This window comes from Lissotriton helveticus, chromosome 10 (genome assembly GCF_964261635.1).
Source record: "Lissotriton helveticus chromosome 10, aLisHel1.1, whole genome shotgun sequence".
NCBI classification, from domain to species: Eukaryota; Metazoa; Chordata; class Amphibia; order Caudata; family Salamandridae; genus Lissotriton; species Lissotriton helveticus.
This window is the reverse complement of record NC_136071.1, coordinates 139,100,832-139,172,920: the sequence shown is the minus strand read 5'-3', so window position 1 is coordinate 139,172,920 and position 72,089 is coordinate 139,100,832.

Sequence of the window (72,089 nt, the reverse complement as noted above, 5' to 3'; positions counted from 1 at the left end):
GTAAGGCTCTGCATTGGCTGTCTGGTAATATGCAGATGGCACCTTGGGGGAAAGAACTGCTGGCAGTAGACCTCAAGTCAACCAGAAGGGTACCTTGGATAGGGCAAAATCCAAAAAAGTTTAAAGGTGACTGTATAGTTCTAAACTTTGCAAACTCAGCGGTATTACCAAACATTCTACTAAACATCTTTCCTCCCCAATGTAGAAAAGGGTCCATTGTTCCACTTACCCTAGAATTCTTTGGTAAAAAACCACGAAGCATGAGTTACCTAAAGATATCCCATAAATATACTAGGCCAGTGTGGACAGGAATAACAAATGGCTGGGATTCAGGTATACTCGGCAATAATTGGGGGCACAGCTTAGATAGATGGGAAAGATCTCAACAGATACACCAACAAGAACATCAATACCCTATCCATTTTAACAACCAGTACAACATCCCTATTGCTAACAGGTTTGATGCCTTCTATGGCCAGGGAGGGTTGGACGGGGTGGAATGACTACTTTATATACCATTTCTTCCTAGCCTAAGTGATCATTTACAACAAAATATAGGATTAGGAAATGAGGACCATACATCTGTGACGTACGGATCAAATACTGAGACGATAGTTCCATCGGCCCAGATAAATGGTCCTAAAAGCTTATTAAAAGTACAAAATCTTGTCTCTACCCTAGATGGTATGTTACATAACTCTGTGGAAGCACAGGTAAGCAGTTGTATTGGCCCTTTGCTCCCGACTCCTGTTGTAGAGGAAACTATAGATAAACCGTTGTGGTCTTCACTAGCAAGTAACGAAAGTTTATTATCTTGGAACATAGCTGGCCTTTATGATAAATCCAATGACAGTGATTGGCTGTCTTCTGTAAAGGAACATGCAATAATATGTCTCCAGGAAACTTGGTTGCTAGATAAAAATGTACATATTGAGGGTTATCAAAGTTTCTTCATTCCTGCAAAACCATCAGCTAGTGGTCGAGCAAAAGGGGGATTGGCAATATATGTCAACTTGGCTCTCAAATGCTCTAAAATTGAACATCATACTGGAAACAGAAATATTCAGGTATTAGAGTTAAAGAGGGGAAAAACCAAGATCACGTTGATTAACTTTTATAACGCAGTGAACCAGATAGGCGACTGTAACATAATGCCTCTATGCGGATTCTTAAGGGAAAATGCTGACCACTTGTCCCGTCAAATACTAATTGCAGGCGATTTTAATACACATCCATGTGGGAATCCAGGAGAGACCGCTATTGGCCAACTGGGTTGTAACAGCCTGGAAGGTTTTCACTTCGACCATTCGCGGCGTGGAACAGATCTAAATACGCTGATGAATGAGAACAATTTAATTACAGCTATGTCGACAGTGGCGGATCAAACTATTTTTCGTACTCCCACATTTAAAGGCCATGCAACAGGATCATATATAGACCACATTTTACTGTCTGCTGACCTTGCTAACACTGTCCTGGACTTCTGCATTCAAATGAGCATTTATAGTGATCATAACCCTATATGTATTAAAATGGGAGGGAAAATCTTCGAACAACGGAAACCATCTGTGGATTGTGGATCCATAAAATGCATAAATGGAAAGCGTCGCTTAAAATGGTCATTGGTGAATTGTGAAAATCTGTATGCCTCTATTAATAACATATGTAGCCCTGAACTTTTGTTATGTATATCATCTGCATCAGCACCGAAACAAATCCTAGAATCCTTTGAGGATGTTGCCTTAAAAGTAGGCTCACTGCTAATGGTGCCAACCAAGGGGAATATAAATTTTAACCCTAAGTGGTTTGATAAAGCTTGCTCCAAGGCTAGTCGTGAGCTTAAAACAGCATTGAAAACCAAACCTAGAGATCTGGTACTTATCAAGGTCCTGCGTAACAGGTACAAAAAGTCCCTTGATAATCGCAGAAGAGAAATAAAGAAAAGCGTTTGGGAGTCTCTGTTAGATCCTGAAACATTGAGAAATAGCTCAAAGTTTTGGGATATCATAAACAAACCCCTAATTGATCACCCAAGAAATCCTACTGTGGGTACTAATATCCCAGAGGAAGAATGGGTTAATCATTTTAGCTCCATTTTTAAAAATAATGAGTTGCAGGCTGAAAACATTCCGATTATTTCTAAAGAAAATTCGCTGCTCTTCTCAATAAGTGAGGTTGTAAAGGGAATTGAAGGGCTGACAAGCAATAAGGCCCCAGGACCGAATGGTCTTCCTCCGGACCTCTTTAAATCCTGCACATCACTATGGGCACCAGTCCTTACAGCTGTACTTAATGCGGCTGTGGCCTTAGGTTGCCCTAAGTCATGGGGGGTATCTACCATCATGCCCGTGTTTAAAAAAGGAGACCGTAATAGCCCCCTCTGCTATAGACCAATATCTTTAATCAACTCTGTTGCTAAAGTAGTGGGGGGAGTGATACTAAACAGACTGGTCACATGGTCAGATGAAAACAATGTAATATCCCCAATCCAATACGGATTTAGACCCGAGCATTCTACGATTACTCAATGTCTAAACCTATACCTAATTATAGGGAAGTATACCAAGGCCCGACAAGGAACAATTCACATGGCGTTCATGGATCTTTCATCGGCTTTCGATTGTGTGAGCCGTAGAAAGCTCTGGGACGCCATGGCGAAAATGGGCGTGGAACAGAACTTAATTAACCTGTTAGAAGATCTGCACTCAGACACGAGAGCAAACGTTAGGTATACACAAGATTTGAAAGTGACAAAAGACTTTGGAGTGTATCGGGGAGTCCGACAAGGATGCATCCTGGCCCCGTTCCTCTTTAATTTATATATAAATTAATTGGAGGAGCACCTTTTAAGTACAAACGCAGACTATCCTTATATGGGATGAAAGGGACTGCCGGTTCTGCTATATGCGGATGACGCAGTCCTTTTGGCCAGAACTGCTAATGGCCTTCAAATTTTATTAAACTCTTTTTTTACCTTCATGAAATCCAGAGATCTGAGTATAAATAACTCTAAATCTTTTGTAATGAAGGTTGGACAGGGTAACAAAAAACTAAATCGTCTAAACGTTAATGGAGTACCAATACCTGTAACAAATACATTCTCCTATCTCGGAGTCCTGTTTGATCATCAACTAAACTGGGGACCCGTAATACAAAAAAAAAAGGGAGAGGTAATCAGGACAAATGCGGCAATACTTGATTTTTCCAGGAAAATGGGCAACAGCCCAATTGCTGCATTACTCCAACTTTATCAGGCCAAGAGCGTTACTATCGCATGCTACGGTAGCGAGATATGGGGATATGCCCCATTAGGAGCCCTAGAGACAGCTGAAAATAACTTACTCAAGCAGCTACTTAGAGTTCCTAGGGGAACAGCAAATCTTCCTGTACACGAAGAGCTGGGTGTCTCATTTTTATGTGATAAACTGGCAGTAAACCCTCTGGTTTGTTGGCTAAACTGCTGGTTGAATGATGACATACCCCTCACTCAGCTCATACTGGGAGAAGCGCTAACATGGGAAAATAGGTTGAAGGTTCCCTGGATAAAATATCTGAGCAGCTGCTTTAACGATATAGGGCGCCCCGAACTCTTCACAACACCAAGCTCTATTACAAAACAGGATGTCATTCATGTGAAGAAGGCTTTTATTTCTTCCAGAATCACAACCAGGGAGTCTGGCGAAATGAAGAAAAGTAGTGTACGAAATTATGCGCTAAAAAAACAACTTTGGTCACGGAACCATACTTACTATGGCCAATGTCAAGTTATGAAAGTTTTCTATTGACAAGGTTCAGGCTGGATTTATTTCATTTACTCCTGGCTGTACCTAAGGGATCCCATCGTGGACAAGTGTTGCCGGCTTGCGGCTGCGACGAAATGTCTCCGCAAGACCTGGCACACTTTTTATTTTTTTGTCCCTATTATAATATACCTAGGAGGCTATATTTAAAACCCTGCCTCAAAAAACTGAACTTTGTGCAATTCAGACCGGCACTTTATTATCTTCAGCTGCTAAGTTGTGACTGTACCCTGTTTGTATGTAGCTTTTTAAAACTGGCAATCAAATTTAGAAAAAGCATGGAAGGATAGCAATATAGTTAATTGTAAGGATAGTCTTTTTTATGATCATGGAATATTTTATTTAAGAATCTGAATGTCTTGATATGTCTGTAACTTTTCGTGAGTACATCTTTCGGCTAAGTCATTTTTACTGTTTCTACTTGTTATGTATTCAAGAGCTAATATGTGTATAGTGTGTAATGCTTTTATGGTTGTCAATTCAAACAACCGAATACAGTTTCTTTGACTTGACTCTGACATCTGGTTACTTGAACTGCAAGTTTATTCATCAATAAAGTAGAGGAGATCAACACCACTATGTGGAAGAGAGAACCATCCAGTAACTGACAAATTTGGAATCCTCCATGCTGTTTAACCTTTGGAGTCATGGTTCCTTAGTACCTAGTAGTGTTTCATCAAAGCTCGGGCAGGTAGACTGAGGGAGACTGACCAAGGCATTAAGGAAGACAGACTGCGCCACATCTCTCTCTCTCAAACAGGAAAGACACTAATGAAATATAGGAGTAACAGGGAATACGAGAGGGAGTTTGATAACCAGCAGAAGAGGACACAAGAGACACAAGACTCATAGCAGAGACTAAATCAAAATGCCTCCAGTCTATCCAGGATCAGCAGTGGTGTAGCAAGGGGGGACTAGGGGTGTGGTCCGCCCTGGGCAGCACGAGTTTTGGGGTGGTGGCCTCCCCCCCATCTCTTACCAGCAGCTGTCGCAGGGTGGCAAACACAGAGATCGCCAGCAAACTCCTCCACCCGCTCTTACCAGCGGCAGTTGTGTGGCAGAAAATGCAGGGACTGCCACAGGCAGCAAAAAGTCTAATTAACCCACTGAGGATGATCAGGCAAGCAAACCAATTGAGTAACTAGGGTTCTACAAACACTTCCCATCAGCTGGTCTTCTTCTTCAGCCTGTAAGCAGGACATGTTACAATTATACTGTACTTTCCCTTCTAGGTATCCCTTTTCTTGACTTACACATGTTGATTATTTAGACATAAGTAATAAATATAGAATGCACATTTTTCAATCTAATTAATTTTGCAATGTCATAATCAAGCTTGCTCAAATGTATCCACGGTATGTAATCAGATTTGAACTTTCTGTTCTAAATACCTGTTGCTGAGTTATGAATAGGTCTGCTTAAAAACTGTACTTGCATTTCTCAAAAATTAATATTATTCAAACAGCACAGTTCTACAAAATGAAAATAAGTGTAAGGGGAACAGGGCACTTTCTGCTAATTGTTTATTCTGAAAGATTCAACAATGACCACATAATCTTATATACATTTGGGACAGAGTGAGAAGAGTTAGAAAGAAACTTTGTGCCATTAGGCTGTTACGAGACATGCCATATCACTGACTTCTGCTAAGGTCAAAGATGAGGCTCACTCATCCCTTGCTTGATGGTCTTATCAGCATGCCTTCCAAAGCAGACCAATAGCAAACGACACTGTTAAATTAAACAGTATATTTATTGTTAAAAATGGGTATGCAGGTGTGAGCCATCTTTGGAACTCCAATTAGGCTTTTTTTGGTGCTCAGTTTAGATTAGAAAGCCAAAGAGTTGAGTCTGGGATTGATATATTTTCTGCTCTACATACTTCTTTTACAATTACTACTTGGTTTGTTTGATTATAGCTACTTCTCTTTTTGTGTGCGCTAGGATAGGATTTTAATTTTAAAAATAATCTTTAAAATATGTAATTGTTCTATAGTGTTTTTACGTGTGCCTGAGCAAAACTGGATTATTAGTTGGGGGAGGGGTGGGGTGAGTCTTCCCAAGTAATAATGCAACAATTCTGTACCAGGTCTAGCTAGAGAAATAGTAAATAAAGAAAGGCAACAGGCGATAGGGCGCACAGCTAATGATTTAGGCGATTTTCAATTGGCGTGTAACTCCTCTTGCTACTAGGCAGAAAAGGGAGGTTACCTGTCTCCCTTACAAATACACTGATCCCAGGTATTAAATAATTCAAAAGGTTTTTCTGCCGAGCAAAAAATTTTTATATTTTTTATGTTGAATAACAACACTCTCAATGTTCTTCGTCACAATATTCTTATATTGTCCATTAAATACATTCACTAGTGAGACACCAGAATCCAGTGTAGATTAGTCCATATTTATTTCTCTGATTTAATTCATCAGTTTCAATATTTTCTGTGGTCAGATCAGCCTTACAAGCAGGTCAGCCCATTAAATAATCTAACACCACCTAGGTGAAAAGCAAGCATAGAATTCCCAATACATTCGTGTCTTGAAATTATGAATTGGTGATTCCCAGTGTCAAAAAGTAATACACATCAAATTCGTTCGGATCTTTGGCCTTCTGAACGCAATCTGTACACTTATATATACATTTTCACACAAGTTTTACAAAGTTTGCTCGTCTATCCTTATCTATGGAGTGGTGTGTGGCCCCCTGCTTCGTCCTGTTGGCCACCGCTACTTCAACCCCAAAATAATTATAGTTGTATTACTCTACATATCTACAAAGTCCATTTGCCTACATTATAAGATGAGGTTTTTTTACCTTTCTCAAGGTTTCAGTTCTCAGTTCAAAAGTATCCGTTCGTTTCTTTAAAGTTAGATTTTCCGATTTTATTTTGCAGGTTCTATAAAGAGAGGGGCAAGCCTATGTATATATATCCTCAGTTTGCTCAAAATAAGTGTTGATCATAGCTGGAGAGAGTTCTTACCAGTTAAATATCCAAAGTTCGCTTATTTCTCCTAAATGCGCGGTACTGGTAACCTTATTTGAGCTATAAGGGGGTAAAATAAATCACAATTTACCCCTCTATCCGATTTAAATCGCAGCAGTTTTAAGTAAATATTTCAAACAGTCGTCCTTACCTATAACATAATCTGTGACTATAGTTTTGTTATCCACTTCATAGTCGTCTAATAGTATCAAATATTATTATCCAGTTCTCAGTATCTATGAGAAAACATTTTAAACAGCGTTAATATCTAAAATACGATTTAAACTTCAGGGTATCTCCGTTTAAACCACAAACGGCGAAGTTACTTGCACTTACCTAGTAAGAGTATCTATCTCCTCTTACTTCATCCCTTCTCCTCGCGTACCGGCGTTTGTTGTGAGCGCCATCTTGTTTAAGTAACTATCTTCCCAGTGTGAACCGCGTGTTGAAGTTTTAGCGCGGCCATCTTGTGTAGGTATTCGCGTACCGGCGTAGTAGCTATTTTACCAGTGTGAACCGCATATTGAGGTTTAGTGCGGCCATCTTATGTAAGTAATCGCGTGATTGCGAGTGCTACATATTTAACTCTGAAATCAAACAATTTAAAGCCGCCTAGAACCTTTCTTTATAATTTACTCGTGTAAATTGCACAAACTAATGTGCTCCTGTATATAAATTGAACATAAGATACTTTAGACTAGATTTTATTGTTCAATGAATTTTAGCAGCCATATTATGTGTGGCTTAGCATAGTTTAACGTGTTACATATATAGTACTATCCAAAGTACTGAAATCCGTATTGTAATTATTTTAAAATAATCGCAATAATTGTTAATTTAATTTTAGGACAGTTTACAGAAATCTTGAATTCATAAAAATTATTTTTATTTGTGAATGGTCTGACCCTCTCTGTTCTAGAATAAATTATTCTTTTCGATTGGCCATAATCCCTAATGGTTATATAATGATGTTATCCTATTTACTGGCAGGAAAGACCTATATAGTAATGTTGTGTTATCTATATGACAATAGGGAGCACAGCCAGCTTACATGTATTTCTAATTCCACATCATATTAAAGTGGTTATTTATCAGTGTATTTCACTAGTAAGAAAGTGAAAATAAATCTAATGGGGTTGGCACAGCGGCGACCCCCAGTATCAAAGCTGTTGGCATCGCACACCACTACATTACAATCTCTCTTTCAAAATATTAAACATAACATCCTGTGGGGGATTAAAGGCATAGGCAGAAGTGTAATCACATTTCATAATTATATCTGATTATATCGTGGTTACAGTAATGATAAATAGATTCTCTATACAAACATTTTATCATATTCTTAATGGTCTCCTAAGTAATATTGAAGCTCAGAATCAATATTAAGACCATCTTCAACTGCTCTAAGGACCATAATCCATCTTGCCTCTCTACGTCTTAAGTGCAGAAGTCTATTCCCTCCTCGTTTGTCTAATGTCACTTGTTCAATTCCATGGTATAAGAACCTATGTCTTACAGAATCATTATTATTCTGGATCAAATGTGAGGAAATTGGGTACCTGGTGTCACCATTCTTCAGTGCCCTATAATGTTCAATCATACGGTCTTTCAATTTCCTCACAGTGCTGCCTACATATATTTTTCCACATAGGCATGCAATTACGTATACAACATATGATGTTTCACAATTAATGAAAGATTCAATACGGAATGTCCCAGTATTATTATATTCAAAAGTCTGTACTTTTCTCATTGCCCATCTGCATGAGCTGCAGTTTCCACAGTGATAAAATCCCTTTGGACATGTCCGAAGCCAGTCACTTTGACTTGTTGATGTAACTGGTTTAGGGTAGCTTGGACTCACTATATTGGCAAGTGACATTCCCTTTCTGTATGTTATACTTGCACGTTCTGTTAAAAAAGGTTTTAGGTCTTTGTCTGAAGTAAGCATTTGCCAATATTTATTCATGATATTAAAAAGTTTATGACTACATTTACCAAAATTGGTAATCATTCTTAATTTCTGGTCATGGGACTGGACCTCAGATTTGTTTTTAGATTTCAAGGTTTCATCTCTCTTTAACCTATTGGCTCTGCGAACCGCTTTACTAATTACAATATCTGAGTATCCTCTATTAACAAATCTCTTTGTCATGTCTATTACATTTCGTTGAAAATCTTCATCTTTAGAGCACTTTCTTCTTGCTCGTATCATTTCCCCATATGGGATTGATGTTATTTGGCTAGTCGGGTGGCAACTGTCTGCTCTAAGTAGTGCATTGCAGCTGGTTTCTTTGCGAAACATACGGCTGCCCAGTTTGTTATTCTCCACAAAAAGTTCAATGTCTAAAAAGGTCAGTTTATCTTTACTAAAATGGGTGGTGAATGACATGTTCATATCATTTGTGTTTAAATATTGAAAGAAACTCTCTAATTCCTCAGGTGTACCTCTCCAGAATAGTAAGCAATCATCTATAAATCTACCCCAGTAGTAAATATGGTCGATCCATTGACAGCCTTTTGGGCCCCAAATAAGCTCCGCCTCCAATCTCCCCATAAAGAGGTTCGCGAAGGACGGAGCAAATTTGGAGCCCATCGCTGTCCCAATCTTTTGTCTGTACCAGGCAGATTCAAATAGGAAATAATTATTTTCCAGTACAATTTTGGTCATTTCCAGTAGCATAGATGTATGGTTCAGATATTCTATCGGTCTGCCATTTAAGAAAGTTTCAATAGCTTGTATTCCTAAAGATCCGAACGAATTTGATGTGTATTACTTTTTGACACTGGGAATCACCAATTCATAATTTCAAGACACGAATGTATTGGGAATTCTATGCTTGCTTTTCACCTAGGTGGTGTTAGATTATTTAATGGGCTGACCTGCTTGTAAGGCTGATCTGACCACAGAAAATATTGAAACTGATGAATTAAATCAGAGAAATAAATATGGACTAATCTACACTGGATTCTGGTGTCTCACTAGTGAATGTATTTAATGGACAATATAAGAATATTGTGACGAAGAACATTGAGAGTGTTGTTATTCAACATAAAAAATATAAAAAAATTTTGCTCGGCAGAAAAACCTTTTGAATTATTTAGTAGCTAGAGAAATATACTGGATTAAGCACCAGGATAAGATGATGCCCACAGGTTTAAATGACCGCCTAGACATGAGTTGTTTCTTATAATTGAACAATTTAAAGGGAAAGATGTTGTATTCTCTACACTTATGTTTTGCTGTATCCCTTTAAGTCTTACATTCCATTTCCCTGATGTCATCGTCCACTGTATTCTCTCCAGTCAGTTAGTTCTCTGCTTTCTGATGGGACCACCAGTTATTCTCTGTAGTGCATAATAAATGCCTTATATCTCCTTATTGACTACATCATCTTTATTTACAACAAAAGACTTTACAATTACCTAAGGACTACACAACACAACTACACAGTCACACTTAGCAGTGTAACATTCAACCAGCATAAACACTAACACTCATGGTGGTGGGAGATATATATCCTCTCTGGGACACTAGTTTGCTTCACTCTTTTGAGGTCTCCTTGTATCTCATGTAATCAGAATCACGCACGTTAGATACATTCCTTGAGACTGTTTATACACAGTTCACTCACATCATATGGCAAGTTATCGATAGCATTTTGTGTTCTATCGCATAGCCTGGCTACTTACACTTTTTCATTTAGTTGCAGCAGTTGTTCAAAATTTGACAGAGTTGCTCTGTGATCTGTGTGCTATTGCGTATAGTATGAGGGTCTTTTTTCTTACTCAATTACACAGAAATAGTCATGCACACCTGTGCACTTGTGATCAATAGCATTTTGTGTACCATCTTACAGTCTTGCTACTCACACTTCTTTATTTAGTCGCAGCAGTTAATCAGAGTTTGACACAGTGGTTCTATGATCGGTGTCACAATGTATCAACCTCATAACGCTCCCTTGTATAGTATGAGGGTCGTTTTTCTTATTCAATTACACGGAAATGGTCATGCACACCTGTGCACTTCTTATTTGTTCTCATTTTTTCAATTAGTTTTCGTTAACTTGGATAATGCTTTATTTTTCGTTTCATTTCAGCATCTGATTCACATTCACTATGTTGAAAGAGTAGGGACAACATTGGCGTTTTACCTGCAAAGCATATAACTATTTACAAAACACCATCAGTTACCGGCGTTGTATTGCTCGTGTTAAGATGGTGGCCACTACCAGGTGTGCGCAGTTCTATTTTGACCTCGGCGATATTAAAACCGGTAGGCACTTCGGCATATGACGAATGCAGCAACCAGCACCAGCAATTTTAAACACAACAGCGGTCTCGTCGGTAAGTCAGCAAGCAGAAGTTTTATTCATGAGATTTTGGGAGCTGGTACAATATTTTAAGACCGTGTCTTTTTCTCTATAGGAACTCTCCGACTTTCCGTCGGACAGGTACAAGCAAGTTTGAACGCAACGGCGTTCTAAAAGGACCTCTCCGGCTTTCGGTTTGATAGACATTATGATAAGCAATCATAAAGATTCCAGGTGAGCGTGTTTTTTACGCACTGGTTCATCATCATTATTTTGTGTTTCTATTAATCTTGGTCAAGCTGAGATCTGCTCTCATTTTGTTCTAGCTACTATATTCTTCACCACTTTTTATCATCACACACCAACATTGGGTTTGCTGGGCAGTTAATGGTGTTTGTATTCTTGGAAACTAGATTGTCCTATGAGCTAGAACTATGTTTTATAACATGGATGTCTGGGTAATGTCTCATGTGCAATCATTGCATTTTTTGATTTGTTAATAAGTGCATCATTTTCCTTTGCAGATTGGCCACTGAGGAAGGGACTGAAACGTCCCTAAATGCGTCGGGATCTCAATAAATGTTGTGTTACATGTGTTAATGAATTAGGAAGTTAATAGCTAAATTGTTAATACATCAACTAAATATTGTTTCATGCTTTGCATATTTATTTAAGTTTTGGAGCTTGTTATATTCATGATGATGACCAAGACACGATAAATTGCATTCATGTTGAAAGGATCAACAGTGTTGAGTATGATTTTAGAATGGCATATTTGGATTATATGTAAGGGTCTGGTTACAACCCAGTGAACAGTGCACAGCACACAAGTTACCACTTGTAATAGCCGCTCTTTTGACAAAATCCTTGGACTGCCAGCAAGTATAGCCCAGTAGCACCATTAACTAGCAGTCTGTGTTTAAATATTTTGAGAAAGTAAGAGTAAATAGGAGTGCTCCTCCAACCCCTTATCTTTACCAGGTCTAGCTAGGCCACAATAATAAAACCTGAGCTCCGGCCTTCAGACCCCTACTATCCAGAGTCAGACATAGTCATATAACATGCCAAAGGTATAGTTAAAGAATCTTATCTGCTAGGAAACTGAATACAGGATTCAGTTGGCTGCATAACCTGTATGGGGTTCAGAGAGCACTAAATAACTTGCTCAGAGGAGTATAGTTGGCCACACTCCAACTTGTAGTTGGTGGTAAATAACGAATCCTGAAATGAGAAAAGCACTCATTTGAGTGCTCCCTACATTAAGGATTCGGTAATTTACCAAATCGGTATTTTAAGAATTCGATAATTTACCGATTACTTAAATTACCGATTTGGTAAATTACCGAATCCTTCAATTTGGCCTCCTACATCTGAAAAGCCTAATACCGGTCTGTAACGGCCGAAATTCGGTAATTTCGGCCTTTACCGACCGGTATTAGGCTACCTACATCTGGCCCTAAATCTTCTCAATCTGTTCCAAACTTACTAAACACTATCAGGTCATTGTTGAATCTTTCAAAACACACAATTAGCAGAAAGTGATTATTTGTATTCTGTTGAATATAATAATAATAAACAAGAAATGCAATTGTCAGTTTTTTAAACCTTATTCACAACTTAGCAATAGTTGCTTAGAACAGAAAGTTTAACCCAGAAAAATTTCTGTAAATTTGCTTGAGCAAGTTTGATTATCACATTGGAAAAGTGATGACATTAATAAAAGTGCATTCTATATTTATCGTTTGTGTATAAATAATCCTCATATGTAGGTCAACAAAGGGGGTACTTAAAAGGCAAAGAACAGGATAATTATAGCAGAGGTGAAGTACTAATTCTGTAGTCAGAGTGGATGAAATCAATTGGACCATGAGTACCGCAATCATAACTGATTCCACCGCTCTGAATGCGAAATCCAGGATCAGTGCCTTATACCAGGGTGCTTTGGTTAATCTCACAGTTCCTAGAGTCCTTCAATGACCAACCAGAGGTCCCACACCTTACTAATCTGGACATGCACCAAACATCTGCTGTGCTTACCACCACCACCTTCATCTTCTACTCAAGATATGAAAGAGATGTGAAATTCGATGTATTCTTCTTCTCCATGCCAAGTCTTTCCAACCAGACTGAGTCACCCACTTTGCACACACCCTCATGAACATATACCTTTGCTTCAAAATTCCTTTTGTATTTATACTGATAATTTTGCTGCCTCTGCAAGCACTCCTTCCCATCATGAATATTCTTGTGCCACTGAGCATTCAACAAAGCTGTATTGTACCAGCCACTCTTCCCTTCAGGCACATGAAATGAGATTTCAACATCATGCTATTGAGAGTAGTGAGATGTTTCCACAAGTCTCACCCAACACCTTCTTGAGTGCCATCCTCAAATGCACTACTCTCTGGACACGAAATGTAAACTACTCTATTCCCCTCGTTCAGTAAGGCTGTTAGCTTGGGGTGGTATAAAGAGCAGTTATTTGGTGAACTATGCACAAGCTTCTCAAGAAATCTTACATCTCCTGCAAAACAAATGGTCTGCCTCTGCACATGACAATCTATTTGGCCACTCTTTCTCTCCTCACAAACTCATCTTTTGAAAACTCTACCACTATCATTCTATTCACTTAGCTCACACATCTGGTGGATACCCATTTAGATGAATATTAGTCCACCAACAGCAAGATATACTAATCTGTTGGAGACAATAACACATATGAGGCGATTATGTAAAGACTGAGCCTTAACATAGGTTCTGCTGGAATTTCTCTTGGCAAAAAGGGAACATAACAAGTCACTCAAGGGGGGCGTGGATTGGCACGTGGCAAGATGGCTGCACTGTAGTGGAGCTCCGCCGACCAACGCTGTACATCCTTCAATATCCTAAGCCCCAGGTCGCCATCGGAACATCTACTGTGAAGGAGCTGCCCCCCTGAGTCGATGGAAGCGTGTGACGAGCTCGAGGAAGCGCTTCTGAGGGTGTGCTCGTTGATATTGTGCCGGATACTTGAACACTGGCGACTGAACAAAATGGCGGCGCACAGCGAGTATTCTCGCCAGTGAACCTTGAAGCTCAGTGGAGGTACACTTAGCGTACACACTACAGCGACTGGTGCGACCGATACAGGGAAGAAGGTACTTACCTCTGTGGGCGTGAAGTATCGAGCCCTTTGGCGGGGGGAGAAAGATTGTTGCGGTGCTTCGCCTTCGACCACATGGTGGGTTGCATTGCGGGTGGCCCCTCTAGGTATTGCGGGGGCAGTGGCGAGCTGAGCCAAGATTCTGCCGCAACACCGCGTCGGGAGCTAGCACCTGGGAAGCTGGGGAGTGCATCAGATGCAGCAAACTGGCCGAATGAAGTGAGCGACATGGGCACCTGTGGTGGCTACCTCCTTAGCGGGATTTGCTGGGGATTGTTGCGGGCTCTCCCCCTCCTCTGGGAGCATACATAGCCAACGGATAAGCGGACCGCGGGTTGCCCCATGTTGGTTGGGGCCATATCAAGACCCTCCGTGCAGCTGTGTAACTCTGCCACGTTCACGAGACTGTATTGAGGAACGTTATACCCCCTAATAAGCGCTTGTGTGTGTGTGACTGGCGTGAACTGCAGGCTGCTGGAGTGTTGGACTTCCCGCCATTGTGGTGCGAGAGTAATAAATGACCCGCCAAGAGTCATTACCGCAGTGAGGCTGCCACCTGCGTCTCAGCCTGGATTTCACTAACTGAAAGAGTCATTGCTGGGCGCTGGACCTGGCTCCCCCCTGCATTCGAGCATCGCCATAATCTCATCGCAACCAAGGGGTTTGTACAGACCACCCTAGCGAGGGACTGATCGCAATGGGACTTACCCGTGGTGTGTGGCACAGACTACTGGCATTAGTCCCACAGTATACACCATGGGGAAACCGGATAAGGCGCAATCCCGACTCACATTTAAACAAAAAAAGCCTAGCAGGTCAGGCCGGGGAGCTACGTCTGACTCGTAATTGGAGTCACCCACGGAGCCTGCGTCCAACATGGAAAAGACATTGTTAGCTATACAAAGCAGTCTTCAATCTATTGATAGGAAAATTGAAGCCCTCAACACTCGCATGAAGCACATGGCCGCCAAACTGGACAATCAAGCTATCAGAATCGGCGCAGTGGAGCAACGCATATCGACTACAGAGGATAGTGTACAACAGATGTCGTCTAAAATATCGAACATGGTCAAGGTTCTCGCAGTGATTCAGGCCAAGAACAAGGATCTTGAAGCCCATTCGAGGTGCAACAACCTGCGCATCATGGGCCTTCCTGAGTCAACCAATGAGGGCTGCCTGGAGACATATGTAGAGAATATGCTCCGAGACATCTGTGGTGCCGAGAAACTATCGCAACTTTTAATTGTGGAAAGGGCCCACCGATCACTGCCGATTTGACCACCGCCTGGAGCTCCCCCCAACCGATTATTGCGAGACTGCTTAACTTTAGAGACCGGGACTCTGTGCTTCGCATCACCCGACATAAGGGCACTGTCACCTTTCAGGGTAACACTCTGGCCTTCTTTCCCGATTTCACAGCCTCTGTCCAAGCTGCCAGAAAGGATTATCAACCGGTGAAAAAGATACTGATTGTGGAGAAAATTCCATATGCCATGCTATATCCAGCGCATCTTTGAATAGGGACAGATGACAAGGCCAGGATCTTCACCAGCCCAAAACAAGCCATGGACTTTGCAAAATCACCTCGGTGCAAGAAGACGCCAGTCCGAGATGACTCAAACGAAGAAAGTTAAGATTTTCTGTTATAAATATTTTGTGATTTAACTGTGGGCCACCCTGACCGGGGAAGATGTGATGCAGGTTAGGGGGAGTCGACAGCAACCTTCTGGAGTTCACCTGCCAGCCCGAGACTGTTGGGTCTATTATGCTTTTGTTTGCATTTGCTATGATTGTTGTGACAGAGTCACCCCTTTTGCTTCTGGAATGTTTCACACATTGCATCCTAGCCTTCTCGATGCGGTGTACTGATGGGAGCATGGGGGGATACTATGAAGAGGTGGTTGGTCACCTCCCTTATCACCCAGGGAGAGAGTAGCGCCAATGCATTTCCCCCTCGGGTATCCCCCTCACTGATCTAGAGTTATGTTTTCTCTATTTGGGGTCTATGATTTAGTACGGGATAGCTTTAGTATGTCGGGTTCGCTGAAGTGGGTGGGAGTGGGGGGGTCAGCCAGTTGGGCAAATGGGTTTTTTATTCTATGTGCAAGTTTACACGAATGAATGGTTAAGCTATGACATGCATCTTGAGAGTTGGACAGTGGTTGTCCATGATTGTCTTACCTCAATATAGCGATAGCAAATAACAAACTTACCTGTTTAACTTGAAATGTAAGGGGGCTCAACTCTCCTAAGAAAATCAGGCAAATGTTTGCCTATCTAGACAGACATAATACTCAAATAGTGCTGTTTCAGGAAACGCACCTGACGAAGCAAACGGATGTTAAGATTGCTGCCAAATGGTCTGGGTATAAACTTGCCTCATCTTATACATCCTATGCAAAGGGGGTGCTCATTTTAATTCAACGTGGTATGCAATTCACTCCGATCCACACATATGCAGATAATGACACAATGGGTTTAACGCTATTGACCATTGTGAACATGTACGGTCCTATTGCAGACGATACAGAATGTTTTACGAAAATGGTTAATGTACTGCGGGAATGGCCAGAGGCGGAGGTGCTGTGGGGTGGGGATCTCAATACGCTTTTAGACCCAGATAAGGACAAATCAGGTCAGCAGGGTGGGCAAACTCCCAGAGTGGCAAACAGTGTAAACGAGGCGATGTTTGAGTTTGGGTTGGTGGATGCATGGCGACTGCAACACTTCGAGACACGGGAGGGTACGCATGTTACACCAGCGTATGGCAGCTGGTCCAGATTAGATTACTGTTTGGTCAGCGAAGAGGCAAATACCTAGGTCACACAGATAGACTTCCTGCCCCGCACCCTATCAGATCACAACCCAGTCCATCTTACTATATCCATCCCAACTAACACTCACCGCCCGTTTACATGGCGACTTAGGTCCGAGGCATTGCTAGACCTTGTATACACAGATGCCATCAGGAATTAAATCGTACAGTATTTTAACACAAATGTGGGCACGGTGGACAGCGCGGCCATGCTGTGGGAATCCTTTAAGGTTACTATTAGGAGGGTGTGCATAAGTACTACAGCGGGCATATTAAAAGACCTGAGGAGACAGCTTGCAAAGACAGAGCAGGAATTAGTAAGATTAGAACAGGAATATACCGGGTCTCCCAAGGAAGATACCCTACCGCAAATTCAGGACCTGGTATTGAAATATAACAAATCGGCCGAGATAGAAATGAAATATATCAATAAGCGCCATATCGCACGAGCATACGCGAGGGGGGGAGGTCAGGACATAACCTTGCCGAAAAGCTTAGATTCTGCACGGATGATCAACACCTTGCAAAAATAGTAGATGCACACGGAGAGGAACACTACACGCCACAGGCTATTGCTGAACAATTTAGGATATGCTATGCGGACATATACACTTCTAGGGGCACCAGAGGGTCGGCGGAGTGGGCAGACTATCTATCGGACATAGCCTGTGCCTGGCTATCTAACGCCCACCGCGAACACCTCAGCCAGCCGATAGATGCATCTGATATACAGGTGGCTATCCGCTCATTACCAAACAAAAAAGCTCCAGGCCCAGGTGGTCTCAGGGCTGAATTGTATGAGAAATATGCAGATCTACTGACTCCCTATCTCTCAGAGGTATATGGCGAAGCACATGAGCCTGGAAGCCTGTCCCCATCACTTTGTCAGGCGATGCTTATTGCTCTCCTTAAAAAGGATAAACCGCCCACAGACTGTGAATCCTATCGCCCCCTCTCTAATAAATTTAGACACGAAAATACTAGCTAAAATACTTTACATGCGACTTCAGCCCCTGATGACAAGTCTGGTATTACCAGATCAGTCAGGCTTTATCCTGGAACGTTCCACATCTCATAATTTGCGCACCATGGGCCAGATGTAGGTAATTCTATTTTACCGACTCATAAATAGAGAATTTTACCGATTCGGTATTTATGAATAGGTAAAATAGAATGTGGGAGGCGTAGGAAAAATCGGTATTTGAAATACCGTTTCTGTAAAAATCGGTATTTACCGATTCTGTAATTACAGAATCGGTAAATACCGAATCCTGCAAGGGTGCAGGGGGTGTCACTTTGACACCCTCTAGCACCCCAAATACAGGCATGTGTGCCATGTGGCACACAGACATGCCCTAAGGGCACGTCTGTCTGTCACATGGCATAGGTGTGCATGCACACATGTGCATGCACACCTGGATTCGGTATTTTACCACCCAATTGGATTGGGTGGTAAAATACCGAATCTGTAAGGCCTTTGGGACTCAGAAGTGTCCCACCTACATCTGGCAGTTACAGAATCTGTAAAAATACCGATTCTGCATTTTACCGATTCGGTAAATTTACCGATTCGGTAATTTTACCGAATCGGTAAAATAGGGCCCCTACATAACAAATACCCATTTACCGGTCGGTAACGGCCGAAATCGGCCGTTACCGGTCGGTAAATGGCCTCCTACATCTGGCCCCATATTCTCTATGTTCCATGTGCTAGACTCTACACTACATGCAGCAGAAGTTCTATTAGATACCACAAAAGCATTCGATTCAATCGAGTGGAGCTATATGTTTAAAATATTGCAGATTATGGGGTTCCCAATGGTCTTTGTGAATTGGATAAAGCTCCTGTACACTGGTCCATCGGCGAGAGTACACATAGGTGGCCGTACTCCGAACCGTTTAACAGAGAGTGAGGCACACGACAGGGGTGTCCTCTATTGACGCTGCTATTTGCTTTGATGGCGGAGCCCCTGGCTTGTATAATCAGGCAACGACATAGAGAAACCGCTCTAAACTTTCTACATTGTCCCGTCGGTATTTCGCTGAATGCCGATCAATATGGTGTTGTTCGTGCGGGAACCTCGAAAATATCTAGCTCAGCTTCTTCTGGAAAATATCCGCTTCGGTCTTTTCTCAGGGCTGACTATTAATTGGGAGAAATCAGTGATAATTCCGTTGACGGACGTGACTACACCCCCGGAAATGGAATACCCACTGATATGGACTACTGATGCGGTTAAATATCTGGGGGTGTGGATACATCGAGACCCTGAGCAAGTTATACGGGAAAACTACGAGAGGGCCTGCGCCGATTTAGAACAGAAGGTCGAGAGATGGATGACACTGCCTCTGTCATTGGCAGACCGCATTGCCCTCATCAAAATGATAATCCTGCCTCGTTTTTTATATCTTTTTAACAATAACCCAATAAAACTAACTGCACAGTTCTTCACCACCGTTCGGTCACTGCTACTGAGATTAGTCTGGGGTGGTAAACAAGCAAGAATTAGCTGGACCACACTGACACTAGACTATGCCAGGGGAAGGGTTCAGCGTGCCAAATTTGTATATTTATTATCTCTGCGCACAAGTACAATACGCGTATTATTGGTTCAGGCTACATGCTTTTACACCACTTGTGGCGGTGGAGATGCAAATCCTGTCCCACTTGCTGGCATTATTACACACTCGAAAAGGGGCACACCGAGACAGAAAATTAACTCAAATGACACTACTGTTTCTGCGTGGCAGGAGGTTGGGAAACTTACGATCAAGCATCCATTATATGCACCTGCGATGCCGCTGGCTCACCATGCGGCACTATCAGTAGCGCAAGAAGAGGGTCCTATGAGGCTATGAGAGAGGCAGGCATTGTGGTAATGCGTGACATCTACCCGGAAGGGGAGTTTCTTACGGCGGAAGAGCTACAATACAGAACCAATCCCACGGTGCTTTTTAGATGTGCCTTTCATAGGTTAAAAATGGCGGTGAAGGCACACTCTCCCATGTTTCCTGTGGAACCCCCTGCCCCGCAGGTGCTGCAGATGATATTAATTGCACCCTCACGTCGTAAGTTAGTGACAAAATTGTATAAGATTGAGAGGGAGGAAAAGATATACACAGGAGACAAAAACCTAGCCAGGTGGAATGATAGACTTCTCCCTCAGCTTACGTTGCCTCAATGGGAACATATCTGCAAACTCACAGGCTCACAATCCCCCAACAGCAATTTAAAAATCATTCACTTTAAATATATTCACCACATCTACCATACTCCTCTGAAGTTGCACAAATTAGGCTTAGGTGATACCAGTTAATGTAGGCGTTGTGGATGGGGGGAGGCCGATTTCTGGCATTTAGCGTGGGACTGTGCTTTGGTTTTCCAGTATTGGACTTCAGTGATCCAACACATCAGTGTAATGACTGGGGTGCAGCTGCAATGCCAGCCGCAGGTTGACCTATAAAGTTACGTACCACAGTTAAAAGGGGTCAATGGTAAATTCGTCCGCATAGTGCTGCTGATGGCAAAGCGGCGAGTGGCACTAACTTGGGAAAGCACACTGGCACCACGTGTAAAACACTGGATTAAGGACTTGGTGTACTGTATAGAAAATTTAGAGCTCTATGCGGAGGAACTCCCTACCTTCTCTAAACTAAAAGACATATGGGAGCCTTGGCCCCAATTCTTTCTCTCACAAACTCCGGATACTGTGAGAGCTGCAAGGAGTGATGCTCATGGATCTATCTGAAAGTATTGCTATCCAACAAGGATGTAACCATAAGAACAGTGTTGTCTTGCCATATGGATCGTGAATGACTGCACAAAGAGATGATGTTAAGATGTTGTAAAATGGCGGCACCTTCACGTTGAGAGTGACGCTGTGATTTGTATTTTGAAAATGCTAATAAAAAGAGTTTTAAAAGAAAACAAAACAAAAACAAGTCACTCCAGCACAAATCACACAGTCCTGCACAGCAGCCTCCACTTGCGGATGGAACCCTGGCCAGCATTCCTCACTCTCTCTCTGGCCCTGGTAGGATTACTACTGAGATGTCCCTCATGGGCCAGGTCTTCCCTCAATCCCATCTATCACCTTTCATCAGTTCAACCGTATTCAGACCCATATCAGACCCATATCATTCCATACATTCTAAAACAGTTTGAACTCTTCAGTTTGTTCTCCATGGCTTGTCTGTCGGCTCCCCCCCCCTGCTGCGCCCTGCCCCGCCCCACCATCCCACCGCGCTTACCTGTCTCGCCGCCACTGAATGTTTCTAAGATCTTTGGTACAGGTTAGCTGTCCGCACACATGCGACAGATCAGCAGTCCCCCCCCCCCGTCAGCGCCTTGAGACCCTTACGGGTGAGTATTCGTTTTACAAGTCACTTGATTGACTGATTGATTGACATGCACTTGTTGAGGTTCTGAATATGGACATGGATCCAAATGCACTTTCTTCTGTCCTTCGCTGCCTGAACCACTGAGGTGAACCACTCAGAATACATGATTTAATCTATCACTTCTTGACTCAACAAACTTTGAACTTCTTTTAATGGTCTTAAGATCAGGTTAGGAACCCTTCTGACCTTGCAATACATAGTCCTGCATTTTTCTTCAAGACAATCCTATTTTCAAATACTTTCAACAGACCCAGTTCCTTTCTAAACACCCTGGGGACGTCTTCCTATGTATGCACTTGATAGAGATCGCGGGTCACCCGACCAATATTTTCACCACTTCGGTCTCGGGCCCATATACTTCAATTCACTATATACATTGATCAGATGACCCCACAATCTACTACCAATAATCATGAGTTCCTTTCTACTATTTCTAGTGTACCCGACTTACGATCCACCGATACGGGTACCTATGACCATGATGGGTCAGGGAGCTAGCTGTAAAAGGAAAGGCAGAAGAAATACAAAACCAACATATAAATTTAATTTTCTATAAAATGACCACGGACAACTGGAAGTTTTAAAAGATTTATCTAGATTTCATTCTCATAAAGTATTAGACTTACAGTTAGGAGACAATCAATAATCAGGATAACGCAAAGCATATAACTATAGAAGAACAGTGTAAGGACAATCATTTAAGTTTACTCTAGGTAATAGTGAAACAGGGAACACGCTAAGTGGAGAAAAATGGTAATGCAAGAATAAACTTTTATAAATGGGCAAACTTATGCTCAAATAGAATTAAGCTATTGGGTATACTTCATAAACCTAATCAAGAACTCTAGAAATCTTAAACAGCTTATAGAATGAGCAAAGGTAAAACACGCTATAAATCAAGGTTCAGCTTTTGAAAGACTGCAATGGGAAAAATGATTTCTAAAAGGTAGGGTAACATAGGAACACGCTATGAAATCAAAATGCAAATGACTTTTATGATAATGCAATAGTTGCGGAAAAAGCATTGGAAAATTATCATATGCAAAGGTATGTCTTTATTGAAGCAAAGACAGGAAAAATAGGAAGGTGCAGTTTTAAAGGGTTTCGGTACGATATTTACCTAGACTGGTGTGAAAACCAACCCTGGCCACAGGTCAGTTAAGGACAGGACAACCCTCAAGGACGGATAACCCTCAATGGGACAGCAGGTGCAGAATGGACACCCCAGGACAGGACAGGAAAACCAGATTAGGATCAGGACAGGACCACCAGGATACGACCAGCACCCGCAGTTTGGAAGCAACGCCTGCGTTCCACCCTCTCTGCAGCTACCAGTCAGGACCCCGATTGGGTCAGCGAATTCCCCAGCAAAGTGCTCCGCCAGCACTTAAGGTTTAGTAAAACCTTCAGAGTCTATGGTCAAATTCGGACAGAGTGCTCCGCAGCACCACTGTATCAGGTCACCTATTGAGTGCGTTGGGTCAGTGACAGGTCAGCTATTCAGACAAGTCGGACAAATTCCCTAGGTGAACCTAGGCTAGATATACTGTTTTGGGACAGTGTACCACCCTCCAAATGTTGCAAAGTGTCAGAATCCCCAATTTCGATTGGTCCTAAGGTAGGCTTTGGTTAACACACCAATCAGAACCGACTTCTACAAGTCCTAATTTACATTGTAAGGTACCGCCTAGCAAGATTGGGGTTCCCATGAGAGAGTATGCGGAATACAATAGAAATAATTTCATTGTAACAGTTTAAGAACATTCAAACTCCATCTTGCTGGGTCAGAGGTGGCGTTCACATGAGCATCCTGACTGTGGCTGCCAGCTGGCTGAGTTCCACTGTCCAAGGTTGTTTCTTGCCTCGCATCTTGAGCATGCGTGGAAGGGACCTTCAAGATGGCTCACGACCCATTCGGACCCCCATTTCCCGCGATACATGAAAAGTAAGCGAAAACAAATTAGCACATAGAAATAAATGAATGTATTACATGTCATGATTTTGTACTTGAGGTTTATCAGTATAAAAATATACTATGCTGTTAATAATAAGTGCAACACATAACGACACGATGAGCAACAGTACGAGCTTCACCACGTTATAATCAAGCACGGCCATTTTATGACCATTACGCATGCGCACCCTTTCCCTCCAAACGGTGACTGCGTCACGACACGTGATTATACCTAACGCATGCGCAGAAACAGAAATGCAAGCAGCGGCCATTTTAGAATACGAGAGTTATTCGTATTAGTAAAACACATAGGTAAGCTTCTCTAAGATACATGTATCTCAAAAATAAAAGAGATTAGTAAAACGTACAAATTTTATGGGGTTACAACACATTCGAGGTTCATGAATCGAGCAAGTCGCGATGCGAAACCTTGCTCTATCAGTCCCCTCTTTGATGATATTTACTATCATCACTAATAATGGAAACAGATGCCAACTTTCACACCTTGTACATCTCAATCTCCTCCAACAGGCGATTCAGTTTCTCTTTCTCGTTTTTGGTAGGGTGAGAATTTTTCACTTTTTTGTAAATCTGATTATTCAATTCTTCCAATTCAAGCTCATCCGCACCTCGTTTCACACCTCTCGCATTCACTTGGTACTTTTTCGTGTGTTTTCGACATTTGCTACCGATGAATATGAGAAATAGGATGAGCCCTATCACTCCAATTGGCATCAGTACCTTAAACAATAAGCTTTTACCTAAGCTAGCAAACCAATGACCTACATTTGAGAGACCATCAACTAGTCTCTTCCAGGCACTATCAACCTCGAGTGGTTTAAGTTCCTTTTCCAAATTAGTAATGTTTTTCACATATCTTTTGAGCTGCACACTTTTGTCCGGAATGTAAGTGCAACAATGTTGCGCCTTTAACATCCGGCAGACTCCGCCCTCTTTTGCTAATAAGGTGTCAAGAGCAAGTCTGTTCTGCAAAACCATTGATCTGATCGCAACCATTTCGGTATTGACCAACAGAAATCCATGAGCTGTGTCAGTAGACAGCACATCCACTATAGTGGACAATTTGCAAATTCTGTGAGTGTTCAGAACCACTCCCACTCCAGGTATCAGTGCACTAAAAATGCTACCCATTATTTCACCTACGCTTTCTCTTTTACTACGCGCTAAGCAATTAGTGTTTTCATTGCTTCCAGCAATTTCATTCACATGGTATATTTTCGGGAAGACAATGCCAAAATAGCAGCTTCCATACCAGTGATCCGGCAATTTGAAATAAGCCTTGTCTCCACATATATAATAAATTCCAGGAAACACAGGCTCTGACCCATTTTTGAAGCCCCAACCTCCAATTACCTTGTAATTGTGCTCACATTGACTGGAACCAATGAAAATGTTATTATAATAACTAGTTCTTTCGCGGTGATGACAGAGTTTCCCTTTCCTTTCGAAATCCAGCAACAAGGCAGGACCCGCCCCACTACTTGAGGTGCTTTCCATGTTCTCAGCCCATTTAGGAGTTTTCTGTCTCTTGTCATTAGCCTTTCTTTGGAAACTCTCCCTCCTTTTCTCTGCCATGTTTAGAAATACTTTCTCTTGTTCATGTAATGAACAGGTCAAGTTGTCTCTGTGTGCTTCATTTAAGTCTATGGTACCTATAGTCAGAAAATACTCTCCCATATAACGTGTAACGTCACTTTTAGTATGTACAGGATTCAAATTCCCACGTATAGGAAGTTCAGAAAAGATCACGTCATTGTTAGAGTAGTAGTACTGTAACGGTCCTCTTTTGTAAAATAAGCTTGCTAATATGCTACAGGAAATGCCATAGGTCAAAGGTAAGTGATGATAAGTCACGCCTTCAGCTACAGAAGTAGGTAGCTTCATGCAGACATAACAGTCTTCTATTTCCATAGTTTCTACGTAATGCACTAACAAATTTGCGAAAACGTTTAAATTAGTCTGGTTCTTAACTCCGTGGTAATGTAGTCCTTCCTCATCTGATGCTTCTAAGTCTTGTTTTGTCTGTCTGAGTGCTTTTTCACGTCTTTCTACACTTCGTGTTGTCAATTCTTCAGTGTCAGTAGTCTGAGTAGGGTCAATATTAGTATTTTTGCTTACCATAAAAGGAATGAAAACTGTTAATCCTATCCAAACTAATATAACTATAATTATACTACATATACACACTTTGCAGCATGTTTTGCAACAACTGCGACTAGGCCTTCCATTCACTCCTGAATCAGACATTTTGGCTCAGAAGAAGTTTTCCAACCCCTCTTTGTAACTTTACACAGGTATCTTACTCTGTGCAATTTCAGGTGAGCTCGTCTTCTTCAGTAGACAAATCAGCAATCTGTTTTTCGTCACTTTCGTCAGTTATATCAAGATCCTCAAAATTTTCCAAGATTAAGTAGGTCCACTCAGGATCCTGGTATTTCTCGTTCAGTCTTTTTATTCGATCACTCCTTCTTTTGGAGCTTTCTCCAATTTGCTCTGCAATCCGTGGACTTCTTTTGTCTGCAAGTTTCTCTTCTACTGTTTTTATTCTCAGACTTAGTCTCTTAATATATCTTGGTTCGATATTTTTCTTTTTCTTGAGTCTCTTTGTTGGTACTGTAATTTGGCTTTCTTCTAATGTTCTTTTGTTTTCATTTGTTTGTGGCACTTCTTCTGTCTCTTCCCTTCCTGTCTGACTAGTCCCAGGTCTTGTATCTACTTCTTCTGCCTGGTTACTAAGCTGGCCTGGTTCAGGTGAATTTTGATTTTGGCTTTCAAATGTCTCTGTTTCTGTGTCCTGAACACGTTTTTCTAGTTCTGTCTGATCCTGTTCAAGCACTTCGATCCCTTGATTCTCTTCTGCTCGAACTTCCACACTAGTTCTAGTCTGTCCCTTTTCAATTTCAGGAGTCAGTGGAGGAGTGTCAATCACTTGCTCTGTCCCTGTCTGACCTTCCTCTTCGTCCTCAGATTTGATGTGAATCTCAATGATCTGAGAGTCTTCGCCTGTGCCTGACTCGACCTCTCTATTCCACTCTCTATCTTCACAAATTCGCTCTCTTGTCCTGATTGGGTCTTCGATGAGATCAATTAAGGGTATCCAATCGTCTTGGCTGGTGCTCGGTTGCTCGTCATCAGCTACTTCCGGACCAACGTCTACAGGACCTTCAACTGGACTGGTGCTCGGCTGTACGTCATCAGCTACTTCAGGACCAATATCTGCAGACCCCTCAGCTGGACAACCTTCAGCTCCAGGCTCCTCGTCTGGTATCACCTTCATGGTTATTTGTACGGGGTCTATGTTTTTCATTAATCCTACATCCTTTCCAGTAAAGTCCCATACTTCTGGTTTCACTGTCTGTTGAAGTTCTGTAGGTATATCCTGTATAGTCATTCGCTTTATTTCCGAGTCAGGTCTGACTAACATTAATTTGTAAATACCATCTTCATCTGGTGTCTGAATTTCGACGCCCTTTGGTGTGCAAAAGATAGTGCAGTTCATTTTGCACAGCAAATCACGTCCCAGTAAGTTCACTGGACTGGTATCGCAAACGACAAATCTGTGCATTTCTTTAAAGTTCCCTATTGAGATCTCCATTGGTTCGGTAACGGGGGTACTAATCAATTGATTAGATACTCCCACTACTTGGATTGCTTCTCCCGAGAGGGGTAGGTTTGGGACGTCTGCTGTTCTCACAGTAGAACGGGTAGCACCAGCGTCCAACAGAAAAGTGACATCGTTTCCGTCAACCTTTCCTTCAATGTATGGCCCTGACTGGTCTACCGGCAAGGAGGCGCCAAGTACGCACTCCTTGTCCTCCCCTCTCAGGCCCCGTCAGTACTGGTCGTCACAGAAAAAAGTATCACTTAGTAAATACTGCGAAGTTGCTGCATTTCTGTTTTCATTGCCTCCCCAGATCTCTACGTCGTCACCCTGCGGTGATTTTCCCTTAAAACTAGGCTTTGGCGCTCGGGGCACTTGAATTGTTTTTACCTGTTGCTGGTTCTTTCTTGGCTTTTCATTCTGCGTCTGTGGAATTAAATCAGGGGTTTGGGCATTATCATTCTGCAAATAGGGACATTCGTCTCGCCAATGTCCAATTTCTCCGCACTGGTGGCAGGGAAATTTCTTTTTCGCTTCCTCTCTGCTCATTTTTGCTCGTGGCTTTCCTCCACCCCCACCCCCAGGGCTTGAGTTCTGAGTATTTTTGTTTAATTTACTCAGTTGCTTTTCTTGCTGTTCTGCGAGCTTAACTTGTGCCCACATCACCTTCTCCTTTAAAGCTTTTTTCTTGTCTGCCATCTCGTCCTCACAGTACTTTGCGTACCGTAGGACCTCATCCATTTTCTTGGACTGCCAACAAATTTTATTATCTTTTATCCACCGACAGATTTCGGGCCTTAAACCGTTTACAAACCTGTAAATGAAGTGGGTCATGTCCTTCATCTCGATGTTATCTATACCACTGTATGTTTTGAACACTTGTAACAACCTTTCATAAAAGGAGTGCACAGTCTCATCCCTTTCCTGCGTCGTTCTATCTATCTTGGTCCAATCAGTTTCCTTTGCAGGCACCTTTTGCTTCAGGTGTTGAATTACTTGTTCATATTTTTTCATCACTTCTTTAGATGGTTCTCCTGTTGTTGAGTCCCTCGGGTATTCCTCACTAGGCCAAGCTATGGCTATTTTACACTCGGTCCACAAATCTACCGGGACCACAATGTCAAAGAACCCATCCAAATCTTTCCACAGGCATTTTTGAACCTTTACAAATCTTTCCACTTGCCTGTACCAATCCACAGGCTTCTCTCGTAATTTTGGGAAATCATTAGTAAAGGACACAATATCCTGTCTGGACCAAGGAACATGCACGTATTTTCCACCTGGCACTTCGCGCATGGGGAGTAACTGTTCTGGTTTGTCAGCTTCCCTTACAACAAATTCAGAAGTTATTTGTTTTGATCTGGCCTCATCTTTCTTTCTGGCCCATCTAGCTTTCCACTTTTCCACATCTCCCCATTTCTGCAACACGGATAATAATTCTTTGACCTGTGCCTTTTTCCCGGACTCATTCAGGTTTTCCAAATCTTTGTCTGAGAAATCTGCTCTATACGGCTTCTGTAAAGGTTTCGATTTTGAGATATCTATATCCATGCTAGCAGCGGTGTCTATCAATTTTTCATGAAGTACTCGGGTATTTCGGGTGAGACTTTTGCAAATAAACAGCATCTCTTCTTCAGAGTAGGTATTTAATCTGTCTAATCCTACATTTCCTGCCATTAATTCTTTTATTTCTACTCTCAATTTGTAGAGATCTAAAGGTTTCGTTGGTGGAGTTTGTTTATCTAATTCTTGACTCCATCTTTCGATTTCTTCAGGAGTCACCAACGTGACACTCCTGGTACCCGAAGTCGATTCCATCTGAATCTCCCTCGTGTTGAATGGGTTATGCCTTTTCTGCATTCTCTTTCCTGTGGTTTTAGTAGGTAGGTCCAGTAGCGAGACCTCGGACTAGCATTCACTTGTCTGGTCATCTACAATTAAGGGTTCTGGTCTTGGTGGTGCTATAACTGGAGTAATGACTGGAGTTTTCGGACTCCCTTGATGGTCCCCATACAACGGGACCACTGGTCCAATAGTTACTGTGATTGTCAAAGCTTCAGGACTCGTATTTAACTGGGAGATTTTCTGAATTATTTCAGCTCTCTGTTTAGCTAGAGCATCTCGTTCCCTGTCCTCCAAAATTCTTTCGACTGAATTGTCATTTAATATCTGAGGAGTTAAAATTGGAGCATAATTCGGGGCAGTGGGATGTGTCTCTCTTGGTCCTTCACCATAATTAGGTTTTGGAAATAAACTTCCCGTGCCTAGGGATCTTGGTTCTTCCTCATAAAGAGGATTTAAAATCGGCATTCCGGAATTTAGTGGTCTCTCCTCACCTTCATAGGGAAGTCTAGCGCAAGACCCCCTTTCTCGTGAGTATCTTGTCTCCCCACTAGTAGGTCTTTTTGGGTAAATCTCTCTGGGCTCTATGGGTCCTAGACTTTCAGTATAGGGCGGTATTTGGTAACCCCCTCCTACACTTGCGGACCTGGCCTCTTCCTGGGGAGGAAGTCTTCGGGAAATATCTCCTGCACTGGAAGGTCGGTGTCCTTCATTATAAGGAGGCGGACTTCTCATACACATGTCATCTAACAACTCATCATCCGACTCTCCAATGGGCACCCAATGCTTGCATTTTTCTGTCCTCTTCTCCCCCCCCGGGAGGACCACCCGCTGGCATCATTGGAAACAATCCCTCAACCATCATATTCTGTCTCCACTGTTTCATCTTTTTATCTCGGGTTTCTTGTTTCAGTTTGGGATAAAATTTTGTTAATCCTTTATCCATTCGGGGCTTATCCCTTTCAAAAGCTTCAATCTCCCATAATTCTAGTGCTTCATACTGCGTTAATCTAGGTCTGGGATGTAAGTCATTCATTCTGGTTCTTAAATTAAATAAAATTCTGCCATTAAATGTACCGTCTAACGGGAAAGCCAATACTCCGTCATCTTTGGTGTACTCCACCCAATTTTCTAACCATACGCAGGTATGGTACCCTTTATCAAACATCATAAAAGATGCGGGAGTATTTGGTGGTGGAATGACAACACCTTCTCGAGTCCTAATTGGTTTGTCCTTTTTGAAATAATTCTTTACCTTATTTACAAGAGACACTTTTCTCTTATTTCCGTACATAATGTCGTTTTTTACACCTTTCCACCGATCGTCCTCAAATCCCATATACCGTGGATCAGGTCGGGTATGTGGTCTATACGAGTGCCACATACGACTCCTATAAGTGACCTCTGTTTACAAAGTCACTTCCAATCTAAATGCGTTTCTTATTTTCGTGCAATCAATGAAATGCACGAATTCAAATAACCTCGACCAATGGGTGCGCGGCCTTTTTCGCGAGACAGTTCTCACGCTTCGGCACTCACCCCTCCTTCACAATTTCAGCTCCGCTAGCAGCCCACTGTGTCTACCAATCCCAGCGCGGCACAGAGTGACGTCAGAGCAGCTTCGCGACTGACTCCCTCCTTTACAAGGTAACGGAAACTTTCTTTCTTTCTAAAGTGCTTAGTGCTTGGTTATTTCACAACGAATACACATTCGCCACTGTGCTCAAGTGTCTAGACAGAAAGAATTTCACTGCAAGTAAACTACTTCCATTTACTTTTCACACACTGCGGATAGATCTCTTCCGCCTATCCTTCACTCTAGCATTAGGGAACCTGTTACTTCCTCAGACTCATCCACCTTCTGGGATATTTGCTAAGTCTAAAGTTTCACCCGCGAACCCCTTTGCTTTCACCCAAGCTCCGATGAACCTGCTACTCTTCCGGTATGACCCTCACTAGGTTATGTCACAACAGGAATTTTGCCAATGAACCTCGTTGCTAACATTTATTCAAACATGCATTCAGAAAAAAACCCTAGTTAGTGCTTCCAGTTCTGCCTAACCTGCACCAACTTTCCTTGAAGCAAGTGACCTTAAAACGAATGGATTCTATTCACCACTCGCTATTCAATTCCCCGGGGATTTCCGACAATACACACAACGTTTGATATACGAATGGATTAGTACATATAACAGTATAATAACAAGAATAACAATTTTAAAACATTTCATAATTTTACAAAACAAGCATTTCAAGTGAGTGATCAGATCACCTGAACTATCTATTCTCGTAGCAGCAAATATGATTTCCTATCTAGCAGTATCCAACTTAGTTAGCCTAACTAATCCTACCTAACCTTTAACTATTCCCTAACCATCCTCGATGCTACCAGAAAATTACTGATAGAGATCGCGGGTCACCCGACCAATATTTTCACCACTTCGGTCTCTGGCCCATATACTTCAATTCACTATATACATTGATCAGATGACCCCACAATCTACTACCAATAATCATGAGTTCCTTTCTACTATTTCTAGTGTACCCGACTTACCATCCACCGATACGGGTACCTATGACCACGATGGGTCAGGGAGCTAGCTGTAAAAGGAAAGGCAGAAGAAATACAAACCCAACATATAAATTTAATTTTCTATAAAATGACCACGGACAACTGGAAGTTTTAAAAGATTTATCTAGATTTCATTCTCATAAAGTATTAGACTTACAGTTAGGAGACAATCAATAATCAGGATAACGCAAAGCATATAACTATAGAAGAACAGTGTAAGGACAATCATTTAAGTTTACTCTAGGTAATAGTGAAACAGGGAACACGCTAAGTGGAGAAAAATGGTAATGTAAGAATAAACTTTTATAAATGGGCAAACTTATGCTCAAATAGAATTAAGCTATTGGGTATACTTCATAAACCTAATTAAGAACTCTAGAAATCTTAAACAGCTTATAGAATGAGCAAAGGTAAAACACGCTATAAATCAAGGTTCAGCTTTTGAAACACTGCAATGGGAAAAATGATTTCTAAAAGGTAGGGTAACATAGGAACACGCTATGAAATCAAAATGCAAATGACTTTTATGATAATGCAATAGTTGCGGAAAAAGCATGGAAAAATTATCATATGCAAAGGTATGTCTTTATTGAAGCAAAGACAGGAAAAATAGGAAGGTGCAGTTTTAAAGGGTTTCGGTACGATATTTACCTAGACTGGTGTGAAAACCAACCCTGGCCACAGGTCAGTTAAGGACAGGACAACCCTCAAGGACGGATAACCCTCAATGGGACAGCAGGTGCAGAATGGACACCCCAGGACAGGACAGGAAAACCAGATTAGGATCAGGACAGGACCACCAGGATACGACCAGCACCCGCAGTTTGGAAGCAACGCCTGCGCTCCACCCTCTCTGCAGCTATCAGTCAGGACCCCGATTGGGTCAGCGAATTCCCCAGCAAAGTGCTCCGCCAGCACTTAAGGTTTAGTAAAACCTTCAGAGTCTATGGTCAAATTCGGACAGAGTGCTCCGCAGCACCACTGTATCAGGTCACCTATTGAGTGCGTTGGGTCAGTGACAGGTCAGCTATTCGGACAAGTCGGACAAATTCCCTAGGTGAACCTAGGCTAGATATACTGTTTTGGGACAGTGTACCACCCTCCAAATGTTGCAAAGTGTCAGAATCCCCAATTTCGATTGGTCCTAAGGTAGGCTTTGGTTAACACACCAATCAGAACCGACTTCTACAAGTCCTAATTTACATTGTAAGGTACCGCCTAGCAAGATTGGGGTTCCCATGAGAGAGTATGCGGAATACAATAGAAATAATTTCATTGTAACAGTTTAAGAACATTCAAACTCCATCTTGCTGGGTCAGAGGTGGCGTTCACATGAGCATCCTGACTGTGGCTGCCAGCTGGCTGAGTTCCACTGCCCAAGGTTGTTTCTTGCCTCGCATCTCGAGCATGCGTGGAAGGGACCTTCAAGATGGCTCACGACCCATTCGGACCCCCATTTCCCGCGATACATGAAAAGTAAGCGAAAACAAATTAGCACATAGAAATAAATGAATGTATTACATGTCATGATTTTGTACTTCAGGTTTATCAGTATAAAAATATACTATGCTGTTAATAATAAGTGCAACACATAACGACACGATGAGCAACAGTACGAGCTTCACCACGTTATAATCAAGCACGGCCATTTTATGACCATTACGCATGCGCACCCTTTCCCTCCAAACGGTGACTGCGTCACGACACGTGATTATACCTAACGCATGCGCAGAAACAGAAATGCAAGCAGCGGCCATTTTAGAATACGAGAGTTATTCGTATTAGTAAAACACATAGGTAAGCTTCTCTAAGATACATGTATCTCAAAAATAAAAGAGATTAGTAAAACGTACAAATTTTATGGGGTTACAACACATTCGAGGTTCATGAATCGAGCAAGTCGCGATGCGAAACCTTGCTCTATCACACTCAATCATCCACATACTAGTATGATGTGCTATGGAGCATTGGGGTTAAGGGTTAAGCCCATGTACCCCATGTAATACCAACCTAAAAGATTATCTCCCTAATTCCAACACACACTTTACCATCTGTCTCTCTGTTATGGGATTGTATTTTAAACACCAACATAACTCAATGTAGTAATGTCAGAAGATGACAGCATAATGATGTCACCACCAAAATTCCTTTACTAAGTCTTGTCCCCAACCTTGCTGTATAGTGAGCCTGAGTCGGCTAGTACCCGCAAATGTTCCATCCCAACTCAACCTCATACTCGGGTAATATCACACTTCCACTGTCCACTTCCCACCCTCTTCTCTAACCCTCAAGACAACTCTTTTACCCCTTAGACACACCTTCCACAAATTGGACCTTGTCATTCCTGCAAAAACAGACATAACGGCTCTTGTACCACATCTGCTGCATATGGTATCCATTGCTAAATGATTGGGCTGTTGGACAGATGTTTCAGGTTTCCACATCTGCAGCACTTCCACATTGCCTCTTTGTTATCTTTATCAGTTCCCAACTTCTTACCTTCAAAGCAAATCTTGCAGCCACTACTTTCTTCCTCCTCGCATGTTTCTTTACTGCAAACTAACTCTCACAATGACCACTCTGCAGCTCCCTTAACCAGCATGTAGTCATTTTTATGCCTTCAACTATCTCCCCTGTTTCTTGAAGACAGATTTTTCACCAAGAACGTCTTCAGACTTCCTAGATTGTTGGTACACGTCACCAGCTGGTGTCTAATAGGGTGTCTTAAGTTTACCAAACTCACAAGTACAAGCCAATGTTTGAAGATATGCTATTTAATTGGGATCACTGACACAATATTGTGGTAAACAATATCACTGACAACAATATTGTGTCAAAAAAATTATTTATGATGTTATTGTGCTCCTTTACTTATAATGGTAAGTACAAAATCGTTGACACTACTATTGTGAAAAATAGACACACATTTAAATTTTTTAATATACAGTTTAAAGTAGTAAATGTTAAATATTTTAATATTTAAATGTTATATAATGTATCCTCATATAAACACACGAACACATAATCATGTGTGCGCATATATATATACATATATATATATATATATATATATATATATATATATATATATATATATATATATATATGTATATATAGATATAGATATAGATATAGATAAACTAGCAAAGCCCAAGTGCGAGCACGCACAAGCAGGACCACGGACACAATTGATGCTGTCGCCAATGCTGAGTGCTTTATTTAGATCAACGAAGGTGCAGTCTCCAGACGCGTTTCGGACACAGACGGTGTCCTTGTTCACTTGGAGACACATTACAAAACCAGGAAATTTAAATGACCAAGCACTTCCAGTTCACATGATCGGCTCATAGATAGACATAGACAAGTTATTTTGCATACAATAACTCCTTGCAAAGAAAGACCTTGAATATATTACTTCTATTGGAATCGAAAATATAAATACATGGTTGTACATTGCGAATAAATGTCATTTCATTACAATTAATGGCTCTACATGTAAATAAAGATATATAGATATATATATATATATATAGTGTAACATCATTCATACATCTACTTATTTGTATTATATTAAGTTTTTTATAATTTAAATGTATTAATGTGAACATATTTTATCATTAATAAACATTTATTTTTACTAAATTTAGTAATAAGGCAATTACATATGCATATATATGGATATTTGTATTCGGAGTAATACATTTCAAATAGTAATAAAATAAGTATATAAAGCAAAATCAATATTTTTTTAATTATGTTACATACACACACATAGAGAAACCAAGAAACATATAAACAATTGAATAGGAACAAATATAACAATTAATGCAGACAATAAATAATATATTAAAACATGAAAAAATCCAAAAACCACAGTTACAAAATATATATAAATAAAATATTAATCAGTTAATGCTATAAAATCTATTCAATCAATGTTATGAAATCTATTAAGTCTAAGAACATGTTATTCCCACTGCAGTTTATGCAACGGTAGGGAAGGTTTTCAACTTTGCAGGGGTTAGATTTACTATTCCTACTCCAGTCACCACAGTAGTAGGAACTCAGAGGAGTTACATTACTATTCCTACTCCAGTCAGTGTAACAGTAGAGAAAGCTTTGCATTTTGAAGAGGTCCAATTTACTATCCCCACTCCAAACAACGCAATATTAGGGAATGAGTTGGACTTTGAAGGGGTAAAATGTATTATTCCCACTCCAGTATGTGCTACAGTATGGAAAGTATTTGATTTCGGAGTGGTGATATTTACTATTTCCACTTCAGTCAGTGCAGCAGTAGGGAAAGTGTTGGACTTTGGAAGGGTAACATTTACTATGCCTACTCCAGTCTCTGCAACAATAGGGAAAGCGTTGTATTTCTGAGGAGTGATATTTGCTAATCCTGATTCAAACAGTGCAACAATAGGGAAAGTGTTGAACTGCAAAGACGTTAATTTTACTTTACCTACTACTTTCTAAACTAGAGTAGAGAAAAATGTTTCACTTCAAGCACATTACATATATGAGGAACCCCATGAATGTAGAAAAAAGAATAAACTCCTACTAAAAACATATTAATTAGCATGAAATATATATATATATACATTTAAAAAACTAACAACAATTAATCAAATTACATAATTACTATTTAAAAATGAATGATTAAAAAATAAATACATAATATACACCCCTGCTCACCTCAAAACTAATACCCTGCACCTAAAATATAACACAAAAAACTATTCCATAACTTACATATTTAAAATACATTTAAAAATGAATTACCAAAATTAACATTTAGTAATTAATTGGTAATTATTACTTAACTTTCCAAGCTAGACCCCCAACAAACCCAGCATCTTGCAACTAAAATGTAACTCAAATAAATGAAAGCACAATTTACGTTGTTGATAATCAATTAAAAAATGAATTACCAATTAAGTAATTAATTAATTATTACTTAATTAATTTCCCACCTTATACCCCTACAAACCCAGTGGTCCACACGTAAAGCATAACATTTTTTATAATTATTACACTATTCACATAATTAATAATCAATTAAATATGTATCAATAAAATAATTCATTGTTAATTAATGATTCCTTAATTAACTTCTTGCCCTATACCCTTACACACCTAGCATCTGCACCTACTTTATAACTCAAATAAATCAGTATTACAAGCCCCAAAATGCCCCTAAGGCATCCTCACTGTCATCTCATACACATTCTGTGGTTCCCCCTCACCAGTCACAATAGGTATTTTATCAATCCTTTCATAAGTATTTCACCCTATAACGCCTACGTTGTGCAGTAGTATTGTTATTATTATTTTGTAAGGCGCACAGCTACCCTAGGGTTTCCCGGCGCCGCCTGAAAAGAGCCAAGAGCAATAAGAAAGGAGATCTACATGTTAAATAGCCATGTTTTTATGCCTTTCCGAAAATTCTCATTAGAAAGTTCATTTCGGAGACCTATAGGAAGGAAGTTCCATAAAGAAGAACCCAGATGCAAAAAAGAGCGATCGTCCAAATGCACAAGTCTCGTCCCAGGAACAATAAACTTGGCCTGAGTGGCTGAGCGGAGCACACAGGATGGTACGTAGGGGTGAACAAGAGTCTTCAGGTAGGGAGGTGCCTTACCAGATTTTATCTTAAACATAAGACTCAATGCTTTAAATTTAATGCGGCTCTCAATCCTGAGTCAATGGAGGTCTCGAAGTGACCCAGAGATGGAAGCAGTTTTAGGATTCTTACAAAGCAGCCTCACAGCAGCATTCTGTGCTAACTGAAGCGTGCGTAACACATCCTTGGTGGCACCCAAGTACAAAATGTTACTCTAGTCCAGTCTAGAGGTGATGAGAGCCTGGACCACAGTACGTTGGGTAGAAAGAGGCAATATCCATAAGATTTATTTTTTTAATGCCCTTCTTCGTAGCAGGAGAAACTTATTTACACACAGAGACATATACATATATGTTTAAGAATTAATTTTGTTGTGTCATAGAATGTCCATGGGTGGCGGAACTGGGTCTAGAATCTCCACCTTTACCTGTGTTCTCTCTCTTTGATAACGCCCCCTGCGGTTAGGCTCCCAACATGGACGTGCATCAAATCGGAGCCCGGCTCTTCAACTGGGATGTGCGTGGCTTTATCGAGTTTCAGAGTTGTATATGCTAACAGCTCTGCATTAACTTACTTTAAATTCCTCCTTAATATTACATCAAGAAAATGCCCTCCTGTCCTGGTAGCCAGCTGCCTATCACAAAAGGATGAAATAACGTTTTGGTAGGTGACAAACACCTTCTAAACATTTTAGTAATCGTGGAGATATGAAAAGCAATGTATTAGAAATAAAATATGTTAAAAATATCATACATATTTAACACTATTTTTTATTAAATTTTGAATTTATGGGTCTCTGACAATTCATTAAAGTATCAAGATGAGTGTGCTAATACAATCTAATTACTTATTCTAAGAAGAGGACAAATTCCTCCCTAAATATGCAGGTCCATGTGTGTGTCAGTGAGCATGTGTTAGGTGCAGTCTTGTTGCAGTAAGTAACACCTATTAAAATATAATTTGCACCTCAAGGCATCTCATTAATAACTCAACTAGCAGAAGCTTTCTGGCTGATAGCGCTCGCCTGTCCCGGGGCACCGTCGGACAAGAAATGACTTTAGGGCTCCAACCCTCAACACACGAATCTGATGCAAATAGCTCTTCCAAAATTAATACTGACTGTTTCAGCTAATTGAATTTGTGATACGTGAAAAATCATTACATTCCCTCATAAAATGGATCTCTTGCCTGCTCGCTGAGTTAAGGCTGGACAAATATTTTTGGCCCGTGTATACTTGGGCACCAATGTCATATATTTTTCATGTAGAACCACAGCTTGAAAATGCCAGTGCCTGAGAAGGCTCCATCGTTTTCTGGCCCCCTTTACGATGCTTATCGATACCTTATTAATCTAGGGGAATATGTATGAACTAACCCTTTTGCGATTCCTTAATACCGATTTTTAGCTAATTGCTATTAAGGAATCGCAAAATGCTATGTATGTAGGAATCACAATAATACTTGCGATACCTTAATATTCCTTAATTGTGAATCGCAAATTGCGATTCGCAATTAAGGAATACCTTCCCATTCATTCCTATGGGCTAGTCGGCCCATAGGAATGAATGGGAAGACATTCTCAATTTGCGATTCTCAATTAGAGAATCGCAAATTGAGAACGCAATTTCAAGGGTGCCAGGGTGTCAAAAGGACACCCTGTTGCACCCCTGAAATATGTATGTGTACACATGTGGCACACATACATGCCCTAAAATGCAAAAAAATGCATTTTTCAAAGAAATCGCAAATTACCATCAACTTGAAGTTGGTGGTGATTTGTGATTTCTTAAGGTCAAATTGCACTTTTTCTGTGCTTCATACATTGCATTTAAGGAATCGCAATTTGCAATTCCTTAAATGCAATCGCAAAATAGAGAATCGCAAATGTAGCGATTCTCTATTTTGCTATGCCCTTTTGGGATGATACATCCCAAAAGGCCTTCTCCCGTTCGCAAACGAGCCGATTCTGAGAATCGTCCCGTTTGCGAACGAGAAAAGGGCTTGATACAGATGCCCCCTAGTTTCCTTGAAAGTTTTTGATTCCTCCACGAGAAGATTTACTGAAAACAAGCCATGAAACCATCTCCATGTTCTTAATTACGCCTTTGTTCAGGGACCTAACACGTGCACTTGCAACCCCTGCAGGGCAGGGCCCCCCAGCCCTTCGGGGGGGTTTCCCAGCCATTCAGGAGCGCCCCAATCAGCCCAAAGAGAAAGGATATCTGTTAGACAAGGCAGACTCTGGGTCCCCCATCACATTATGCAAGGGGACCCCAATATTTTGTGTTACACCACTGCATTTGTTCTCAATCTTGGATTCTTTGCTCCTGAAAAAAAAATATAGAAACAACGGTTGACAAAGCAAATTGGTTGACCTTAATGTGCTAATGAATGCAAACACATGCAATGTGCAAATGTGAACAGGCTATTTGTGACGTGTCTCTAGGCAACTAGTCTCTTTCTGTTCTACTATGTTTGCGCCTTGTTTTTTTATTTCCGGGCTTTGCAGCGCTCTGTGGTACCAGCACCACAAGCTTGTGGAATACAAAATACAAGCACTACAAGCCTGGGGAATAGAAAGAGGGGGGTTGCCTCAAGGGATGTTTATTCTTTATTAAAAAAACATAGAAACTCGAAGCATTCATTTATACATGACGTAATTAAATACCTCAAATATTAATATGAATTAGCTTATTCCGAAACTCATCCACCCCTTCCGACTTTTCGGATTTTCAGCAGCTGTCATAGATCAGCGCCTCTGACATCCTTTTATTTATCACTGGAGAGTTTCTCCTGCAATAGTCTTGTATTTGGGACAAATTAAAATCTTCATGACTCATGATTGCAGGGGCATTTTCTAATTTATAGTGACTTCGTTTTGTGACACAATTATGGCCATGCACTCTACTGTTGCTAAAGTCCTCACCCTGTGACTCATAAAAGCAGCTTAATTTATTTGATATATTGCCTGCATGAGTCTGTGGCTGTGTTTGATATCTCTGTGTGCTAAGCCTGTAAGATTAGCCTAACTCGATGGATAGCTCTGCAGCCTAAAATGAGAGATCTCTGTAACTTTTCAGGTTTCCACCCTCCCCTTCTGCTTTAAAAGTAGAGTCTCCTTCATGTTACATGTTTGATAATGTTCTAATTTTTAGGACCACTGTTGGAAAATAAAATAGAATGTTGTAGAGGAAAAGAATGCTAGCATATATATTTTCAATAATACTAGCTCACATTGTTCAATTGCGTTAATGGGCCTTATTATGAGCTTGCAGCGGCCCCGGCAAGCATATTGCGGCTTCAAGACCACTGCAACACTGCCAGGGATCGCGGGTTCCTGGTAGCAGTAGCGGTCCAATAGTGGTCCGACGGCCCTACTTGTTATAGGTTAGCCTGGGCGGTGAATTCTATGTCAGGACTGGAGGCGAGGATTATGCCTTCTTTCTCCACTTTATTCAACAGCAGCGAAGACACAGATAAACTACGTTTCCCATGGAACAGTGGGAAAGCATTAGAAAAGAACAACACGGTGACAATCAATCACAACAAGAGTCTCAGTGTCCAATAAGGAGTCAGGTAGTCCAACAAAGTCCTCTGACATAATCCCCTCTTCCTCTTTCTGAGCGCGAAGGAAGTCCACCATGGCACCTCAGACATCTTGCATTTGGGAATCAGAACCTGAAACAACAGGGAACAAATTACCATACAAAAGTCACTGATGACCCTGTAAGGAGCTAAAACAACATTATTGCATAGAACAAAGCATCACAATGAACTCAAAGTCCATTACTTACTGCAATACGAGGAGGGGTTTCCTCCAGGATTGCTGGGTGGGATAATCCTAGTCTCAGAGTCCTTAATAGAATTGAAACTTTCCGTTACGTTAGCTAGGAAATTTTTCATTCTATGTCAAGACTGGAGGCGAGGATTATGCTTGTTCAAAGCTTGTCCACCACCCGGCTGAGCCATATTCAGTATTGGCTTAAAGTAAAACCATTTGAAGATAGAATCCGACGACCAGTAGGCCGCATTGAGGATATCCTCCAGCCTGGCTCCCAGGCCAAAAGCATTAGAGGCCATCGCTCCTCGAGCAGAATGTGCTTCAAAGTGACGAAGGCTAATGCCCGCCTCTTGCATTACCCACCGAACCCATCTTGCGATGGTGGGGGAGGAAACCGCCTGAAAGGGTTTCCGGAGTGCAATAAGGAGCTGACGCTCTCCGGGGGGGTAAATGTCACCTGTCATATCCTCATAGGCTTTGAGACACCTCACAACGCACAACTTGGGGGAATCTGGGAACTCCAGGAGGAGATAATTCTAGTATGGCATTTGGTGCGCCTGAGAAGGGTGAAAGTCACGCCCTCTGGAGTGTACATTCTTCCAGATAAGTCCAGTGCTCGGACATCCAAATCCCGTCTGCACGAAACCAAGCAGAGAAGCATGGCCAACTTCACTGAGAGTTCTTTCCTGGAAAGAAACCTGTTACGCTGCCAGGACAAAAACAGATTCAGAACTTGATTCACGTCCAAAAGCGCTGAATAACACGGACAGGCGAATACCTCTCAGAAGCCTGCAAACCAAAGGATGTTCCTCAACAGGGTATCCTTGAACTGGGACATGACCGGAAGAGATGGCAGACCTGAATGTGTTGATGGTGCGGTAAGCAAGCCCGTTCGAAGCGAGCTGTGCTAAAAAATTCACGATATGAACGACGTCTGCGCCCAGGGGATCGAAATCCCTTCGCATACACCAACGGGACCATTTTCCCCATGCCGATTTGTACCTCTTGATGGTACTACCTGCCCAAGCTTTGGAGATGAGGCTCTCAGCCGCTTCCGAAAGCGCTGTGGCCTCCCAACGGCCCCGAAAATCCGCCACACCATGAGAAATAGCGATCCCGTCTCCACCATAAGATGAGGAAGCCCGTTTGGACTCGTGAGGAGAGTCGGAAAGTGGGGGAGTAGGATTGGAAAATCCCAAGAAAGTTCCAGAAGAACTGGAAACCAGACTTGAGACCTCCACAGAGGGGTGACCAACACCAGGTCCGCCTCCTGTCTCCGGACTTGCGCCGAAGTCCGCGTGATCATTGCGAAAGTCGGGAACGCATATTCCTGCTCCAGACTCCAGTCCTGCAGGAAGGCATCCGTGGCCTTCGCCAAGGGATCCGGTCTCCAACTGAAAAAGCGAGGGGCCTGGTGATCGAGCCTGGAAGCAAACAGGTCCACCAAAAAGGGACCCCAATGATCGTTCAGCCGTGCAAAAACTGACTGGTCCAGTTTCCAAAGACTGGAATCCCTGAAGTGACGGGATTGGAAATCTGCTTCCGAGTTGTCTCTGCCCGGAAGATACTCCGCTGTGACGGAGATTTGACTGTCCAGGCATTATTGCCAAAAGCTCGCCACCAGGTCTGTAAGGGCCTTGGACCGCGTGCCTCCGAGGTGGTTCACATAACGGACGGCGGAGACATTGTCCATCTTTAGAAGGACACAGGACCATACAGACTCTCTCCTCCAGCAACGCACTGCAAAGGAGCCCGCCAGGAGCTCTAAACAATTGATATCCAATTTTTGTTCTTCTGGAGACCACAATCCTCCTGTAGCCATATCCCCGCATCTGGCACCCCAACGTTGTCTGCTGGCGTCCGATTCGATCACCAGATCTGGAGCGGAATCGAAGATCGCTCTGCCGTTCCAGGCCGCCATGTGATCCAACCACCATTGGATCTCGGCTCTCGCTTCCGAAGACAAAGGGACTTTGTGGGAATACGCGAACCCTTTCCAAATAAAGAACGCCTTGAGGCGTTGAAGGGCCCTGTAATGCAGCGGGCCCGGAAAAATGGCCTGAATCAAAGCCGACAAAAGACCTACAACTCGGGCCAGTTGGCGCAGGGACACCTTGTGTTGTGACAGGACACGTCTGAGCTCGTATTGAATTTTCGCTATCTTTCTGGAGTGGAGTCGATCACGAACCCCAAGAATGTAAGAGACTGGGCAGGCTTCAGTAAAGATTTTTTCTCGTTGATCACAAAGCCCAAGCCCTGAAGGAGCGAAACGGTCACTTGAATCTGAGAGATCAGCTGACGAGGGCAGGATGCCGTCAGAAGGAGGTCATCCAAGTAGACAATCATCCTGATTCCCTGAGACCGTAGAAACTCCACCGCCGGCTTGAGGACCTTGGTGAAGCACCAAGGGGCCGAGGAGAGTCCGAACAGAAGGGCGGTGAACTCGTAGATGCGGTCTCGCCAGGCGAACTGAAGGAAACGCCTGTGAGGAGCAGAGATCGGGATCACAAGGTATGCGTCCTTGAGGTTCAAGCGGACCATCCAGTCGTGAGGACGCAGAATGTCTCGAAGGAGGTGAATCCCCTCCATTTTGAAATGGCGATAGACCAGCCATTCGTTGAACTCGCTGAGATTGATAACTGGGAGTTTGCCTCCGTCCGTCTTGTCCACTAAGAAGAGATTGCTTAAAAACCCCCGGGGGTGCAAGGAAGAAAGGGTGACCGCGCCGTTGCGGAGTAGGAAGGCAACTTCCTCGTCCACCAAGGCCACGTCCTGTTCTGAAAACTGGATAGGCCGGGGACTGGACCTTTGAATTGGATGTCCCATGAACTCTATATGAAACCCTTGTATGGTATGAAGCACCCAGGCATCCCAAGTTAGAGATAACCAAGCCTGTTAACAACCTGCCAGTTGGCCCCCTATGCTTAACAGGGAAGAAGGTTGAACGCTCACCTGAGTTAGAGGCGGAAGAACCTCCACTGAATCCTCTTCCTTTACCACGCCGGCCTCGGGTGGGGTAGAAATTCCCAAATCGGAACTGGTCCTGGTATTGCCCGGAGCCTTTCTGATTGCCCTGGTTGCCCTGGGGATATTCTCGACCGGTCAAGCGGCCCCTACCTCGACCGGCCCCACGAAAAACATGGGGAAAAACCTTTTTTATCGTGTATTGTGCTCTGTCTAAAGACGTGAAGGTGTTGACAAATTTGCCAAGCTCTTTCACGAAAGGCTCTCCGAACAGTCCGCCTTGTGCAACTGCCCCGGCCTCGGAATCGGCGAGGTCCCCCAACTCGGGATCTATCTTTATAAGAAGGGACCTATGGCAACTGTATTGAGGGCACAATTTGCATTTCCCAAAAAGACAATTACTCTCTGCGCCCAGTTGGAAAGGGCCTCTGGGGAGATGATGGATCCAGATTCTTTCCCCTCATCTGCCATATCCAGGATTTTGGTGGCTGGGCCCAAAGCGTCTAAGAGCATATCCTGGCAGGCCCTCCAGGATCTGTCAATGCCCTTTTTTGGGTCACGAATGAATTTCTAGAGAAAGGTGGACATGCGGGCATCAATCTCCGGGGTCATGGCCACCTTCCCTTCTAGTGAAGGACACCGGCACTCCGTCCGCAAGCAGTTGCGAGCCTCCTTTTCCAGGGGCTGGCGAATATGCTCCGCCACATAAGCCGCCACCTTTTCCGCCGGGGCCCACTCCGAGGATCGTGGGTGGACAATGTCGTTGGGGTTTAACATGTCAGCAGTAAGCTGAGGCGCGGAGGAATGGGAGGGAAGCCAGGGTCTTGAAGGGCCCGGGGAATCTGGGTCGCCATCCACGTCTTGGTCGGTAGGCTGGGGGGTTGGATCATTTGGAGAGGGGGTCCCTGCGGGGGGAGCCTTTTGGCTAGCCACAAACGCTTGGTGCAGGCGCTCAAAAGCATCAGTATCCACTCCTGGTGGCCTGGAGCGTTTCGCAGGCGGAGGGTCAGAAGGACCAGGGGCCGAAGGGGCGGAAGTGGAGGGCCCCGCCGCTAAGCGTTGCTCAAGGCGCGAAATGCCTGGTAAATTTGCTGGGACAGTCTATTTTCCAAGGGGTAAATAGCCTGGTCTGCTGCTTGGTAGATAGAGGAATCCACCACCTCGTAAAAGGCATCACCCTAGGGTAGGTCTGCAAGGGGGTCAGACTCCTCAGAATAATCATCATAGTACTCCATAATGGAAGTGATAGTGTGGCAGGGGGGTGGAAAAAGCAGAGAGCACAATGGCCCAATTAATAAGGCTGGGTGTCAGCCTGCGCTTTAGGGCGGTAGAAACCGCAGATTTGTATGGGGAGTGTGCCCCGGGGACTAGTGCTAGCAAAGACAGACTACAATAATACCCGTGACCCCCACACTCAAGGGTCACCACTGGTCTGGAGCTTGTCCCCAAGTAAGCCTTGTCAGGTCAGTACAAGACCTACTAGCGAGGCGTTATGTAAAACAAACAGTACAAGACTCCAAATACTTCCCCAATACCTGAGCAGGACACGGAGCGTAATTAATGCAAAAACGGCAAATGCGCACTGTATCTTGCCGTATACGGACCCCCAACAGGGCGTTCAGACTCAGACCAGGGCTCCCTTTAATGGCAGACGCACGCGCGTTGTTTGAATCCCTGAGGAAACTTCAAACATTGCGTCGTGTCCGAGCCAGCCTCCCGCGCCACCTATTGGTGGGAGGACCTAGGAGCCAGCCAGCCGGAGTCGCGTAGGTACGGGGAAATGGACCCCGTGCCCGCGGCGTCGAAGAACACACAGCGAGAAACTCACACACACGCCGCTGGAGTAGAAAATCAACTTGAGTGGCAGATAGAAAGCAGCGCCAGCTTGTGCTGTGCATGGTACAGCTCCCGATAATTTCTCAGCGCGAACAAACATCTGTGCTAAAAAATTACAGTGAACAGCACTTTTCTAACCCACTGCGCTGCTTGCGGAGCTCCACGTAGCGCAGTAGAGTTTTTTTGCGCATTGCGGAACTCTGCGGAACTCTGCCCAGGCTTAGTTATAGGCCATCTGACCGCCAAACTCATAATAAGGTCCATAGATTCATAGATTATCTACATGGCCTCTACAATTTGTGGCTCTTAAGGCAATTTCATGGTGAATTGGTACTGTAAAAAGCACCATTTAGTCCCATTTTTCTGAATTATCTTTAGTGAAGAGCAGCCTAAAGCCGCCTTCAGGCCAGTCCAGAGGCAGACCTCATTTGCTTGGCAGGCCTCGAGTAATATCTGTTCTTAATTTGTTTTAAAAAATAAGGGCACATTACCCAACATTCACAAGCACACCAGGAAACTCAGCTCGAGATCCCTCGCCCTAGCTGCCACCTGTCGCATCCGACGAACTAACAGCGGAGGCCGCTTGTTCTCCCATTTGGCGGCCAAGAACTGGAAACTATGGGCCAGAAGTAGGTAAATATCATTTACCGATTCTAAAATACCGAATTTTACCGATTCGGTATTTTAGAATCGGTAAATGCTATGTAGCAAAAAATTTGGTAAGTATTACCGAATCGGTAGATTCTGTAATTTCCATTCATTCCTATGGGCCTAGAGGCCCATAAGAATGAATGTGAATTACCGAATCGGTAAATACCGATTCGGTAAAATAGGGAAACATTCAAGGGTGGCAGGGTGTCACATTGACACCCTGTTGGACCCCTGAATTTTTCAAAGGTATTCGGTATTTACCACCAACTAATAGTTGGTGGTAAATAACAAATCCTTACAGCACATAAGCACTCTTAAAAGTGCTTCCTACATGCCGTTTACCGATTCGGTAAATACGGAATCGGTAAATAATGATTCGGTAAATACCGAATCAGTAAATACCGATTCGGTATTTACCTAATCATCCCCTACATCAGAAATGGCTCAATACCGGTCGGTAAGCCTGAAATGTACTGAATTTCGGGTTTACCGACCGGTAATGGGCCATCTACATCGGGCCCTAATTCCCCGTGCACCTCAGAGGCTCACCATCGCTTCAGCAGTTCAGGAAGGGCCTCAAAACTTGGATGTTCAACCAAAAGGAGAACTGGCTGCACAGGGGCGTAACAAACACCCCCGCAGCCCCCGCGGTGTCGGGGGCCCCAAGTCTTCAGTAGGGGGGCCCCCTCAGCTCACCGGTCGAGATATGTGAGAGGCTCTGAAGCAGCTGCAGTGTGTGCAGCCAGCTCTGAGCCCCTCTCTCTGAACCAGGACTGAAGAGAAACAATGTAACAAGTTACATTGTTTCTTTTCAGTCAGAGCTACGAGCCAGGCCCGGAAAGAGGATGGGGGTGGGGGCCCCAGAGAGCAGAAAGCAGCACAGAGCACTGCTCAGCACCCTGACAAGGGTGGGAGTGGGGGCCCTCAGAGACAGCATTCCCCACAGGGCACAACCTCTGAGAAGGGAGAGAACAAGGATGGAGGTGGGTGCCCCAGAGAGCAGGAGGCAGCACAGAGGAGAGCTGACAGGGGAAAGATGGGAGTGGGGGCCCCAGAAACAGCAGGAGGCAGCACAGAAGAGAGCTGACAGGGGAAAGGGTGGGGGCCCCAGAGAGCAGGAGGCAGCACAGAGGAGAGCTGACAGGGGAAAGGATGGGGTTGAGCGCCCTCAGAGACAGCATTCACCACAGGGCACTGCTCCTCTGAGGCAGCACAGAGCTGACTTTGGCCAGAAAGTTTGCAGCTCCAGAAACAGGATATGCGGGGATGCATTGTAAGGTGAGAGTTAGAGCTATTAATGTTGTAATGGACAATGTATTTATCTAAGCGTTTTCTGTTTGGAGTGGAGGGAATGTGTGTGGTGTCAATTGGACATATATGGTATAGATTGGAATTGTTAGTTGTGGAATTGTGTTGCGTGAATTGGATCTGTGTAGTGAAATAATGTGGCATGGTGTGCAGTATAATTATGTGATATTGAGTGGAGTGGGGTTGTGTGTCTTGGAGTGGTATTATCTGGAATGGTATTTTGTGTTGTGGAGTGGTATGTAGTGGAGTTTACTTATGTGGTGTGCTGTTAAATATTGTAGCATGGTGTGGAATTTTGTGGTGTAGATTGGATGTATGTGGTGTGTTGTGCATTTGTGGTGTTAGCCTGAATTATGTAGTTTGTTGTGAATTATGTGGTGTGAAATGGAAATGTGTAGAGTTGAATTGTGTGACGTGGAAGTTGCGGTGTTGAGTGAAATTATGTTGAGTGGTATTATGCGGCATGGTGTGAAGTGTAGCTATGAGGAGTGTTGCCACATGGCATAGACTGGATTAATGTGGAGTGTATGTATGCAGTATGGAGTAGAGCATAATTATGTGGAGGTTAAATATGTGGAGATGAGTGGTATTATGTGGAGTGTTATCATGCTATGTGATAAATTGTGTGGGGATGAATTGTGGAATTGTATGACATGTGGAATTATGTGGCATGGTGTGGTGTATAACTATATGGAGTGGAATTATGCAACATGTTGCAGAGTTGTATTTTGTGGAGGGTAATTATGTGTTTTAGAGTTGAGTGTAAATATGTTGTGTGAAGTGTAATTATATAGGTTGAAGTTGAATTATGTGTAGTTAAATTGTGTGGAGTGTAATTATGTGGCTGGGAGTGGTATTAAGTTGTGTGGAATGTTATTCTGTAATGTAGATTTATGTTTATGGAGTGAAGTGTAAAAAAGTGTATTTTTAGGAATGTAATTATGTGGTATGGAATGTTGTAGGGTTAAATTTTTTATAGTTGAATTGTGTGGTGTCGAAGTATAAGCAGGGGCGTAACACAGGCCCCAGGGGTGTAACACAGGCCCCGCGTTGCTTGGGGCCCCTGCGCTCCAGGGCCACCCTCAGCGGTGCCAGTAAGCACAACACATCCGTGACCATCTGGGATAGGTAATTAATTGATATAGGTGGGTTATGTAACTTACGCTCGCTCTAGACTTTTCTTCATAAATTAAATGGTAAAATGTAAAAAAATGGTAATGGTGCACACTGCGCAGCGTGCAGATGTCTCTGCCGCCGTGTCTGCCCGGTCTTACTCTTAACCCTTAGGGTGGGGCTGGTGACCAATTGTCATGCGCATTGCTGACTGGTGAAGCGTGGAGGCATCCCAGAGACAATGGAGAGGTAACGTGCGACAGAATTTAATTATTTCTCTGGCTAGCCTTGTTTACCCTGTCTTCTGTGGCCTGCGCAGGTGAGTCTGTCTGTTCCCCCAGTCTATGCCACCCACCCCCGCAGACAAATGCACCCCACCCAAAATTCATTGCGGCGACCACTTGTGTGCGTAAGGTATCCAGTTTGGAGTGAAGTCATTTAGTAAAAGAAAAGCGCCTTTGGTACATGAAGTGGTTATGTTACACATTAAAAATTAAAAGTGTGTGCCATCAGTTTCACCTGCGATTTATGTTGATTTGCGGATTTTACTGAAAACACAAAAATTGTCATTGAAGTTTATGGGCTCAAGAAAATGTACCCTTCACCTATGAATTTACACCTTTGTCTGTGACTTTGGGAGAAGTTTCCCAGTTTCTCCCGACTTTGTCAAGGCAAAGTGGTACCCACTTTCCTCCAAAACTGACCCGATTTCTTGTCGCTGATTTCTAGTTGCCGAGTGATGTCAGTTCTGAAGGGGCGGGTTCAGCTGAACTGGACATCAGGGTGTGAGTGGGTTGAGTTGGGGGAGGGTTTGGGGCAGAGAGGGTGAGGATTGGGGCTGTGGTGGCAGTGGTGCTACATAAATTGCAGCTTGCAGAAAAAATGTTTTTTAGCTGAAACAGATAAAAGTTACTAAAATACAGTAACATGCATTGCTGCATTACAACATTTTGGCGACAGTCTTGAAGAAACCCTACGTGCTACAGCCACAAGAATATAGGAGGTGAGGAAACTTACAATTTTTCAGAACTTTAATCGAACAAGAAACAAAGCAAAGCAACTTTTAAAATAAGTAAAAGGAAAAGAACGCCCTCCCGAGTCCCACCAGTGTCCTCTACCTCCTGGACAGCCTGCTCAGGGCGCTTCACATTCCTTTTAAATTCAAGTTTCCTGCTTGCTGTGAAAATGTATTTATTTATTTTGTGCCAACCCAGCTATGACCTCTACTATCAGAACAGGCAAACCACTTATCTATCTTGATCTGGAATTCGCCTCAGAGACTTGATTTATTATGCACCATTTGTATTCAGTTTTGAAGTAGTGCCATAACGGAGCCTGTGTCTCAACAACGTAGTTATCACTAGTACTTCAAGCTATTAACTGCTTGATTTCTTTTTTGAGTACAGTTCGAAGAATGCAACCTGCTGAATACAATACTTCTGCGAGAAAAAAAAAACTGCCTGTTATTTGCTTTAATTGGTTTCGGCTAGTTGTGTGCATTAAATGGACACTGTTAGGCAAAGTCGTGCAAGACATTTTATTTTTATTCAAAATTAACTTTACCTCAATCCTTCGTGTCCAATTGTTGCTAACTGCTGTTTTTGAATTTCGAAACACTGCCACGAGCTCAAATACGCACTTACCGTTCTGAAGCTGAGAGATCCTTCAGCCTTCGCAGTCATCTCTTCACTGATGACGTTGTAGAATCTCCAACTGCCTTGGTGAAAAGTTCGGTGCGCTCACAGCGCTGTCGCAGCAGCAGACAGCATCAGAAGCTTTCAACCTCTGACCTAAGGCGTCACTGCGCAATAGCACGCAACGTAGGTCGGACATTTTGTCATTTAGTTTCCATAGTAATGGGAACACATCGCAATGACTCAGCGGTTTTATTTGCTTGTTTACTTCATCTTTATGCGACACTTGAAGATTATTTACAGCAGCATTCCTCAAGTATTTCAAAAGATTAGAACAGACTCAACCACACTGTGTCATGATTCTTTGCCTCTGTTTTGGATCGGGTGAGACACCGCTCACCAGCATCTTCTGGCCTTGGCGTGGTACTTCTACTTCAGACAGTTTTGACATGTGGAACAGATAATTTCGACATTAATTTTTATATTGTTGAAATACTATGTTTTATATTCCTCTCATTTCAGCATCCATTTAAATGCACCCATGTCTTTACTTTATGCATAATATTGATATTGATACCTATCTTTACAATGTTTAATGGTTTGCATGCAGCTTAATTACTGTTAGGTTATTTGGCACCTGATTTACGTCTCATGTTATCTTGCAGTTATGAGTGTCACGCATGGTTCTTTAGGTACATTGTGTGTTACGTCGAGCGTACTGAGTCAGTTTTTATTGGTGCTATGTTTTTTTTTTCCAGGTTGTTGTGCCTTAGTGAGAGTTTAAGTCATGTTTAGTTTGCTTTTATGGCTAGTATTTTCTTGGCGCTAGGACTTCTACTTAAGGGATTTATTACTTAGGAGCTGGTCTTCTTATATTTATAACATTCTTTCAGTGGGGGTAGTGCACACCCTTTCCTCTGATTTCATTTCCCTTAATTTTGTATGTCTAGCAGCTTAAGCCTTTCTTACTCCTCGCTCTCACATCATCATTTACATGTACTCATGTAACAGTATGTCTTGCTTTATTTCTATTTACAGATTCTTGTGTTCACTTATTAGTTTGTTGTACCCAATGGGCATTTTGCGCTGTGGGCAGTGTACCCACCTTTGTTTTCTTTTTAGCACTGTGGGCAGTGTACCCACTTTGTAGTTGTTGCGCTATAGGCTGCGTACCCATCTTTAGATGTGTTGTGTTATGGGCTGTGTACCCATCTTTGCATTTATTGCGCTATGGGCTGTGTACCCATCTTTGGTTTTTAAGCGCTATGGGCAGTGTACCCATCTTTGGTTTTGTTGCACCATGGGCTGTGTACCCATCTTTGGTTTTGTTGCGCTATGGGCAGTGTACCCATCTTTGTTTTTTGCACTATGGGCAGTGTACCCATCTTTGTTTAGTTGAGTGAACCTATGATGCGCTGTAGGCTGTGCACTCATCTTCAAGTATGATACGCAATGGTTTCTAATCCATGACTTATTCTAGAAATGTAATGTGCAATGGACAACTTTATTTGTACTTGCACGATGGGCACTGCACCCTACAAATGTTTAAGCGGTGTTTCCCATGAATTCAAAACAAATTGTAGTGTTTATACTACTGTCTTGCATCTTTCTTCTTATCAAATTCTTCTCCTAACGTATTACACTTTTTTACGTTTTTTCTTCTGTTATCTCTTTTCTATACATCTTTCTTGTTGTTTACCCAAAAACTGTACACTCAATGTTTTACATGCAACGTTTTACATGCGATGTTTCAATGATTTCTATTAATTGTTTTTTCCAAGGGAAGGGGATGTTCTATCTTGAAGCTTTTTGCATGAAGCTTCTTGCCCTGTATTTGCACTGTTTCACCCTTCCTTCATTCTAGTCTATTTCTACTACTTATTCATTCCTTCCTTCTCTGTCACAGTATTTCCATTCTTCTTTTCTTACTGTGAAGTTACAAATTATTGTTGATTATTATTGTCTAAGGGAAGAGGATATGTTGTAACTTAATTATCTTAATTGTATCTTCCCCTTAGCTACTCAGCCAAGATGGATGTAGAGTATGCATGGAATGTGGAATGCCTGATGAGAGAGTGTGTAGAATGTTAGTGTGCCTGCTGGTTAGGGAGAATGACAGTTGGAGTGAGTGGGCTGAGTGGCTAAGATGCTGCTCCTGGTGAGATTCCCTTTAGACCTATTGAAACCTGTAACATCTTATGAATAAACCCTCTACATGAAAATATACCTCCTGGCTACCTCTGGTCTTCTGTACAAATGACCTTACAACACTGCACATTCGAATGCCCTTCGCTAAAATTGACAGGCCACCTTTCAGTTACTCTTTGCTGTTTGGTTGTTAAACTGATACTGAGGTGAAACGTTTTCCAGAACAGTCTTAAAAGGTGCAAAAATTACAAAAAAAATAAGTATAAGTATCACAAATGCGCGGCATTAGACCGCATAATTTGCCTTTTCCTGCTGCATAATTGAGTATCAAATCAAATCAAAACCAACTTTATTCGGTTTTTCATAGTTGTAGAAATACCATAAAAGTTCAAACATAAAAAACAAAGTACATTTTATACAATTATTCAGTTAAAAAGAGTCAATTAAAATTTGATTATTATTTGTACAGTAAGAACAATTTTCACCAGAATCTTAGTTCACATAATATCAATTCATTATGTTTATAACTACGACGTGCATTCATTACAGTGGGTTCAAGAGGGACCTGTTACACAAAAAAGATGACTCGGTTATTTCAAAGATTTGAACGATGGCGAAAACAGAATTTAAGAAAACGGGCCAACATTTTTGCAATAACTTCGTTTTCAAGATATTGGAGCGCCAAATATGCTGGTCGACATTGACGCAAGCCCCAGGTTTTCAATATTGGCAGTAACCAGCGGGTTTGCGGTATTATATAAAATTTACAGAAAAGAACTGTATGTATAGTCGATTGTGCGGAGACAGAGTCACAGGGACATGGTATTGCTATTGAAGACCAATCATTATGGATAGGGAAAGAGACCATTAAATGAAACATATTAAATCTAAAACGTGTCAGCAACAGTTTTTCAAATTGGGTTAAACTATACATCAAATAAGGTTCAATGGAAAACACAGTCTGAGCTTGTAGGCCCTGTTGGACAGAGGGTTTCCCTATCTCTTTTAACAGGCGTATTTGGCCCAAGTGTGCCAAACAGGCTTTTTTTAAATCTGCCTTTGAGATCGCAGTTATTGTTAACGGCTCAGCAAAATATTTTTCAAAACCTAAATCAGTTAGTAAGGCTTTGACATATGCTAACCATTTTATTTTTCTACAATGATCAAGTGACTGAATATCTTGAATAATTGATCTTGTTAGATGACATTGTTCTGTTACCCAAATTCGGCGCCGCAACATTACTGGTTGAATTTTTATGGTGTCTGTTATGTAGTCCATGCCAAGTTCTAAGTGGCAGGCATATGTGGAGGAGCTCTTCGGTACTCCTAATAAGTATCTTGCAAAGGAATTTTCTATTATTTGCAATTCATCCACATTCGCTGACCCCCATATCCCAGCTCCGTATGTGGCAGTACTGACACATTTTGCATTGTATATTTTTAACAGTTCTAATGGCGGTTTCTGGCCCAATTTTTGTTCAAACGATTTTAATGCCGTTGTTGCTCTTAGAAAGGCTAATTTCCTTGCATTAATCGCTGGCTTCCATTTAAATTTTTTGTCAATTACAATTCCCAAATATGGGTATGTTGCAGTCCTGTCCAGTGCCTCACCCTTTACATACAGACTCCTTGTCTTTCTGGTTTTCTTGCCTGCATGCATGGTATATGTTTTTTTTTACATTAAGCGTCAGATTTAGACTTGTCATAAAGGCACAGTACTTATCTAGTGCTCGCTGCAGCTCAACAGGAGTTCTTGCTAGGATAACCGCATCGTCGGCATACAACAAGGCTGATATCTGCCGACGACAGATTAAAGGAAGATCTTTGCTTCCTACTAGCATGGCAGTCTCTACCCCATTCGTATACAGGGTGAATAAAAAAGGGGCCAGGACACATTTTTTTTTTTTTTTTTTTTTATTTACTTGTTTAAGCGCGACTGCCACCCAAAGGGTATCCTGGCGCTGAGACTGCGTCCGTGTTTTACAACCGATCTGTCATTACATTTTCCTTGGGAACAAGAACGTTTTCAGGTCCTTTTTAAAGGAGGGGAGATCCTGTCTGCTCCTCAGTGTCAACGGGAGTGAGTTCCAAAGTGTAGCGGCCGTGAAGCCAAACGCCCGGCCGCCCATCCTCACTCTATTTATCCTTGGAACCGTCACTAAGAACGCAGAGGAAGATCTTAATGGTCTAATGGCGCAGTACCAAGAGAAAAGTTTTTGGATCGGTATTGGCCCCTGCCCATGCAGTGCCTTAAAAACAATACAAGCTGCCTTGAACATTATTCTCTGCTGGACAGGTAACCAGTGAAGATCAGCCAGTGCTCCAGTGGAAGAGGCAGATAGAGGACGTGTTAGGGCCAGCTTAGCCGCCATATTTTGTATCCTCTGCAGTTTTAAAATTAAAAGTTTAGGGGCCCCCAGAAGTAGTGCATTGCAGTAGTCTAACCGGCTAAGGATAGAACTGCGCACTACTTCCGTTCTAGTATTTTCAGGGAGAAGAGGTAAAATCTTGCGTAAGGCCCGAAGTAGGCCCATACAAGTCGCTACGGTTCTGTTCACTGACGCATCAAGCTGCAAGTTGGATTCAAACTGAACTCCCAGATTCCGGACCGATTTTGCAGCCTCTACCGTGCCAGGAATAGTTGCAGGCCAAAAATCGCCCGGGAGCGGGCGCGGTGTACGATCCAGAGAGCAGTGGACCACTTCCGTTTTTAAGCTGTTAAATTGTAGCGAGTTCGCACCCAGCCACTCGGCTGTAGCCGACATACAGCGATGAAATGTGTCCATTGATACTGCCATGGCGCCCTCGAATGAGAAAATCAACTGTGTGTCATCGGCATAGTTGATGACCGATATGCCGAATGACTTTATCAAGGCGACCAAAGGCTGGAGGTACAGGTTGAATAAAATAGGGCTAATCGCCGATCCCTGCGGGACGCCTTGTTCCACACGATGGGTGGCCGATTGATAAGGCGGTAAAGCCACTGCCTGCTGTCTATCACTAAGATAGGATGTAATCCAGCTCAAGGCCAGGCCAGTGACTCCTGCCATCTGTAGACGGCTCAGCAATACTGCATGGTCCACCGTGTCGAACGCGGCCGACATGTCGAGCAGCACTAAAAATGCTGATTTGCCCATGTCGACTCGCGCCCTTAGATCGTCCAACACGGCGACCAATGCAGTCTCCGTGCCGTGAGCCGGCCTAAAGCCGAACTGTGATACATCCAGGCAAGAGTTATTTTCCAGAAAACTGGATAGAGTTCTTGTAACCCACTTCTCTACAACCTTTACTATAAAAGGCAAGAGCGAGATGGGTCTATAGTTGGCCGGATTTGAGGGGTCCAGAGAAGCCTTCTTCAGCAATGGTGTAATGATTGCCATTTTCCAGTCTTCTGGGACCACTGCTGTACTTAGTGACTGGCAGCAGATAGTGTGGAGCGGCGGAAATAGCTCGCTTTGGAACGCCTTCCAGAACTTGTGGGGCATAGGATCAAGTGGTGATCCTGAGGACACACTATTTGCAAGAAAGCAAAAATCTTCCAAGGAGGGGCACGGAAAACAGGACAGCTGACCCACCGTGATGGATGGTTCTATCGGGGGGAGCAAGGAAGCTGTTGACTGAGCCGAACTCTGAAGTCCACTCAGAATTTTCCTAATTTTTTCCTCAAATGCGTCAGCCACAGAATCACACAGGTCCTGGGAGATGGAGACAGTCGAGGCAGCACAAGGCGGGTGGGCTAAGTTGTTTACCAGTTTGAACAGTGCCTGCGCTTTATTAGCGGCCTTGGTCAGAGTATCCGCCAAAAACTGAGCCTTGGCTTTCCTCAACTCGGTCTTGTATTCCTGCAAGGTCGCTTTATATGCCACCTTGTCTGCTTCCCTGTATTCTCCTCTCCAAAGTCGTTCCGCCTGTTTGCACCGAAGCTTTTGCTGGCCCAGAACCTCCGTGAACCAAGCATTGGTTCTTCTAGGTCTGTCCCCTACTTTCCTTAAGGGGATCAGTTTATCCAGGGATGTTCCGATCTGCTGACAGAAAGTCTGATAACTTTTACCCACATTGTCCTCTGCCACGAAGGGTTTGGACAGCAAGGTAGGTCTAGTAGAAGATTTCAGAAGACGAGACCACCGCCTGCCGGTCCTAACAATACCAGGGCCACCCATCCTCCGCGTACCAGGCAAGAGGACAGATAGCGGGACCAATGAGTGGTCGGTCCAGCATTGAGCCATGACTTCCCCCACAGTGACAAAATCACTGTTGGCAAATACCAGGTCTAGAGTATGTCCTCTGGTATGGGTAGGTGCCTCAACCAGCTGTGTAAGTTGTACATTATTACAAGCTTGGCATAGCTCTCTATACGCCATATCTTGAGGGCCAGAAGGCCAGAGGTTAAAGTCACCTAACACCAGTAATCTAGAGTGGGAGTTTGAGAGGTCATAAATCAGGTCAATCAGAGGCTGAACATCCGTGGAGGATGGGGAGGGAGGTCTGTAACATAGAAGACCCGCCAACAAGGTACCGCCTTGGGCCACGATGGAGAAACCCATAAGCTCAAACCCTGATACCTCCTTCATCTCCAACTGTGTGAACGCGATGGAATCTCTGAAGATATATCCTAATCCACCACCTCTGCCAGTTGTTCTAGGTGAATGTTTAATGAGGTACCCCGACGGGCAGGCCCACCCCAACTCTAATTCACAGGTCGTATTAGTCCAGGTCTCTGTTACAAAAAGGACATCCAGATGTAAGGAGTCTATCAGTAATGCAATTTCTGCATGATGTTTCACAAGCGAGCGGACGTTAAGTAGGCCACAGATAAGAGGGGCGGCGGAAGGGCGAGTCATGGAGCGGCCTCTAGCGGGGTCCCGAAGCTATAACAGTGGATCCAAATCGCTTAATGTGTCCATAGAGGACGCGCCGGACGCGCCCGAGACGCGAACGGGCGCAAACGGGCTTACCTCTGGCGCACCTCTGGCGCGCACCCGCTGCGCGTCATCGCTGCGCTCTGACCGCCTGCCCATCTTATGTAACCCTATACGTGGGAGGAGTGTGAGGGGAGGAAACTATTCCCCACTCAGAGATGGCGCCCGTCAATCGGCTGCCCCAGCTGCCCTCTCCAAGATGGCGTCCGCAAGAGTCCCCGGTACAATCCCTGGCTGCCCTAATTCCTGCAACTGCAGGGTGAAAACTCCTTTAAGTGCAGGTAAGAAGCTAGCGCTATCTTAGGCACAAGGTATACGGCGCAGGGGTAGTGAGCGGCGCAATTTAAAAAATCTGAATGCGAGTGAGGGAAAATTAAAATTAAGCAACAAACCAGCGCGCTACACGCAGCAATCTACCTGAGCGCGATCAGCCTGGCACTTAAATACACTTCCACACGCCCTTTCCAGACGTGGGAGGAGTGTGAGGGGAGGAAACTATTCCCCACTCAGAGATGGCGCCCGTCAATCGGCTGCCCCAGCTGCCCTCTCCAAGATGGCATCCGCAAGAGTCCCCGGTACAATCCCTGGCTGCCCTAATTCCTGCAACTGCAGGGTGAAAACTCCTTTAAGTGCAGGTAAGAAGCTAGCGCTATCTTAGGCACAAGGTATACGGCGCAGGGGTAGTGAGCGGCGCTATTTAAAAAATCTGAATGCGAGTGAGGGAAAATTAAAATTAAGCAACAAACCAGCGCGCTACACGCAGCAATCTACCTGAGCGCGATCAGCCTGGCACTTAAATACACTTCCACACGCCCTTTCCAGACGTGGGAGGAGTGTGAGGGGAGGAAACTATTCCCCACTCAGAGATGGCGCCCGTCAATCGGCTGCCCCAGCTGCCCTCTCCAAGATGGCGTCCGCAAGAGTCCCCGGTACAATCCCTGGCTGCCCTAATTCCTGCAACTGCAGGGTGAAAACTCCTTTAAGTGCAGGTAAGAAGCTAGCGCTATCTTAGGCACAAGGTATACGGCGCAGGGGTAGTGAGCGGCGCAATTTAAAAAATCTGAATGCGAGTGAGGGAAAATTAAAATTAAGCAACAAACCAGCGCGCTACACGCAGCAATCTACCTGAGCGCGATCAGCCTGGCACTTAAATACACTTCCACACGCCCTTTCCAGACGTGGGAGGAGTGTGAGGGGAGGAAACTATTCCCCACTCAGAGATGGCGCCCGTCAATCGGCTGCCCCAGCTGCCCTCTCCAAGATGGCGTCCGCAAGAGTCCCCGGTACAATCCCTGGCTGCCCTAATTCCTGCAACTGCAGGGTGAAAACTCCTTTAAGTGCAGGTAAGAAGCTAACGCTATCTTAGGCACAAGGTATACGGCGCAGGGGTAGTGAGCGGCGCTATTTAAAAAATCTGAATGCGAGTGAGGGAAAATTAAAATTAAGCAACACATCCCTGTCTGACCCCCTTTTCCACCCTAAAACTTTCCGTGAGCTGTCCTTTGGTCCCAAATCTTACTCTTCCAGTTGTTCTGGTGTACAATTCCCGAAGGAAATCCACAACCGGGGGGTCGACACCCATAGTTAAAATGATTTTCCACAGCTTCGAGTGTATTACACAATCGAACGCTGAGGATAAATCGACATAGACCATGTGCAGCGCTGTCCCCTTGGCCTCCACGTATTTTCCTGCCAGTAGAGACAGGTTTAATGCCTGGTCCACTGTGCCTAGCCCCTCACGGAACCCGTATTGTATTGCCGAAATAATGTTATGAGTTGTTGTCCAATCCTGGAGTCGCTCGAGAAGAATCCGACCTGCGACCTTCCCGAGCGAGTCCAGGAGTGATATCGGTCTGTAACAAGATGGACTATTTCGGTCCCCTTTTTTAAATATAGGGACCAATATTGAAGTTTTCCAGGTTTCTATTAGGCCCTCATCTATGGTGGCATTTAGAACATTGGTCAATAACGGGGACCAGAGATCTGCTACATGTTTAAAAATGTACACTGGGACCCCGTCTGGGCCTGGGCCTTTACCTGTTTTTGAGAATTTGAGTGCCTTTTGTACCTCATCATGCAAAAAATGCAGTTTTATTGGGAAGACAACCTCGGTCGGGTGATCTATATGATCCATTCCCCGTATGTTCTCATCACTAAAAACTTTGGAGAAGTAACTCACCCATTCACTCTTGGTAATTGCAACATCTATTTGCCAGAAAGTTGCACTATCTTTTTGTACTGAGCTTTTGCTTAAACGCTCCCATAAATCAGCTTTTAGTTCTTGTTTTCTATTTTTCAAGGCTATAGCATATTCTTTTCTTAGTCTAGTAACCTCCCCTCTATCTCTTTTTTCCCTGCTTAAAGCTGTCTTCAACTTCGTATAAGCTTTTGTACAAGCCGGATTGAACCAGCCTTTTTTTGCCTGACTTTTTTGTTTATATGTTCTGGTAAGTTCTTTTTTTATATTGTGGGAGATGATATTAAAACTAACCAAAACCTCTCTGGAGTTAGTACTTGAGTCTAGACAGTTTAGTATGTCTATTTGATTTTGTCTGACTATTTTTGTTGTTACAGCTCCTTTGTCGATGTTGCCCCATTTTAGTGTGTACCCATTCAAGGATCCTAATTCAAGCTCTTGCTGGTCTAGGATGCTCATTAAGTGAGGCTTTTTGTAGGATTTTAATTCGCGTAATGCGATAGTATTTGGGAAGTGGTCACTCAATGGATTTTTAGTTACTTCGAATAGTTCGATGTTAGGGCCTTTACATGATGAGATCAGGACATAGTCTATCAGGCTCGTCAGGCCTCTGCCATTAAATGTTGGCGAAAAGGGAACTGGGAAGGTCTTTATCTCATTGGCAAAACCCAGTTCCAATTCTGTCATAATTGAGTACCTGCAGCATAATTCTCATGGCACTGCATACCATGTACTTTACTGCTGTCGCAAAGTGCTACCAATCCTACCCCATTAATATGAAAGGAAAAAAATAACATTTAGAGCCTTTCTACATTACGAATCATGTTCTACCAGAGGTTGCAAGTGACTTCCGTGGAAACAGGCACCAGTGCATGTAACTCTCTTCTCTTTCTGGACTTATTTTTTTAACACCATCACAACCTACCTCACTTGCGACCTATGAACTGTGGGGCACTCCGTGCACTTTTCTGCCCTGAAGCCGTTGTACTCTGCTCAGTAGCAGTACAAGTATCAATGTTTCTGGTCCATAAATGTCTTCAAATCCTTGACTCTGTGGGTGTGACAAGATCACCTAGCATCCTGCCCCAGAAACCTGTCAGCCCCACAGACCTCTCCGGGCACAGAAACCTGCCAGCCCCACAGACCTTTCTAGACACAGAAACCTGCCAGCCCCACAGACCTCTCCAGGCACAGAAACCTGCCAGCCTCACAGACCTCCCCAGCAGAGAAACCAGCCAGCCCCAGGCACAGAAACATGCCAGTCCCACAGACCTTTCCAGGCAGAGAAACCTGCCAGTCCCACAGACCTCTCTGGGCACAGAAACCTGCCAGCCCCACAGACCTCTCCAGGCAGAGAAACCTGCCAGTCCCACAGACCTCCCCAGGCAGAGAAACCTGCCAGTCCCACAGACCTCCCCGGGCAAAGAAACCTGGCAGTCCCTCAGATCTCCCATGGCACAAAAACCTGCCAGTCCCACAGATCTCACCGCTGGGGCACATGAGAATATTTTTCTATTTTTGTGCTGTGGCCAAAATAGAATAAGCTTACTATGGGCTAATTATTGTTGCTATGTCAGTGCAAAATGAATTTGCTCTGTTTTTTACCTGGTGTCAAAGTGGATGTCTTATGGCCTGAAGTTGTAGGTCTGTTGTTTTTCTAATGAGATAGCCCCATAACTGAAATAAGAGGCATTTCTGGCATCTTCACAGTGGCGTAAGATAAGGCCCTGCAGCCCCCTCAGTGCAGGGTGGGCCCTCAAGCTCCAGGGGGTCTCCTCTGGAAAAGTGGTAGGTGGTGGCCCGGGGAGGGGGCCCCCTCTGTGTACTTTGCAGGAGGCCCCCTCAACTTTTGATACGCCACTGTGGCTGCATCTTCGGATAGCGCCTCGAGGCCCTTACGGGTGAAGCTGCCGTGCTCTACAAATCCCGATTGATTGATTGAACATTTCCCCTAATGGTCTGCTGATGGTGTTGCCGAATACTATGTCTGCCTAATGTTTGATGTCACCTCACGCCCCATTCTTTCACCACCCTACACTTCCTGCCTCTTTATCTCACCCTTGCGGTTTATTGTTCATTCCTCCTTTCTCCCTTTGTCACTGTTTTCTATTTTTCTCTACCCCCTCTTGTTTACCCCCTCTCAGGCTTTCTTTTCTCTTGAGCTGGGCCAAAGTTTGATGCAGAATAATATGTTGCAGGCCCCAATCATTAGTGCCACTTCCCAGCACCTGCGACCACCTGCAATTATTAAGCACATTATATGGACCACCACATTTATCTGTAAGTGAAAAGCTAGTAATGTTTATAGCTTTTCATGTTGTGCACTTGAAAGTCTGAGTTTATACAATACAACATTAAGGGCCCGATGTAGGTAAATCTGTTTTGTTTTGCCGCATAATCTCGTTCTTTTGAAACCGCTGCCATTTTCATGTGAAAGTGACGCTTGGTAACAAGCGCGGCCCATCTGGAATAATTGGATTCATTAGAAATACACTGAAAGGGAAAAGTTACTACCCCTGTGAAAACAAAGGCCGGTATTTACCGCATGAAAGCCCCACTAGTCAGCGCAGCTGTGCCACACCGCTCAGCAACCAAATGATATGGCATATGGTTAAACCAGTTGAACGACCCCACAGCTCACTGACGTGTTACCTAGACAATGCACTCATTTGTAGACACTTGCTGGTTGTTTTACAGGTACCATATAAATATAAAATACCGTTTCAATTAGTAACCTGTTATTTAGTCTGTTTAGCAAACACCGAAACGCAGAGCTTAAACGTAAGCAATAAACAATTAAATTTACCATGTTTATTGGCAACCCGAGACTTTTTAGTTTACACAGCTGCACATATTCATAACGAGAAACACCTCGACATTTTTAATATGTAGTGTTATCAGCGCTACGAATTTGAGAATTGTCAATTCAAAGAGCATCGCTTTAAATTATGTGCTCCGAGGGTCACACAGACGCTGGAGGGACGCGCCTGAAGGTTTTACCCTGAACGTCCAGCAGGTGGCGCAGCGCGGCCACTTTCAGCCGCCCTGCCCAGGCGCCTCCACGGGACAGTCTGCCTGAACTCGGAATGGATTGCTTTCCCCTTTCATCACTCTCTGATGTCCAGCTGCTGCTGTCAGCGCCTTCTTATAGCATGTAATTCATCGCCCAGGCTGGCAGCTGAGGTTCTCGGGCCGGGCACCAGGTTCTCCCGCGCTGGTCTGTGCCCTCAGAGAATCCCTAGCCGAAACCGAGCTCTGCTCGCTGTCTCATTTCCTCCTGCACCTGAGCTGCAAAACTCCCTCCGGTTTATGAATCAAAGGGACCCCGCTTTGTTCTCACCCTCTTTATTGCAAGCTTAACTGAATGCGTAGTATTTCTTGTTTTGAAAGTTGGGAATGATATATAGCGCAGTGCCTGTCCCATGGTGCAGAGAAGCGCTTAACAGGAAATACGTTTATCGTATTAGGAGTATCACAGACTTTTTTGTCCAACCAAGTGTAATTTAGGAGTGTAAATGTGCATATGCGATTTTCTAGGACAAATTGTTACGTTATTTTCACTCTAGAGAGGAGTTCTGTATTGTGGGAAATCAGGCAGTAAGAAGGCAAATCACAATTTTTATAGAGTTGGGGGATAGATTGCTTACAAAAAAGTGCCTCTCCAAAGTGGCAAGGTGGAAAAAGTTGAATCTTATTAATTTTTTCAGAGGTGGACGGGAGAGGACAAATGTTTTCTCAATAGGCAAAAACTTTTAATTGTGAAGAAAAAAAGTTAAACAAATACACGTTGCTCATGATGCAGACAGAATTTTACAGTTGATGAAAAAAAACCTGAGTGTTGGCTGTGCAATTTTTTCTTGTACTCTCATACAGATATCGTTTAAGGCCCTACCTATTGTTCACAGAGGAGTTTCCTGGCATTCTCTGCCAACGCTCAGCTCAGTTTCCCTCCAGAAAACTGAGGACATTAGCTTGGAAGAACGGACACCTTAGTATTCACCTAAACTGTGGGAACTCAAACAAAATTGCAAAAGACTAAAAGTACTGTAAAAAATAGACATACAGAGAGTCTATCAAAACTTACCAGACAGAAATAAAGTGAGTACAAGCACAGTATTATGAGGAAAAAATCACATTGTCTGCTAATGCTCCCAGGGAAATCTTCCCAATTGCAAAAAACCTCACAAACTGTCCTTCGCCTGAGTTACCTTCAGAATCCTCTCAGCTACATTGTAATAAACTTGCAGAGTTTTTTTTAATAAGAAAGTCTATCTATAACACTTTTCCTCAGGCCATCTGTCCTGATACCTCCGGACGAGAAGCAGATATTCCATTGGGCAGCACCCCACGATTAGAAGCCCTACCAACCATGAATCTGTCCACCTTATCCCAACTTTTTGCCCAGGTCAAGTCTGGCTCCCCTCTCGACTCTGCCCCTATCCATTCGCTTCTTAAGGTAGAGGAAGTCATACTTCCGGTTCTACTAGAAGTGTTAAACTCTTCTATTTCCACCGGTGAAGTGCCCTCGTCATGGAAGCATGCCATGATAAGAGCACTGTTAATAAAAAACAACCCTAATCCTGAGTTATGGGGTAACTATCGTCCGGTCTCGCTTCTTCCCGGGACTAGTAAAATACTAGAGAAATATGTCAACAAAATTCTCTCGGAGTTCTTAGAAACCCACGCCCTACTGCATACTTCTCAGATGGGTTTCCGACCAAACCATAGCATGGAAACGGCTCTCTTAGCAGTAGTAGAGGAATCACAGAAAATCATCGACCAGGGAGGTGCGATGGCTATTATACTACTTGACCTGAGCTCCGCATTCGATACTGTCAACTATAACATCCTTTTTGACTGACTCAGAATGGTGGGAGTCTCAGGCATTGTCATGGCATGGATTAAGTCCTTTCTAAAGGATAGATCATTTCAGGTATTCGAGGGCAACAACACCTCCAAGTGTGTGCCACTCACATGTGGAGTCCCCTAGGGCTCATCATTAAGCCTCACCCTATTTAATGTCCACCTAAAACCCCTTGCTGAGTTAGTCCTGCCATATGGGATCCATATCATCACTTACACACTTACTAACTGTGTTTGCGCTAAATCACCCGAAGAACCTGCCAGGCAACCTAGAATCCTGTTTGGAAACTGTGGCCACGTGGATGAACCAGTCGTATCTTAAGCTCAGTGGAGACAAGACCGAGCTAATGATCCTGGGTAATCAATCCATCGCCACAGCCGGATTGAGCTGGCCCAACTGTGTTGGCCCTTCGCCTGCCACCAAAGAGAAGTTCAAATGCCTGGGAGTCTGGCTGGATAGATCACTTAAATTTGACCACCAAGCAGTTAAGTTAGCAGCCTCCTGCTTCGGGATCATCAGACAGATGCAAAAAATTCTCCCACTTCTTCCTGTAACCGCCTGAAGAGTCATGGTCAAGGCGTTGGTGCTCTCCCGCCTGGACTTCGGGAATTCCCTCTACCTTCGTACCCCAAAGTCCACCACGAGGAAACTGCAGGTTGTGCAGAATTGTGCAGCTAGGCTGCTACACAACACCCTCAAATCGCATTCTGCCAAACCTGTGCTTGAAACACTGCATTGGCTACCAATAAATGAACATATAATGTTTAGATCATTATGCATAGAACATAAAACCCTCTGGGGGATAGATCCTAAAATAAATCACTCCTTCATGGCCTTCTACCGCCCTTTAAAATACCTCAGATTAGCCAACTTGTTCCTCGCATCGGTACCTAAAATCAAGAGAGCTCGCTCCTGAGGCCGTACTTTCTCCTACAACACCGCAAGATTATGGAACACCCTTCCCATCCACCTGCGTTCAACGGTACACCATCTCTCTTTTCAGAAGCAACTGAAGACCTGGCTCTTTCAGAATCTGTCTTAAACTCCCTATTCTCCACCTGCTTGCTGTCATTAGCCCTGGGATGCCTAAGGGTAGCCATGCGCTCAACAAATCTTAATTAATAATAATGATAATAAGTGCAATTTCTTTGATATTCCTGCTGAGGGTGCCAAATTCTTTTGAGTGAATGAATTAATTTATTAACTGTTCGATTAATTAAAATCATTACAGTAAAAGAAGCAAGTTTTGTTAAAAATGATTCAATATTTAAAAACGATTCACCTCTGCCCCCTGCCCGCTCCCCAACCCTTTAATGGAGTTTGGAGTGACAAATGCAAACAGTTCAATTGATGGACAGAATGCTGCACAGTGTCAAACATTCACCACAGTACAGAGATCTGGGCCCAAATCAATCATTTTTTTTGCTCCCCATGCCTTTCCAGTTCATACGCTGTTCCTCACGGGAGCAGTCCAGCCCGCTAGGCCAGGTCCTCCCTGGACCTAAGTGCGCCAGGTATGCCCTGACATGGGACCCAGGCTCACTGTGCCTGTGGATTCAAGCTAGTCTGGCTGATGAGGGGTGTTACCCCGAAACCGGTCCCAGGATGCTTGTTTCCGGTACAGGGTGGATGTGGCTTGGGAGTTTGGGCTGGACTGTTTCCATGAGGCACAGGGTCAAGACTGATTTGCATATGAATGGGTTTGAACTGGGGTGGCATGGTGAGCAAAAGAATGATGGATTTAACCCAGATCTCTTGACTGGGGTTGAATGTTTGATTTGCTCTGCATTCAGTCCATCATCTGTATGTATTTTGTTTTCTCTCCCTAAGTGGCCCGGTATGTCCAGACTTGGGTCCCGGGCTCACTGTGCCACTGGATTCAAGCTAGCCTGGCCAATGACGGTGATGCCCCGAAACCGGTCCCAGGATGCTTGTTTCCGGTCCAGGGTGGACTTGGCATGGCTGTTTGGGCTGGACTGTTCCCATGAGGTACAGGGCCAAGACTGATTTGCATATGGATGAGTCTGAACTGGGGTAGCATGGTGAGCAAAAGAATGATGGATTTAACCCAGATTTCTTGACTGGGGGTGAATGTTTGATTAGCTCTGCATTCTGTCCGTCATCTTTGTGCCTTTGATTTCTTTGGAGTGTCCTCTCGGCTGTTCTGTCTGGTTCACACTTGGCTTTCAGCCTCCAGTAACATATGCTTCACAAGGTTTCAAAGGCCTGAGCCTTTCCATCTTTCATGATTTCTGGCCCTCAAGTGCCAGTCTTAACAGACTCAACATCTCGCTTTACAGTGAGCCCAGGCCTCACTGATTCATAACTTTGATGTGCACAGAGACTTGTCTGCTCCCTTTCACCAGTGTATGTGCTTCGACCCCATCCCTGGGGAATGTCAGCAATCCACGTCTATTATCTGAGTGTTGCAGTACTCACCCCCATTAGTCTTTCCAGGCTCTGAGCTTCCAAAATGGGATCCACAGGCCTCCTTGAAGAGGCACCCATACATCCCAGCATGCACATGCAAGTATCATACACTGCCTGGTACTACATACAGTTACCATATTTTCCACAGTGAGTTAAAAACAGAGCAGTGGAAATCTCCATGACTCACATGTATGCTTATGCACCCCCTTGAAATTCATATAACTCATGCACTTCCGTACACATTCTTCTCACCTCACTCGTCACACTACATTAACTATAACTCACCCCTTCTCCACGCACTATCCATACCCTTGCATATTACAGACGTTAGAGCAAGTGAAATGACTGCAATAATAACAACACTTATGTCATCTGACATTATATAATGTGGCAGAACATAGTGCATGGTACAGTGGCAAGTTATAGTTAATGTAGTGTGGCGAGTGTGAGAAGTTGGCCTGGTATATGATGCTCACTAGTTCTAGTGATCACCTTGTACCATGCCAAGCAACCCTTATGGTGCAGGTTGTAAAGTCAACCTTATAGACAAGCTATCCTAGGGGTAGCATGGACTAAACAGTCTTAGGCTAAACTCTGTAAAGGCATGTGAAGCAAGCTGTTTTACCATACACAATCCCTTGAATACCAAATGAAAGGACACCACACAGATATATATTGAAAATATATATAGATTTATTTCTACAAATATACCCTATATTCTTTATGAGCACGGAAGCAAATGCGTTAAAACAAAACACAGTTTAAATATACAAAAGTTGCACAATTATGGATGAGCCCTAGGGGCCACCTAAACCATATACTAAAATAGTGGTATAAGAACCACTATGGGGAAAGTGAAGAGGCCTAGGGCCTGGGGAATCGCTGGAGCTATTCGAGACTAGCAGTGATGAAGTCGGGAAAGGCCCGCGGGACTCGGGTGCAGTGCGGAAAGTGCACGCATGTACCAATGCAATGTCAATGGTGGGTAAAAGTTACAAAGTTAGTTATTATGGAACCTTCCGAGTGACCTAGAAGGATGAAACTTTAGACACAGACACTAGAGGTGTGTACCAGTGTGGCAACACCGGCGTTGCTGAGTTACCTCACCCACAGGAAGCGGGTGCATAGGGTCGAAGTAGTGTCGGGTTTCGTCACGCAGGTCAATGGTGCTTGTAGCTGAAGATGCTGCAGGCGACTCGATGTGAAGAGTTCCGGTGGATCCAAGGGTGGATCTGAAGAGGTGAAGACCTGAAAGCAGAGGGGACAATGTTCAAAGTCACTAGCCAGTGACTACCGTGGAACCAGGAAGGAACCAGGCGATGTCCGGTGCAAACAGGCGATGTCGTGAAGATTTTCTCTGCAGCCACGTGGACACGAAGAGGTCAAGGACGTTCAGGCGTTGGTCACAAGCTGTCCCACAAAGGCTCTCGCTTATGGCAGTGTCGGCAACTTGATTAGAGCAAACAGGCCTTGGCTAAAGCAAGCCACGCAGGAAGTGATTCAAGCTTCTCACTCGGACCAGCAAGGTCAGAGCGGGTGCTCCTTTTTAGGGGAGCAAGGGCCAGTCTGGAGCAACCAGACCAGTGGTGCAAATTGTAGGTTTCGTTGCCAAGATGGCCGCTAGCCACGTGGCAAGTGGCCGGGATGGCGCGTTGAGTGGCACAGTGCAAAAGGGCCCCACGCAGATCGTGGAGATGCTGGGGGGCTGATATTCGGTGCAAAGGCTGCTCAAGGTTGGAACTTCTCAAACACCAAAGCACAGCGTCGAGGGTGCCTCGGGTGCTGCGCAGTCAGCTTCTCTGGGGTCTTTCAAGAGGTCCGGTCCCACGTCTCTCGGTGCCTCCACGGGTCCCTTCTTTGCAGGGACTGTGGATCGGGCTGTGAGAAGTCTGGGACTCTGGGTCTTGTCAGGCTCTGGGCTCGGGCTCCGGCGGGAGGCGGCGGCAAAGCAGACGTCAAGTTGCTGGATGGTGCCTGTGTTCACAGGGTGGCCACTCCTAGGCCATAAGGATGATACTCTTCAGTCTTCTGTGCAGCAGAATGTCGAAGTCCAGTCGTCTTCTTAGTTTCAAGTTGATTCAGGATGATCTGAAGTCTCAGGACACAGCTCCCACTCTTATTCCAATTCTGGGGGCCGGATCACCTACTAGGTCCCTCCTCTGGGTGGGACCAGGAAGGGGAGTGGTTACACCCCCTTTCCTTTGTCCAGTATCGCGCCAGGACTGGGGCTGGAAGGCCCCAGCACCGGTTTGAACTGGCCTATGCACAGGGACACCATGTGTGCCCCAGGCATGTCTGATTCTATTCAGCCCTGTCCTACCCAATACAAAAAATCCTGTCTGGGGTGGTGCTAGCACCTCCCAAGGCAGGAAACCCTTTGTCCAAGCTGCCCTCGCTGGAAGGACTCCCAGCAACAGGAGGTCAGACTTGTGTCTGTGGTGGCAGCATCCATTTTGTGATGCTGAGGCTCTGTTTAACTTTACCCGGGTTTCAGGTTAGGTACATGTCGTGTCCCTCTAGAAGGGTGGAATGCTACCCCCGTCGCCAGAACTGGCAAGGGGGTAGTATTCCAATTCGTATGACACCTTACTCGACATGTTTTGATAAAGCCAAACCTAAGATAGCATTTAACCGCGAGGATTATAATGCACTTAAGAGTATATGGTATGGCAGTATCATGAAACAGCTAAAGGACATGGTTCCGAAAGCTGCAGACAGGCTCAGCTCATGCCAGAGCACCATCTCACATATTTCCAAGCACTCTGCCTCCAGGATTGATGAGGCCTTCCATAGGAGTGGCTGACAGGAATATATGTGTCCATTTTAGGTTAGGTATAGGCATACTACACCTAAGTAAGGGGTGGTTACACCGACTTACCCCAGCTGAGTGATCAGTCAGTTGTGTCAGATATGGAGGCCAGGCCAGGGGTGGCACAATACGTGCTGCAGCCCCTGGTAGGCCTTGGAAGCACCTATGCCCTGGGTACCTGAGTACACTGTTACAGGGGCCAATAAGGTGAACCAGTTCCAATTTCGTAATGCACCTAAAGTACATTGGCATTAATTTAGAGAGAGAACAGCAGGCTGTGGGTCTGATTAGCAGGCCCACAGCCACATTAAGTCATAAACCAGTAAAGCAAAAAGCAAAAATTTGGGGTGACCATAGGATAGCAGACCCTACTCTCCTACACAACCCCCCCCACCCCCCAAACGCAGGGACATTAGACTAACCTTGACAAGTTGTGTCTTCATGTTCTAAGTGGAAGTACCTGGGGAGACCATCTGCATTACCATGGTCAGTCCCTGGGCGGTGCTCCACTGTAAAGTCCATCCCCTGTAGGGAAATGGACCACCTGAGCAGTTTGGGGTTTTCACCCTTCATCTGATTAAGCCATAAGAGGGGCTTATGGTCGGTCTGAATCTTGAAGTGAGTGCCAAACAAGTATGGTCTCAACTTCTTCAGGGCCCACACCACAGCAAAGGCCTCCCTCTCAATGGCTGAACAACGTTTCTCTCTGGGGGTCAGCCTTCTGCTAATGAAAGCAATGGGCTGGTCTTGACCATCTACATTACGTTGTGAAAGCACAGCTCCCACTCCCAACTCAGAAGCATCTGTTTGGACAATGAACTCTCTTGAGTAGTCAGGACTCTTCAGGATAGGTGCAGAGCACATGGCCTTCTTCAGGTCATCAAATGCCTTTTCACAGCTTACTGTCCACTGAACCTTTTTGGGCATCTTCTTGGATGTCAGATCATTAAGAGGAGTCACAATGGACCCATAGTTCTTAACAAACTTCCTATATTACCCAGTCAGGCCCAAGAAAGCTCTGACCTGAGTCAGGGTAGTTGGAGGAGTCCAGTCCTTTATGCTCTGAATCTTACTCTCCAGTGGTTGAACTTGGCCTCCACCCACAAGGTGGCCCAAGTACACAACCTTACTCTGCCCTATCTGGCACTTGGTTGCCTTGATAGTGAGGCCTGCCTTTTGCAGAGCCTCTAGCACTTCCTTCAGGGGGACCAGGTGATCCTCCCAGGTGGAGCTGAAGACAGCAATATCGTCCAGATATGCTGCACAAAAGTCATCCAACCCAGTAAGGACTTGATTCACCAACCTTTGGAAGGTGGCAGGTGCATTTTTCAAACCAAAGGGCATCACCACAAATTGATAATGCCCACTGGGGGTAGAAAATGCTGTCTTGGCCTTAGACTCCTCAGCTAACCTGATTTGCCAGTAGCCAGCTGTCAAGTCAAATGTGCTCAAATACTTGGCAGAAGACAATTTGTCTATGAGCTCATCTGCTCTTGGAATAGGGTGTGCATCTGTTCTGGTGACAGCATTGAGTCCTCTGTAATCCACACAGAACCTCATCTCTCTCTTTCCATCTTTGGTGTGAGGTTTGGGGACCAGAACAACTGGGCTAGCCCAGGGGTTCTCTGAAGGCTCAATGACACCTAATTCCAGCATCTTTTGCACCTCAGCCTTGATACAGTCTCTGACATGGTCAGGCTGCCTGTAAATTTTGTTCTTTACAGGAAGACTATCACCAGTGTCCACCACATGGGTACACCAGTTAGTCTGACTGGGTGTCAGGGAGAACATATGTCGATATGACTGCAAAACCTGTCTACAGTCATGTTGCTGATGTTTAGTGAGGCTGCCATCTAAGGCCACAGCATCAACGGATCCATCCTCAGGGTTCTGAGTCAGCAGGTCTGGGAGAGGGTCACTCTCTTCCTCCTGCCCCTCATCTGTAGCCATGAGCAAGCCCATGTCTGCCCTGTCAACATATGCTTTCAGCCTGTTAACATTGAGCACCCTGTGGGGGCTCCTGGGAGTTCCTAGGTCCACCAAGTAGGTAACCTCTCCCTTTTTCTCAATGATTGTATGGGGTCCAGACCATTTGTCTTGGAGTGCTGCTGGGGCCACTGGCTCCAACACCCATACCTTCTGTCCAGGCTGGTACTCAGTCAGGACAGCCTTTTGGTCATGCCAAGCTTTTTGTAATTCTTGGCTAGCCTCCAGGTTTTTGGATGCCTTCTCCATATACTCAGCCATCCGGGAGCAGAGACCAAGTACATAGTCCACTATGTCTTGCTTGGGCTTTTTGAGAGGTAACTCCCATCCTTCCCTCACCAGACATAGGGGTCCTCTTACAGGGTGCCCAAACAGCAATTCA